This window comes from Eptatretus burgeri, chromosome 10 (genome assembly GCF_056783735.1).
Source record: "Eptatretus burgeri isolate ZD-2024b chromosome 10, Ebu_testis_v1, whole genome shotgun sequence".
NCBI classification, from domain to species: domain Eukaryota; kingdom Metazoa; phylum Chordata; class Myxini; order Myxiniformes; family Myxinidae; genus Eptatretus; species Eptatretus burgeri.
In genome coordinates this window covers 26,790,573-26,862,661 of record NC_140970.1, presented here as the reverse complement: position 1 = coordinate 26,862,661, position 72,089 = coordinate 26,790,573, and the positions used below count along the sequence as shown (strand labels likewise).

The 72,089-nt window shown below is 44.5% G+C and overlaps 2 protein-coding genes across 7 annotated transcripts in view; one reads left to right on the top strand and one right to left on the bottom strand.

Moving 5' to 3' along the window:
• Positions 1 to 22,552, top strand: part of LOC147018132 (calcium-binding protein 2-like) — a 25,623-nt gene extending 3,071 nt beyond the window's left edge. The window contains exons 2-6 of the mRNA XM_085897511.1: positions 4,535 to 4,565; positions 5,184 to 5,321; positions 19,677 to 19,786; positions 21,484 to 21,631; positions 21,772 to 22,552. Of these exons, the coding sequence (XP_085753637.1) occupies positions 4,535 to 4,565; positions 5,184 to 5,321; positions 19,677 to 19,786; positions 21,484 to 21,631; positions 21,772 to 21,797 (453 nt within the window). The 3' untranslated portion in view covers positions 21,798 to 22,552. The remainder of the gene's footprint in view (positions 1 to 4,534; positions 4,566 to 5,183; positions 5,322 to 19,676; positions 19,787 to 21,483; positions 21,632 to 21,771) is intronic.
• A 2,879-nt stretch (positions 22,553 to 25,431) lies between these two features.
• Positions 25,432 to 62,003, bottom strand: LOC147018131 (protein bicaudal D homolog 2-like). 6 transcript variants are annotated; one of them, XR_015062290.1, is made up of 12 exons: positions 61,669 to 62,003; positions 52,451 to 52,663; positions 52,182 to 52,334; positions 51,743 to 52,085; positions 40,379 to 40,560; positions 39,623 to 40,228; positions 39,199 to 39,303; positions 31,377 to 31,616; positions 31,133 to 31,284; positions 29,977 to 30,214; positions 27,199 to 27,441; positions 25,432 to 27,022 (listed from the first exon to the last, which is right to left on the bottom strand). XR_015062290.1 is itself a non-coding variant. In XM_085897502.1 (12 exons), the coding sequence occupies exons 1-11, from the start codon at positions 61,840 to 61,842 to the stop codon at positions 27,250 to 27,252; spliced, it is 2,598 nt and encodes an 865-aa protein (XP_085753628.1). In that variant the 5' UTR covers positions 61,843 to 62,003; the 3' UTR covers positions 25,432 to 27,022; positions 27,248 to 27,249. The 6 variants fall into 6 exon arrangements, 5 of the variants coding, with proteins under 5 accessions (XP_085753628.1, XP_085753630.1, XP_085753629.1 ...); XM_085897502.1 differs by having other exon boundaries at positions 27,248 to 27,441; XM_085897504.1 differs by having other exon boundaries at positions 27,378 to 27,441; positions 61,669 to 62,001.
• Positions 62,004 to 72,089: the final 10,086 nt, after the last annotated feature.

The following is a 72,089-nucleotide window of genomic DNA, read 5'->3' as shown; positions in this document are numbered from 1 at the left end:
CACACGAGGGGAGGGGGCGATGTGGTGTTAATTAGATGGGGATTAAGGATAATTCCCCACAGTATGTAATTGTCACCTGTGACCTTTTCCTATGTTTTTGCGTTTACAAGCTCGCCAGGAAGAAGTGTGTTTTCATAACAACCACGACGATAACAACAAGCAAGCAAAACACACTGAGCAGGCGAGAGGCCCCACCTTCCTGTGTTTCGGGTGAGCAAGCCATGCCCCAGAGGTGGACGGTTGTTTGGTGACGTCGGGGAGAGATTGGTAGAAACACACGAGTTCGGTGTGAGGGACGCACGCGCTCAATAGAGGAGCATCGCTGGGATGGAGGATCTCGCTTTTCTCTACTCTTGGCACGACGAAATTATACATGAAGAAGACTGTTCTTGCTGAGGAAAATTGGCTCACATGGTGGAGCAAGATGCTGGCCATTGGCTGTTGGTTTGGTTGTGAGAGACCGACCTCGAAGCCTCGTCTATATCACCAAAGAGATGGCGCGATTCTGCAAAGCCACGGCGTCTGTGAAGATGATCGACGAAGAAGCTGCACGGCGGTCTCTGAGCCCTGGTGTTGAATATCGCCTTACAAATTTCCTGACGATGTTTCCCGCTGCGAGAGAGCGGCTTGGTGCCATTTTAGGCACGTCGACACGTGCTGGACGAAACTCCTCGATTCGAAATTCCATAAAGACCATCTCTGGATCAAGCTAAGTGCCAGAATAAAGGGAGGATTTGCTTTTCTTTTGTTTCCCCTTGTTTGTATTTATGTCTGTGTGTAGAGGCATCTCGACTTGTATCTTAGTTTAACTCGCATATTATTACATGCTAAATTATTGTCCCTTGTAAATATTTGTCAATTTTCATGAAATCCGCATTTATTTTAAGTTGCTGTGTCCGTGTATTTGTCGTGGGGTTCCAGTATAAACCCCTTGTGCACCTCTTCGCTCTGCCAGTGCCGATTTCCCCCTCCCACGTGCGTTCTAATCTCAGAGGATCAACGAGTCCGCCTCCGAAGGAAAACTGCTCGGCTATCCGGGCTGACTGGTGTTGGCTGCCCATCCACCACAATTTGGGTCTGGGGAATTTAACTAACCGCCAGACCTGCGACAATATTATGTGTCTATTAAAAGATAATCTATGATAACATTGTGCGTCTCCTCCATAACTCCAAAACCATGAAGCTTATCAGCCTGGAACTTTGCATGCATACGAAGAAAACTCTAAGGAAGTGCATGACTGAAAATTGGGTGTTTGGGTTAATTAAAACACCCATTTTGACGGTAATTAACGGCCTTATTTAAATTATATCCTTTATCAGGCGCACCCTTGGCCACCTCTCTCTAGATGGGGTGTTAAGGTGTATCCTTGGTGACCTCGCTGGGGTGTGAATCTGCCATGTTTATTGACCTGACTTGGAACAGGCCGCAACAATTTCTTAATGATGAAGTTTTTTTTTTTTTTTTTTTTTTTTTTTTTTTTTCCACTTTCCTCACTCATATTATCGAATTCCTGTTCATTGGTACAGATCACTGGATACATTACAGTGCTTATAAATGCCTGGAGACGCCAGTGTTCGTGGCTTTATTTCATTTCAGCACATGCCATGACCACGAGGATCTCTTAAACTAAGCCGAATTACAGAATGTAAGCTCCAGAATTGAACTTGGCAGCATTTCCAACTGCTAAAAAAAGTGTTCATTTGTCCAATTCGGTCACATTTGACATTTTGGGCATGTCCAGGAGGTGTATGTTTGATATGACAGTTCGGTGATCCCTAATCATGTCCCAAGTGAGTCGTTCCTTATCAACCATTCAGTTGGAGTGCTTAAGTCACTTGGCGAGCGCTCTACAATATTCACGCTGTCACTGAATGCTGTACGTCGATCGACTTGAACAATGGTCAGGGGGCCACTCATGTGCATTGGCCATGTGTTGTTCTGTGGTCACTTCAGCATAGATAAATACAAATTTAAAAAAAATGAAATGTTTTGTTAACATCATGGCAGGATAGCTGAGAGGTACGCACACTCGCTCTAAGCTATCTAGTCTGGGTTTGAATCCTGACCCAGCTATAAACTGTCATCCCAGTGTTTCAGTCAGGGTGATTCATCAATGTGTGTACCGTTAAACTGGATGTCACATCTGCTGGAATCCCCCCCCCTCTCTTCCTCTCTCCCACCCCTCTCCCTCCCTCCCCCGCCCACCCTGATCTCTACACCTCACACCTCTATCCCACTCTCTCCCTCTTCACCACCCATCTCCCTCTCTCCACCTGTTCCTCCACCCTCCCCCTTTGTTAAGGACTGATGGTTTCATTTTGAATTTGCCAGGTAGATATAGCATGGGTTATAAATGCTCCCATCTGGTTTTATATCGAACTCGGCGGTTAAAAAGAAAATGGTGCTGTTTGGGCGCGTTTTATCGCCCGTCCCTTCCACTCGCGCTGCCTTCCCTTTCCGTCATGCTGCCTCCCTCCCTTCGCGCTGCTTCATCCCCCCTCACACTTCCTCCCCTCCCCTCGCGCTGCCTTTCCTCCTCGCTCACGCTGCCTCCCCCTCCCCTTACGCCGTCTCCTCCCACACTCTCATGCTGCTTCCCCTCCTCTCGCACTGCCTCCCCTCCCCTCTTACTGCCTTTCCTTCCCAACCCTCACGCTATTCTCCTCCCAAACCCCCTCCTCCACAATACAACTCTCCGGAGGTCAAGGAGAGGAAGGGCTGTCAAAGAACATGAGAATTGGACAAAGGAAAGGTTTTTTTTTTTTTTTAGCAGTTTTTTTTTAACCCCCCCCCCTCCCCCTCACACACTTTCCCTCAAGTTCCCCTGTCAAATGCATGCCCAGAACATCCCCCTCCCCTTCCCACTACCCCATCCCCTCTCTTCTCTCTCCCTCCCCCCTCTTTCTTTCCCCTTCTCTTAATATTCCCATCAGCGAAGCGACGGGTTGGATTTGCTAGGTTTTCATATCAGCTGGGTATATCCACCCCCAGCACCAATCACTGCATTGACCGTATGAGGCAATTCAAGTCTGAGCCGAGGGGATGGTATTCCACACCAGAATCAGCTCCAGTTCCAGCTCATCGAGTGTCTGTGCCTGTCTTGGCAAGGTTTCAATGTGACGATCAATGATATCCCAGAGATGCTCAATTGCATTTAACTCTGCCGAGAGGGCAAGGCCGGGGTGTCGTGACATTAACGTTGGCATTGACAAGAACGTTCCTTGTTCGAAGACACCTGGCTTAACGTCCATCCAAGGGACGGCGCCTTTTGTAACGCAATGTCCTCTCTGCAAAGCGCTAATCCGATATTTTATCGTCTGGTTGGGAAGCAAACCCAGACATGACAACATGAGGTGGAAGTGTGTTTGTTACCCGTTAATCATCATGTTGGACAACAAGCTCCACTGGGTGCATCAGGTGAATGAACATAGGATAAAAGTTCTCCTGTCTGCTTTGTCTGCGATTTGTCCCCACCACATTTCCACACGGCGCTCAAGGTCCGCCAACAACTCCCTTCTGGTAAAACTACCAAAATCATGAATCGCTGCTCACCTTCACTCTTTCATTCCTCTTTTTTCCTGCCTTTGGAATAAACTTCCCTCCAGGCCTTCAAAACAGCTGTTCACCACCACCTCTTATCATCCCCCCATCCAAATCCTCCATCTTTATCTGTGCAGTGCAGCCTGTGGCTGCTGGTTGCATCATTGGTTGTGACGCGGCTATGCCGCTGATGCAGTGTCCCCCTTACCAGTACACCGGTACTCATTTTTCTGACCTCGGAAGGATGACAGGCTGAGTCAACCTCCTGGTGTATTAATTCAGCGGCCAACAGGGCATGAACTCAGGACCCTAGGATCCCAAGCCGCCACCCCAACCACGAAGCCAACACCAGGCTTTCTATCCCCGTTAATCCACCCCAAACCCACCTCCGTTAAATTCCCTGCTTTCTTTCCTGAAAGTCCCTGTAATGTCCATCTTGTATACCCCATGTTCCCCACCCCATCCCTCTCCCTTCCACAGATCTCCCAATGTCTCTGTTCCCCAATGTTTTGTCCTTCCCACTCCCACCCCTCTTGTCTCGTATCCCCCTTGCTGTGTGTTGTGTATTAGCTTTCTCTCTGCTCGACTCTTGTTTTCTCATCTCTTCGTCTCGCGGTCAAGCCGCTTCTTCATGTCCCGTTGTTTCCTCACCACCCCACTTGTCAATATGTTCACCTTCTCCCTTGACCCATTTCACACTCTCCTTCCATAACCCTTGTGTAAAAAAAAAATAATAATAATAAAATAAACTGCATCGAATTATAAGTTGATGAACAGAAAGTTCCTTTAATCACAGCAATTCCACTTGAAGCAACATAATGGAGAACAGCATTCATGGGAGCAGCCTGGCATTGACATGAATATTGGGAACATTCCGATTAAAAAACACAAAAGACCGATTGGTTAATTTATGAAATGCATTGAATTTGAGAGTTATCATAGATGGTGACCTGAAATCACTGATGCTTTTCCTCAATCTCCTTCTTCCAACAGGGTGATGATCTGAAAGCAGAAGAAGTTGAAGGTACTGCACAGTCGTAAGGGACATATAGAAGTGATATCTAGTGCCAAATGCCTGGTGTTGGCTTAACAGCAAGAGTGGTGGGCTTGGCATCCTCGGGTCCTGAGTTCAAATCCTGCTCTGCTGTTGCATTAATACCAGGTGGGGTTGACTCTGCCTGTCATCCTTCCGAGGTTGGCAAAATGAGTGCCAGCATGCTGGTAACTTGTGTTGGAGTGGCGACCTGTCCAGGATTGTGTCCAATAGCCAAGGAGACTGATTAGGCAGCATCAACGCTCTGCACAGAGTATGGTCCCCATGGATGGATGGATATTTGACTGACCTGACATGATATGTTTTCTCTCTTTCCTATATTCTACCCCAGTCAAGCATTTAAACACTTGTTGTTCTCACCCCGTTAAAAAGAGATTACACAAATAAGAAAAATGTGGATCATTTTAACATTGTGAGGTGCAGAGTTGAATCGATCGAAACTTTACGAAATGACTTTTCAGCTTTTAACTTGACCTTGAGTCTTCCTCCAATTTCCCAATTATTTCATTCCTTTGTATTGTCTATAAAAATGAACATTTCATAAATTTATAGACAGAATTCATTCTTTGTATGTTTTTTCCTTCTCAGAACTTCGGGCAGCTTTTAAAGAACTCGGGAGAGACGGACAGTTGGAGACTCGGAAGCTGGGCGCTGCTCTTCGTGCTTTAGGTTTCATGCCAAGCGAGATGCACCTCCTGGAACTCACCCAACACGTATCTCTGAATCGTATGGCGCTGCACATTCGCTTCAACTACATTTCTCTCTACTCACTGAGCTCCCATTAGTGCACCGATCACCCATCCTCCTGCTGTCAGGATCACTCATGGGTACCAAATTCACCTTTCAGCTGACTTATTTGGATTTCATTCCTGAACTATCAACTGCCATCCCAGTGCTGCTGAGGTGGGGAATGGTAGCATAAAGTATGTGGTTCAGTTAAAATGTGGGCGTTAAACTGACTGTCTCATCTACTCGCATTTGCTTGAGAACCCAAGAAGGTGGGAATGTTGTGAACGACTGAATAACCTGAATTAACGAAATTGTGATGGTTCTGTGAACGAGACAACAAACAGTGGTTCCTGAGGCAGTTATTTCTTTATTACATGTTTCAGACAGTCCTCCCTTATGTGTTGTGTTTAATTGATCATGTGTTTCAGCCTTTGGGTTGAGGGGCATGAGTATGCCAATGGGAAATTCTTGTTGGATTGTGTGCCTTGGCCATTGGGTCAAGGTACACATCCCAAGCTGTTTAAATGTTTTGATTTTTTTTTTCTAACCTTTTTTTTCATGTAAAAAAAAAGGGGCCTTCATCAGGAGGGCAAATAAGCCTGAAATCTGGATAGGTGGCTCCGTTTGATGTTGAACCAATGATGACTTTAAATCTGTCTTTTTAACATGAGTGGCCGGGCTATGGCCTCCCGGTTGGAGGCGACGCTTTGGTCGGCGCATGTACGGGACTCGCGTTCGTTTGAGATTGGTTGGGAGCGTTTCATCACTCTCCATACATTTTGGTATATATATATATATATATATATATATATATATATATATATATATATATATATATATATATATATATATATATATATATGTTACATACACATCAAAGCCACGTCTGTTATGGTGAGCATCGCCATGGATTATATCTCGTACAGTAAAACCGCATCATCTGCAAAGAACAACCGTCCGTCTGCCACCCAGACGATTCTTCCCGCGAATGCAAACCATTCAACCAGAAGGCACGTGATGTGATCGGCGGGTAAATCGAAACATGTGGAGTGTGACGAGCACTCCCCCGATCTCCATTGGACATCGTCATACACCAAAGCATCACCTCCAACCCAGAGGCCTCGGCCCGGCGACTCTGTCAAACAGACAAAGATTACATGGTCAACATCAGTTAAACATCAAGCGGAACCACCTATCTAAATTTCAGGCTTATTTACCCCGCACCAGGATGGCGTACCAATAAATATCTAACCAATGATGACCACATCTGTCATTTAAACATCAAAATATTATATATATATATATATATATATATATATATATATATATATATATATATATATATATATATATATATATATATTGTTACGAATTTCGGTCCGCCCGGCGTGCGATCGGCCACGTAACTCAAATCGCGACCGCGTTGCCCACCGGAACGGACAATTCAGTCGTGACCCTCCGTGGAACTACCGCCAGGAGCTAGTCACGGGTGGGTCTTTCGACCACACCACAATCGTGCCAATCGGCCACCCGCGCAGGATAGGGTTGTTCGCCAAACTCAACCTACCTAAGTACCTGCGCGAGTAGTTAACCGGGCGATCGTACCTCGCCGCTGTCCGGCCTCGACACAAACAGCTTAAGCGGTCCGTTCCGTGCTTCGGTGATAACCGAGCGGTGTTATCACCTGCCCCGACGGACGTGATTATTTACCGGGTGCTTACACCCTTCTACCAATTCCTTCCGTGATGCAAGATGGAACTTTCAAACAAGGGAAAGGATGCAACGAAACTGGTAACAGTTCAACAAGCACATTTATTGCACACTCAGACAAGGCAAGCATGTATTCACAGCCATACAGTAAGAATGCAATTTACAAGCAAGAGTTACAACCGAATAAAGCAATGTTTATTTACATTCACTTAAACAGTTTCTACTTTACAAGACACGGCACCACAACACGCATTCAAAGAAAACACAAGAAAAGACCCCCTCAAAGGCAAGGGAGTCAGACTGGGCCCGTGGGCCTAATGCGCGTGGAACCTGGAGGAGCGGCCAGGTCCACGAGACCGAAGGGTCTTACCCGCGCCCTCGTGGCGCGATGGCAGGCAAGCTGCAATATTAGCGTAGCTGCGCCTGGCTTTGTGCCCCTGGCGTGGTCGGCGAGCTCTCTCCGGCGCTCCCCGTCTGCCTTTGCCGTCGGCTTCGAGCTCCGTCTCCTGACTCGACTGCCCCGCCGACACTGCAGACTTGATTTCTTCTGCCGACACTCCGCCGCTGCCACTCCACTGCTTCCACGTGGTTCTTGACTTTCTGCCGACGTACTGCACCTTTTTTTTCTTTGTTGTGCTCGCGCTTATATAGCCCAGGCGAGGGGCGTCTGTAAATTTCTGGATCACAGCGGGTTCGGAGGCGGGGCTATGCCACCCGATGCTCAGTCATTGGATGGAAGAAAAGGGGACGTGAAGCATTCCTGATCCGATTTTTGAGGCGAAAGGAACGCATTCACAGCCCATGGCACGACGTGTGGTAGAAAGGTGGAGGTGGTGGGAGTTTGGTTGTTGGTGGGCGTCGTTTGAGAATGGCGGTGAAGCGATGTTTGTGGGATGGAGTTGTGGAGGTAAAGAGGCGAAGGTGGTGGTGTTTGAGTTATTGGGATATGATTGGTCCAAAATAATGATGGAGAAAAGAAAAACGGCTAACTCAAAGGATCGCAGCCCGGTGAACACGGAAATTCCCTCTAAACAACGGTGGGGAAATCTAACTACACAATTACTTATCGTCATAACTGATCTCAGGATCCTTTATGGTTTACTGCGAATTTCCACAGCCGTAACAAAATATATACTACCGGTGTAAAGTTTTAGAACACCCCATTTTTCCAGTTTTTACTGAAATTTAAGCAGTTTAATGTTTCAATGTACTCTGAAATTAAAGCAGAGAACACATACACAATTGCAGATAAAAAAGAAATCACGGAATCGTTTTGTTGAACAAGATTTAATCTAAATTTTTGACTCATCAAAGTAGCCATCTTTTGCAGATATAACAGCCGAACATACTCGTAGCATTCTTTCTACAATGGAAATCAAATATTGTTCAGAAAGTTCTTCCCAACACTGTTGCAGAAGTTCCCACAAATGTGTTGCACTTGTAGGTTGCTTTGCTTTCACCCTTCTGTCCAGTTCATCCCAAACCAGCTCGATGGGGTTTAAGTCTGGAGACTGTGTTAGCCATTCCATGATTTGAAGCCTACCGTCTTGTTATTTTCTTCTAAGGTAGTTCTGACATAGCCTGGAGGTATGTTTTGGGTCATTATCTTGCTGTAGAATAAACCCCTGACCAACTAGGCGTAGACCAGAGGGTATTGCATGGCGCTGAAAAATGCTGTAGTAGCCCTTTTTGTCAGGGTGCCAGTCACTCTGCAAGTCACCGACTCTGGATCCAGCAAAAGAGCCCCAGATCATCACGCTTCCTCCTCCATGTTTGACAGTTGGTATCACACACTGAGGAACCATCCTTTTGCCAAGTCGACGGCGTACAAAAACCCTGCGTGATGAACCGAAGATTTCAAATTTTGATTCATCGGTCCATAAGACCTTCTTCCAGTTTTCAGTAGTCCACTGGTGGTGCTTCATGGCCCAGGCAAGCCTCTTTTTCTTATTTTGCCATCTTAGCAATGGCTTTCTTTCTGCTGCCACTCGACCTGTCAAACCTGCAGCTTGACGTCTTCTCTTCACAGTTGAAACTGAGACTTCCTTACTTTGACCAGTGTTAAGCTGTGCTTGTAGCTGCTGTCCTGTGAGCTGCCTATCAAGCAAGCTGTTGAGTCTCAGAAACTTATCTTCTGATTGTGTTGTGGCTTTGGGCCTGCCAGACCTCTTCCTGTCACAGAGATTCCTCCAGTTTGCAAGTTCCTTTTGATGGTGTAGGAAACTGTACTCACTGATACCTTGGCCTTCTTTGTAATTTCTCTAAAGGAAAGACCTACACTTTTAAGGGTTATCATGGTCTGTCTATCTTCCTTTGTTAATTGTCTTTTTCTCGCCATTATGATAGCAATATACTACTTCCTGCAGAGCAATATTATCCAAATAATGCTTCAGAGGGTGAAGCAACACTCTGTTCCAACACTGCTTTTCTCCGGACAGAGGGTTTGTAACTAATCAACAAAAGTTGCGACACCTGTAAGAATTGTTTGCATCAACTTTCAAGGCTTAATTTACTTTCATTGCTGCAGAACAGCTGCAGTTGCTAACCCATTACTTCTTCGCTGAAAAGGGCCTTTTTTAACAACTCTGAAATTTACATTATTTTTCAGTTTTTGGTAACCTACACTTTCATTTTTAACCTCTAGCAGTTTACCGCTTAGTTTTGTACCATTTCAGGTTATTCACCTGACTTGAACTGCTTAAATTTCAGTAAAAACTGAAAAATGGGGGTATTCTAAAACTTTTGTGTGTGTGTGTGTGTGTATGTGTGTGTGTGTGTGTGTGTGTGTGTGTGTGTGTGTGTGTGTGTGTGTGTGTGTGTGTGTGTGTGTGTGTGTGTGTGTGTGTGTGTGTGTGTGTATATATTGTTAGGGATTTCAGAATCTGGTCTGATGACTGCGTCCACACATCCAGGTCCTCAGACAGTTATTTCCTTCTGTTAAATGTGATGCGTTAAGAAGGGTAAAGGATCGATCCCCTCTCTTATGGAAAGCTTTTTTTTCTTTATGACAGACACGTTTACACACATTTCTTTCACGTGCTCTGAAGGCCGCCCCCCGTTTTTCCTCAGCGACGTTCTTTCGCGAGCTCTGAAGTCCACCCTTGTATTTCTTCAGAACCATTTCTTTCGCTTCCCTGGCTTTCTTTCGCTTTTCTCTCGCCCCCGCTTCCCTCTCGCAGAACGTACCTCCCGTTCGTTTTATATCTCCGGGCCGTCTCCGCGGGTGCAGTCCGCCCCACTTGCACACGGTGACCATAACGACCCATGCACTCTCAAAAAGGGCGGGCTTCAGAGCTCGTGAAAGAAATGTGTGTAAACGTGTCTGTCGTAAAAAAAAAAAGCTTCCCATTGGAGAGGGGATCTATTCTTTGCCCTTCTCAACACATCACATTTAAAATCCCATTAGACATGGGGATGGGGCTAATCTGAACATGTATTTAAGGAAATAACTGTCTGAGGACCTGGATGTGTGGATGCATTCATCAGACCGGATTCTGAAATCCGTAACTATATATATATATATATATATATATATATATATATATATATATATATATATATATATATATATATATATATATATATATATATATATATATATGTATGTGTTTACACTGACTATATAAAGTCTACACTCCCTCTCAGAATTTTCCCTGTTTTGTTGCTTTAGGGCTGTTAACGTCAACGTTAAGTCGAAACGTCAACGTCAACTCCACAACAACGTCGAAGTGAAAAACAAATTCTACAAATTTCAGAAAATTAATTAAAAATACAAAACGAGAATATCTTGGTTGCAATAAGTGTCCACCCCCCCCCTGAGTTAATACTTGGTGGAAGCACCTTTGACAGCAATTACAGCTGTGAGTCTGTTGGGGTTGGTCTCTTCCAACTTTGCACACCTTGATTGGGCAATATTTTCCCATTCTTCTGTACAAAACTGTTGAAGCTCAGTCAAGTTGCATGGGGAGCATTGATACACATCAATCTTCAAGTCGTGCCACAGATTTTCGATTGGATTTAGGTTGTGGCTCTGGGCCACTCAAGGACATTAATCTTTTTGGAACTTAGCCACTCCAATGCAGCTTTGGCTGTGTGCTTCTGGTCATCGTCATACTGAGAGGTGAACTTCTGTCCCAATTTCAGATTTTTTGCAAAGGGCAGCAGGTTTTCCCCTCAGATTTTTCTGCATTTTGCTCCATCCATTTTCCGTTATGCTTGGTGTTGGCTTAATGGTGAGGGTGGTGGGCTTGGAATCTTCGGATCCTGAGTTCAAGTCCCACTTCCGTTGAATTCATACGAGGTAGGGTTGACTCTGCCTGTCATCCTTCCGAGGTCAGCAAAATGAGTGCCAGCATGCTGGTATACTGTTTCGGAATGGCGGCTCCTCCAGAATTTTGTTCAATAGCCAAGGAGACTGCTTTAGCAGCACCAACGCTCTGCAAAGAGTATGGTCCCAATGGTCGGATTTTCCCTTGTATCCTGACAAGTGCCCCAGGCCCTGCTGATGAGAAACATCCCCATAACATGATGCTGCCACCACTATGCTTTACAGTGGGGATGGTGTTCTTTGGGTGATGTGCTGTGTTTGGTTTGCGCCAAATGTAAAGTTTTGCATTTAGGCCAAACAGTTCCATCTTGGTTTTGTCAGACCACAAAACTTTTTTCCACAGGGCTTCAGAATCTCAGGAGTGTATTTTTTTCATACCTCAATCTGGAATCAAGGTGTGATTTTTTTTTTTTGAGTAATGGCTTCTTTGCCACCCTACCGTATAGGCCAGACTTGTGGAGTGCTTTGGATATTGTCACATGCACACAGTGACCAGTCTTTGTTATAAAGACCTGTAGCTCTTTCAAAGTTGTCAATGACCTTTTCGTGGCCTCTCTGATCAGTCTCTGCCTTGCTTGGTCAACGAGTTTGGAGGGACGGCCTTATCCAGACAAGGTGTTGGTGGTACCTTATGCCTTATTATATGTGTAGATAGTCCCCTTCCTTTTGTTTAGCGGGACAACAAGGGAGTGCATTGTGATGATCTAATAGCTAGGGTTGCTTAAATCATTTGCTCCTTCATTTCGTCCCCACTCTTCTTCTTTTCTGATTATTTTTGAGGTAAATCAGCCACGCGCGCCTTCGCTGTAAGGTGGGGCCTCGTGGAGATCAGCACGTGCGGCGCCGCGGTGAGGGAACTGCTGCACAGAGATCCTCGTTCCCAGGCGAGCCCTAAACCCGGCGTCTGCGCGAGTCGTGTGCTTGACAGTGCGGGGTTGTCGACTCGAGCTTCCGATGGTCTGGGGAGAATTGCCGGTTGCATTAAAAAGACATGCGAATAAATACCTCTTCAGAGGCTGCACAAATGGTGTTTTTCACGGTAAGGGAAACACGGCCAGCACGATGCGCACGCTGCACGAAACTCATACGGAGACCGATAGACAACTCCACGCCATGTTTGGCGGGATACAAGTGTGTGGAGTAGAAGCGGCTTGTTCCTTTTCAACCCCAATATTGGACACATATTGGTGTTCGCCCCGCGCACATACTAGCGGAGTCGTGTGAACGTGAGCGCGGGCCACGTGCGTAATGGCGGAACCGCGCACACTGTATGGCATGTGCTCGAAAGCAGACACGTACGCCGCTCGTGAGACGTGCATGGATTTATCCATGGCGATGTACCTTCGGTCCTCGCTGGCAGAAGCGGATTCTCCACGGATGGTGAACGCCTTCTCTTCTTTATGGCCAGTGAAGCTGCGATCGAGCCGAGGAATGTACAGTGCGGGCAACGTTGGCGCGCGCGAAGCGAGCGCATTGATCCACGCTGGTCGAACACCCGAGCGGGCATGCGGGACCCTCGACCGGTCGCCCGGGCACGGCACGGGGGTTTTTGCAGGATGATTCACATGCCAATTTTGGTGTGGGCGATTCATGTCATCTCGTGGGTTGGAGGGGAATATTCCCACTGTCTGGGATGGCCTTGCCAAAAACGAAGTGAGGCAGTTTCCGGCCCAAGCTGGCGGGCCATGTGAGGGGTCAGGGCCAATCAGAGTGCCCGATTCAGGTGATGACGTTACGATTTGGGGTGGCCCCTCCCCTGAGCTGCAAATCCTATAAAGGTCGGAGAAGTCCCTCCGTTTCTCTTGCTTTTTGAATTTCTCCACCTCTCTCTCGCCTCGCCTCGTTGACACCCCCACGACCCGCCTCGTGCTGCCCGGATTCCACCTCCTCGACTCCGCCTCCTCGACTCCGCCTCCTCGACTCCGTCACATCGACTCCGCCTCCTCGACTCCACCTCCTCGACTCCGCCTCCTCGACTCCGCCTCCTCATCTCCGCCCACACGACATCGATCCCATCGGCCTACCTTGTCCTGCCTACTACTCCACCCTCGCACTCTGGACGCCGCCTCTTCTCGACTCAAGCTTTTCCTTTATGGTGCCCAATTCCTGGTTCTAAACTCCCTCTTCATCGGTTTTCTGTGTCTGTTTGTGTGCGTATGTGTGTGTCCTGGCGCCGCTCTGCCTCAGTAAAACCGCAGAAGATCGTTATTGTTATTTTTGCATTAAGTCTGCTCTGTGTCCCCTTTTGTAAGTTGATTGTAAATATATCATTATTAGGAATGTTCCCTGCTCGTTTTTGTCTTTTCTTCCATTGATCCAGCATGGTCCGAATCCTCGCTTAGCCGGGACTTTATTCCCAACGACCCGTTCCTTTTAGCCGGTACGTCCTTGGCAGTGTCGCTCAGCTGCATCCGATCCAGTAAAGTGATCCGGTCCGGTAGAGTGATCCGGTCCGGTAGAGTGATCCGGTTCGGACCAGGTGTACCGAGGGAGTGTTCCCCAGTAATTAAATCACATGATTAATGAGGTAACCCGATCAACCCATAGACGGGAGGACCCTAGGTCACGTGGTTGAGTTATTGGCATCCACGATCGGTTAAGCGACCCGCCGCGTCACGGAATTATCCGTGTGCGACGGCCTACAATTCCGGGGAGTCTGGTGGGAACCGACAGCTTCCCCCACCTCGTGGTCTTCTCATCCGACCCCCCCCGGCCCGCAACAATATATATGTATATATACTGTATATGCATATTGTTGTGGATTTCAGATTTGTTGGAAGCCGATTTGTTGTGGATCTCAGAATCGGATCCGAGTAATGCACACAACATCGAGGTCCTCAAACAGTTATTTCCATAAATGCATGTTCAGAATAGACCCATCACATTGTCTGGTGGGATTCTAACTCTGATGCATTGGAGAAGAATAGAGAACAGATTCTCTTTCTTTCTGATAGGATAACCTTTTTCTCTATACGATACATTCATGACGTATGATTTTGTCAGTTTTCATTTCTGCATGAGCGATATTCCCCATTCGTGGACGTGATAAGATAGGCATTAGCCCAACGGATACTTGTTCTACTCCCTTTCCATTGAGACACATTGGTTTGGAAATACATGATTGATTTACACATTTTATTTCGGTTATCATTTTCAAATCGGACTTGCAGGACATTGAGTCATTAATCACACCGCAAGCTTTTCCTGACCAGTTCATTCTGACATCAAACATAGCTGTGTTCTCGGATCATTTACCTCAGGACCCACCTTTTTCTATTGACGTTCGACACCCACCTTCGTTCATCGACGTTGCCCATTGACGTTCTGTGGGCGCTTCATGTTTCCGCTCAGTTGTTCTGGCAAGTGGCTGCTTTCTGGCATTCGTCCAGCACCCCGAACATGGTGTCGTAAGCCAGGTCTGTGTTGATTGGGAGTTGCGTCTCGTTCGATGGTCGGGAGAGAATGAGCACGGGAATGGACGGTTGGAGGTCTCGTGCAGCGATGCACCAATAGGCAAGCTGGATTTGGCTGAAGTCATGCTTGAGGCACGACACTTGCTCCGCCCACACTGGTCGCGTATAAAACGACAGCAGGACTGCCCTGTTCAGGGTGGTGAGAGATCCTGCTGACAGATGGTGACAGCTCCTGACGGTTGGGGACAGCAGCAATGGTGGTTGGTGACGGTTGGACTGTTCCTGCTGGTTCTCCTCGGTACCTGGTTCTTGGCGTACCTGGTTTTTTGCATTGCTGATTCCTGGGGGGTGACGATGTGACGTCGATTGATGTTCGAACCTGTTTGTGGGTGAGTGCACGGTGAAGCAGGGTGCTGGCAGCAGAAATGAGGGGCTGTGGAGCGCTCATTTGGAGAGGTAGACCAAAGCACGCTCACTCATTACCTTCGCAAACTTCGTTGCGAAGGTTATGTTTTGATCGCTGTGTATTTATTTATTTATTTGTGAATATGTGTGTTTGTTTGTTTGTTTGTTATTCGCATAACTCCAAAAGTATTGAACTGAATCGCAGCAAATTTGATGGGATGATTGGTTATTTTCTGAGGACCATTTGATTAGATTTTGGGAGCGATCGGGTCAAAGGTCAAGGTCATGAAAAGGTCAAAATCGTCTTTTTACCATAGCGCGGTCAATTTGTATCCAATTTGCATGCAACTAATGCCAAAATGTTCAGAATTCAACGCCCCATCTTGTGATATGTGACATGACACAATGACGTAATAACCCTTATTAGCGGTTGGGAGTCAAAGGTCAGGGGGGTCACGACATTGCAAAATGTGCGGTTTTAGTCATAACCCGGTCAATTCTTATCCGATTTGCATAAAACCAACACCAAAATGTTGACTGTTCTGTTCCCCACACTCTAATACCAATTACAAAATTAAGAGTACAAAGGTCAAGGTCGATCGAGGTCATGAAAAGGTCAAAATCGTCATTTTGCCATAGTGTGGTTGATTTTTAACCAATTTGCATGCAACCAATGCCAAAATGTTGTGAATTCAATGCCCAATCTTGTGATATATGATATGACACAATGACGTCATTACCTTTGTTAGCGGTTTGGGTCAAAGGTCAGGGGGGTCAACGACTTTTATTATCATAACGTGGTCAATTCTTTTACAATTTGCATGTAAGTAGATTCAAAATGTTTAGAATTCAATTCCCTATCCTGTGATGTGTAATATTTGACAGTGACTTTATTGGTGAGTTTAAAGCATTTGGGGGGGGGGGGTGTCACTGAACTTATTTCTTATAATGTGGCCAGTTGTCATCAGATTAACTTGACACCGACACCTAAAAAGGTCAGGGAGTTCATACAGAAATTGTACAATGTACGTGATTCAGTGTCAAACGGCAGGAAATTTAATGTTTTTAAGCCATCATAAAACATATGAGATGGCAGATGTGGTATGGGATTAAATACCCTCACAATCAACGGTTTCTGGGGGGGGGGGGGCAAAATGTAGCGTTGGCGAAGGTATGCGCTCTACTGAGTGCCCGTTCTAGTTTTGTGTTATTTTAGTAGACGCACGATGACTTCTGCCTTTGTAAGCCGACCAGATTTCTTTCCCCCCAAATGATCTGATGGGTACCCATGTCTCGTGTTTAATTGTTAAGTAAGGCATAGTAATAACCATCTGCTCTTTGTCCATTTTTCTATAAATGCTTGTTGAATTCTTTATTTGTTTGAGATTATTTTGTTGATTGAACATTTGATTTGAATTCACCCATTTAATCAATAAGGAAGTAAAAATTTATTTATTTTTCAATTTATTTATTTTTCTTCATAATTTCCTTGTTGATGTTTCAACCTGTCCGTGATTGTCGTTTCCTTTCATTGATCCAGCATCGTCCGAACCGAGATAGATTGGGAGATTATAATTCCCAAACTAATTAACCTGTCATAGTCGGCGTGCGTCAGTGGTAAATGCTCGTGTACATTACTTAAAATCTCATCAAGATAAGATTGGTGCATCACCGAGGGCACGTTTCCCGGTTAGGAGGCTATGTGACCTCGAGTTAGACGGTGGACACTGAAACTCGTGGTTAACTGATTGGCGTTCGTGGTTGTTAAGCAACCCACCGCACCACAAAGCTAACTGTGAGCAGTGGTCCCAGGTCCGGTTCTTCCAAGGAGAAACGAGAATTAACTCACTCATAATACACTCGGTATCAGTGGTTGTAATAATATATATATATATATATATATATATATATATATATATGTATATATATGTATATATATGTATATATATATATATATGTATATATATATATATATATATATATATATATATATATATATATATATATATATATATATATATTGTTGCGGATTCCGCGCCCGCCGGCGTGCGGACGGCCACGTAACTCGAATCGCGGCACGTCGCCCACCGGACGGACAATCCAGTCGTGACCCTCTCGGACTAACGCCGGGAACCAGTCACGGGTGGACCTTTCGGTCTCACCGCGATCGAGCCAATCAACCCCCGCGTGGGATAGGGTTGCTCGCCAAATTCGAACTACCTAAGTACCCACGCGGAGGGTAGACCGGGCAATCGCACCTCGCCGCAGGTCGACTTCGGACACGGGCCACTTAAGCGACCCGTTCCGTACTATCAGAATAACCGAGCGGTGTTATCGTCGACCTCGACGGTTCGATTAATTATCGGGCGTATTCAGCCCACTACCAACCCTTTACGTGAAGCAAGATGAGGGTTCAATGGAGGAAAAGACGAAGCGAAGCGGGAGAACAGTTCAACAATAAAGCACATTTATTCGCGACGAACGGAAAGCACACAAATACAATTCCACCAAATGCACACAAAAAAAAGAAAACACAATTCCATTTACACAAAAAGCAAACATAAAAGTGAAAACACAGTGCAGAGCTAATACCGACTACCGAGCACACGGCAACACTTATACAATTCTACTTCACAGACGGCGCCGACAACACATACCCAAAACCAAGGAAAAGAAATACCCTCAAGAATGGGGCAGGCCTGAGGCCGAGACCGGGTCGGGCCTACCCGTCTGGTGATGAGACGCGGAGCGGCGATGGCCCCGCAACCCGCGGGCCTCGTGGACAGTGCCTGGCTGGGGGTGGGAACGGGGCCCCCTTGGTCGCACTATCTCAGCGCGGGGGGAAACAGGAGGGGGTTGCTGATGCTCGGGGTATAGAGGATCTTTATTATCCCTGGTGTGCGTCTCCACCTCGGCCAGGTCGCGCTGCCGGCCTCCCTCGGGCGTGCAGCTCCTGGCACCGACGCGAGCACCCCCTCGTCTGGCGTCGCCGCCTTTCCACAGCTCCGTCCCCTCCGTTCCGACTCCAACGCACACGACGAGCAGCTCCACCGCCCGCGAAGTCTTGACCCTCTGCTTCCGACTCTCCTCTTCTTGACTCTCCCCTTCTTGACTCTCCGACCCGTTCCGTTCCGTTTGCGACTCTCCTCTGACTGACGAACACCGTCCTTTTATCCCCCCGTAACTTCGCCTTTGACCCCCTCCCTTTGACCTTTCACCTCGCTCCCCATTGGCCCGAGAAAAAGTGGGCGTGAAGGCTTTTTGATCCACAAATTTGCATATATCGATCGCCCTGGGGGCGGGGCCAATTCGCCCCTCGCTCACCGATTGGACGGCAAAAAGTGGGCGTGTGTCGTTTTTGATCCGTTTTTGAAGCAGAAAATCCGTGGTTTTGTACACGCTGTTCGACGCGCGTTCTGCATGAGTCCAACACCGGTACCCACAGCGGGGCGAGATGACTGTGATGCGATGGTGGCGAGTTGTGACGGTAAAGGTCGTGGCGGTTGTGGTGAAGCGGTGGTTGTGGTTGTAATTGTGATGGTAATCCTGGCGGTTGGTCCAAAATAAAGATAGTAAAAGAAAAACGGCTATCCTGAAGAGTCGCAGCTCGCATAAATGACATGTATTCCCACTAGACAACGGGTTTGGGCCTAACTACACATGCACTTACCGAGATACCTCACCTAAGGGACCTGAATGGTGGTTTGCGAATCTGGTAACCACAACAATATATATATATATATATATATATATATATATATATATATATATATATATATATATATATATATATATATATATATATATATATATATATATATATATATATATATATATATATATATATATATACACACACACACACACACACACACACACAATGTATGTATCCCATGTTTGGAAAGGAATTCTGGACTCGATCTAGAAAATGCTCCTCTGATTTGCTTTTTCCCTGATTTAATTATCGATGGACCTTGTCTATGCCCGGCATGTTAACATTCCTGATTCTCAAATTTCTTCCCTTTTCAAATTCCTTTTTAAATTCTTCATGGACTCTTTTACACTCTTCCTTCATACAAGGAGCCCTAAAAAGCAACCTAAAGTATCTTTCCAGCTCTAATCTCAATCCACACAGAATCCTCTTCAAAAATTCCCTCTTTAATATCATCCCTGTCTCTCAATACAATATTGTCTTTTACCCAGATTGGTGCCCTTTGAAAAGGTATCGGGACTTAAAGCCAGTATCCACTTCTATTTTCTATCACATATACATCTTGAAGCATTCTACCCTATGCTTTGCCAGAAGTACAGGGTAGAAGGCCACAAGATGTATATGTGTGACAAGAACTCTGTAAGAAGATTACAAAACAATTGCTGTTCTTTCTCAAGATCCTGAAAAAGGAAATCCATTGATAAATAACTGTACTCCTCTGAAGTGAGTGGCTTGAGGCATCTAGAGTGTGGTTTACGAAACATCTTGTTTCCACGTGGTTGCAGTTGGCGGACGTGTGACCTGTGATGACTTTATTGATATTCTCATTCCCAAGGTCCTCGCAGAAACCAGAGGTTGCTTTGGACCTCGAGAACTTCACCTTGCCTTTAACCAGGTGTGCATTATTCATATACAGTGCCAATAGAAAGTCTACACCCACTTTCAAAATTTTCACCTTTTTTTGCCTTATAGCCTGGAATTAAATTGCATTAAATCAGATTTTTTTTCCCCACCTTTATTTACACATTGTAACTCACAACATCCAAGTGAAAAACTAATTCTACAAATTACAGAAAATTAATTAAAAATACAAAACGAGAATATCTTGGTTGGATAAGTGTCCACCCCCCTGAGTTAATACTTGGTGGAAGCACCTTTGACAGCAATTACAGCTGTGAGTCTGTTGGGATAGGTCTTTACCAACCTGGCACAGCTTGATTGGGAAATATTTGCTTATTCTGCACAAAACTGTTCAAGCTCAGTCAAGTTGCGTGCGGAGCAATGATGGACAGCAATCTTCAACTCATGCCACAGATTTTCGTCAGGGCTCTGACTGTGCTACTCAAGGACATTCATGTTTTTGTTCCTTTGCCACTCCAGTGTAGCTATGGCTGTGTCCTTTGGGTCGTTGTCATTCTAGAAAGTGAACTGCCATCCCAATTTCAGTTTTCTTGCAGAGGGCAGCAGGTTTTCCCTGGATTTTTTTCTGTATTTTGCTCCATCCATTTCGCCTTCTATCCTGACAAGTACACAGTTCCTGGTGACAAACATCCCCAAAACATGATGCTACCACCACCATGCTTCTCAGGAGGGATGGTGGTCTTTGGGTGATGTGCTGTGTTGGATTTTTGCCAAATGTAACGTTTTGCATTCAGGCCAAAAAGTTCCATCTTGGTTTTGTCAGACCACAAAACTTTTTTCCACAGGGCTTCAGAATCTCAGGAGTGTATTTTTTTCATACCTCAATCTGAAATCAAGGTGTGATTTTTTTTGAGTAATAGCTTCTTTGCCACCCTACCGTATAGGCCAGACTTGTGGAGTGCTTTGGATATTGTCACATGCACACAGTGACCAGTCTTTGTTATAAAGACCTGTAGCTCTTTCAAAGTTGTCAATGACCTTTTCGTGGCCTCTCTGATCAGTCTCTGCCTTGCTTGGTCAACGAGTTTGGAGGGACGGCCTTATCCAGACAAGGTGTTGGTGGTACCTTATGCCTTCCACTTCTTAATGATTGTCTTGACTGTGCTCCAAGGGATAGTGAAAGCCTTTGAAATATTTTATACCCATCCCCTGATCTGTGCCTTTCCACAACTTTATCCCAGATGTATTTTGAAATCTCCTTGGTACTCACAGTTGTCTTTGCTGTGAAATCACTACCCAGCAGAGGAAACCTACAAGAACAGCTGATTTTATTCTGAAATAACCAGAATTACTGTAATTTAACACAGATGTTGGCCAATTAACTTGGTGTGTGATTTTGAAGGTGATTGGTTACACCTGAGGTAATTTACAATGGTGACTATAAGGTGCGGGGGGGAGGTGGACACTTATCCAAACAAGATATTCTCATTTTGTATTTTTAATTTTTTGAAATTTGTAGAATTTGTTTTTCACTTGGAAGTTGTGGGTTAGGCACTGTATAGACACTGAAAATCCATAAGCCAGCGGATAGTAAAGGCAAATGGTTGAATATAAAACTGAAAAAAATGGAGGCTATATTGACACTGCATCTCCAGTTTGTCATCCTCAAATTCTCCTCTTTTTCTCAAGTGCAAGTCTAATGTCAGGAAATCTATTTTCTTCTGCTGGCAGCTTGATACCAATGGGGATGGCCTTGTAAGTCTTCCTGAGTTGCGACAAGCATTGCGCTCTCTTCTTGATGAACCACTTCCAGCTGCAGATGTTGAAGAAGTTTTGAGGGATGGAGATCTGAATGGAGACGGTCGTCTCGATTTCACGGGTAACTTTTCACCAACATTCGCAAAATGCAGTTTAATCTTCTTTGCAATGGAGATTCTTACTCGGCTTTCTCCAAACTCAAAATTCTGCATCCTTTGCATCCCGCAATAACCAACGCTCATTGTCCCTTGCCTCACACAGAATTTGCAAAAATGATGTCACGCTGACATTATCCTCCCCATCCTGAATCGTTTGGCTGCATGGTTCCTTGCCCATTGTTCTTGAAATCAAAGGTTATCTCGTAGTCGTTGTTTACAGTGTCAGTAAACTGTATTGTTAATTAATACATGCATGATAAACACAGATTCCAGGTTGTGTGTGTTAAGTCCTGCTGCAAACACGGTCGGTATAGCACGAGTTAGGTGAAATGTTACAAGCAATGAGCAGGGGGTTTGTGGTTTGTGATGTTATTTATTGATTTTACGACAAACTCTCCTTAGTCCATGTCTTTCATGCTGGTCATTTTGCAAATGTTACAGATAGGACATCTTGGCCTTCCACAGAACAGGAGATGCTTCTTGTTTATCCAACATTTTAAGAGGCAGAGGTTAAATGTGGAAGAAAAGGGCCCTTAGCTCACCCCTGCCCTCTTCTTCACTACGACAAGCAGAACCAATTATGTTGGACTTCAGTGAAAGCAGGAGGTGCAGAAAGGAGTCTTGGAGCGAGAGACTTCAGAAGTATAAAAGAGCAATGGTGAATGCTATTTTCTCATTGCAATCACACAACGAAGAGCTCTCTCCCTCTCATCTGCTACACCAGAGAAACAGAGAGCATACCACCACTGTTACTGTGACAAAATAATTTTCCTATTTTAAGAAAATATGAAGTTTTCTTTAAATGCCACAACCATGAGTTTTTTTTTTAGCCAGAAAAGCATTTTTCTCATCATTTTCTTCTTTCAAGGAAACTTCTTTTTTTTTTAAAGAAAATATTTTTACTCAATTATTTTTGGCAGTGTCGGGATGAAGCATGTTTCCCAACACACGGTCTTATTCGTCTTTTTTTTAAGCTCTCATACGAGCCTTGACAATGTATAACACAAAAAACCAAAACTCCAGATGAACGAGTACCTATTTGAACACCTGGGCTGGCGATAGCGAGTGGCTTTTACTGTTGTATTGCTTCCACTGCAGCAGGGGTAAGACGCGGCAAGGACAAAAAAGCCTGACAAGTGTTTGTCTTAAATATTGTCTTTTGTGTTGAATGCTTATTCATCTTACAAAGTGTGGAATGAATGGATTTAGTTTTACAGTCTTGGTGGAATTTATTTTTCTTGTGAACCATAAGTGTCCAAACTTTGAGGTGAAATGGTACAATTAAAAAGATTATTGATGTGACCATGGTGGAGGATACAACCAGTTGGCTCAATACTCATGGTACAGTGAACTAAATTTTTTACAATCCTTTGCATGAGAGGTTGAGAAATCTCCTTGGATGCTGATCATGCTGTTCACAGGAACCCATCCGCTCTTCTTTCAAAAACGTCTTACTTGACTATTGTTGGTCTTTCTGCTGAATATCTAATCATGTACCTCAGTGCATCATTATTGATGGTCTCCATTTCTCATTTTCTGATGGCTGTCTGTTGTTATCTCCTCCTTATTTTATGGTTGTGCAGAGATTCACCAAACTTAGTCGTTATGATCGCCACTCAGCAAAAAGGTGCGAGAACAGTTCTTTTTGACCCTGCCTCCTGGGGTTGGGTCAAAAAACCCCAAAAATGCAATTACAGGCACATTTCTTTTTAATGAAATTTTGGATACTAGTACGGGTCCGTAGGTGCGTGCCAATATGTGCAGCCCTCTCTCTCGCCCCCCACTCTCGCCCCCCACTCTCTTGCCCCCCACTCTCTTGCCCCCCCCTCTCTTGCCCCCCTCTCTCGCCCCCTCTCTCGCCCCCTCTCTCTTGCCCCCCACTCTCGCCCCCCACTCTCACCCCCCACTCTCACCCCCCTCCTCTCTCATCCCCCCTCTCTTGCAGATATTGGGCGACAGATAAATGGCCATAACTTGGGAACTGCTTGTCCGATTAATATCAAACCTCGAAAAGGCACATCTGCAGGTCCCCAGCAATATTCCTGGCAAGTTTCAATCAGATCGGACCGTCAATCGTGCAAAAAAAAAAAAAAAATAAACATTAATTGTGACGTCATTCATGATGTCATAGCACTGTCTTGTCATTGGTTGACAGATAAATGGCCGTAACTTGGAAACCGCTCGTCCGATTGATATCAAACCTTGAAAAGGCACATCCGCAGGTCCCCGGCAATATTCCTGGCAAGTTTCAATCTGATCGGACCGGTGATCATCTGGTTATTAATAATTTGGGAAAAAAATTGGCATGATAAGGTGAGGTGGAACGACACCTTCAGCTGCCACATATACACCTTTTCAACACTGAAAAAGCAGTAAATTGGCCATAACTTGGGAACCGCTCGTCCGATTGACATCAAACCTTGAAAAGGCACATCTGCGGGGCCCCGGCAATATTCCTGGCAAGTTTCAATCAGATCGGACCGGCGGTCGTCGAGAAATGGCGGTCACAGACAGACAGACACACAGAGATTGCTGGAATTATAGATAGATGCAATCAATATTGGGGGACACATTAATTATGTAACGATTTTTTGGGGATTTGAAATCTGGTTCCTGCCACAAAGGGTGAGGATTTAGGGTCACAAGAGTCCAAAAAGATATATATATATTTTTAACTCAAAATTCGATTTTGGGAAATTGCTGGGTTTTTTTTTTGGAACTTGAGTTAGTAATGCATACAAATGGACACGTTATGTATATCACAGCCTGTGCCGAATGAGATCAGGAAAGAGTCTGGCTGTTGCTTGACACTGCTTGAGAGGTTACACCATTGGGCATGGCATCTTAGTGTGATTGAGGTACAAATCTGTGGTGTACTTGACACCATCACTCGTGATGGGCCTCAGGCGATTATATGAAAGATCAAACCATTCAATCTCGAGAGTGGAAAAGGCGATATTTTTCAAGTTCAGGTACCTGGCCACAAGCTTGCAAAGAGAGAAGGGGGAGGATTTCTTATTGCGACTTGTGCAAAAAAAAAGTACTCGTATTAATCCTTCTGTCCCTCGCTCTCTCAATCACTTCACCTCCCAATATTTCTCTTCTATCCTCAAATTAGTATATCCCACTTCCCCTACCTAACCCTTGTGCTCAAAATCTCAAAATAAATTGAAGTTGACAAAGGTGTGCCATCACAAATCCCCATGCTTCCCACCAAAAGCAAAATTGAAAGATGGCAAAATGTTCCATGAGGAATGAGCCAAGATCATAATATAATTTTTTTTTCCCCATTTCCTGTAAACCTAAGTCCCTAGCCCCTGGAGCATGAACCTGAGGGGGTCAAATCCCCCCCCCCCCAAAAAAAATCGTTATACATTTCATGTGCCCCCCCCACTATTGATTGCACATTACAAAGTTTCATTAAAAAAAAACATGTTTTAAAATGTGCCCGTAATTGCATTTTTTGGTATTTGACCTTTTAACCCCATTCTGGGCGGAGAGGGGGGGGGGTGTGCTAAAATACCTCCTCTTGCACTTTCTTGCTCATGGTCAAACTCAAGATCATCTTGCCATGTGGTGATCTCAACTGCCAAGTTTGGTGAATTTCTGCCCAACTGTTTGAGGAGATAGCATGACAGACAACAGATGGAACTGATTATAATATCCCCCATTTTTTTCAAAAAGCATGGGGATAATAATGCTTAAGAAGCTTATGGAAAAAATGTAGGATGTGAAGAGAAAAGAGCAGGTCCCTGGAACAATATTCCAAGCAGTACACCAAAAATGAGGAGTTTTATTATTTAAACATAATAAAAGATCTATTTTTGTTTTACAAAATGTCCCCTCCGAATTACAGTTCAGAAACGCATCAGAAGACTGCAATAAATACCTTTTCTTGCTGTATGGGATTAAACTGGTTTCGGAAACCAAATTGAAATGTTTTTGTTGATGCAGTGAAACCCCAAAAAATGCATTTTGAAATAATCTTCACAGTTTAATAGTGTGAAGATAGATAGACTGCAGGACAGGATTAAAAAAAAAAATTACATTTTCATCACAGACATTTGGGGGTGAGTGGTAGAGTGTCACATAAATGCACAAATTAGTGCTTTTATCAAATTAATTTCAAGTTTTTGCCACAATGTATGGCAATACACGAACACTGCATAACAGAATGAGGTCCAAACACGATTATTGAAATTACAATAGCAAGCGTCAGGGTCCCAAGTGAGCTGAAAGAGGTTTGATTGAAAGATAACCCAAAGGCCCACAATGCCGATTGTCACTTCACGGGCCTTTCTCAAGGCTCACAAAGCTACCATCGCAGGATGAATGACGTCATTCGTGACCCCCTTCCCTTGACTGTCGAAACAAGTTCTGTGGAGCAGGTTTTTATCGGCAAATCGAGAATGGGATGCTTCCACCATTTTCTCGAATGCGAGAACAGGAGCAGTCAATTGAAAGAAAAGGTGAGGTAATTCCAGATACAATTCCGCAAGCATGTCGTGAAGTCACAAATTCAAAGCATGGACTGCAGCCACAATATTAAACATTACAGCCACATATAACAACGTACTCAATCGCTCATGGATTCCCAAAACAGATTACACTTTATGGAATACACAAGATACCAACGGGAAATGACCAGAGCCAAACAGAAAAGGTCCTATCAGAAGCGTTTTCCCAAAAGTAAGCATTAAAAAAAATAAAAATAAAAAGGTACAGGTCATGCAATAAATGCAAATTACCACATGAAAATACACTCAGTGCAAGCAACACCTGTTTAGATATCTCAATAGAAATAACAATATTTAATAATGCTGACTTGGTATAATCCGGCGAGTAGATAGAGTTCAAAAGGCACAAATGCTGCGTTTACGCAACATGCTGCCGAAAGCAGCGATTTTACTATTCAAAGCATTTCAAGCAAAAACATCCCTGGAAGCAAAGGTATGGAGTTGCACCGCGACAAGAGTGAGGCAAAGGTCATGGTTATACCCTCACATCCAAAAACATACAAAAAGTGCTTTTGTTGCAAAAGCAAATACTTTTTTGGAGCAATCTATAATCTTCTCCGTGGGGGTAAAAAATAAAAAAATAAAAAAACCACTACAAAACACTGCTTTAAGTAACATTAAAGTACGAGTGAACCAGCCTCCCTGGTCCAGCAACAACCTGGGGCAATATCGTGGAGAGTCCGTCAGGCATGAGTTTGAGCAGCTGTGCCGACGAAGTCGATGCATTGGAGGCTGTATGGTGGTAGTGTTTTGGTTGAATGGTTAGGATGCCCCTCCCCCTCCAATATGTTCCAATGGAGTCGCCAGTGTCTATCGTAACTCCTTAGCTGGACAGCACTGTGTAGAGAGAAAAAGCGGGAGGCAGTCAGGCTCATATAGAAACCAGACCCCCAAGCTTGAATAAATTAGAGGGGCGGAGTGCCCCGCCCCTCGCAGAGTCCACCCCTGCCCCTTTTAAAATACCTCTCCATGTAAAGGACAACATTCACTTCCGTTTCACGTGCAAAAGTCACCTTCAGTATTTCTCAGGATTCAAGGTGATTTTGTTGCAAAATTATTCACCATTATCTTTGGAAAGCATCATTAATGCTATTCTGGTATATAAAACATTCGACATGAAGCCATCTCCGCCCTTCTTTCCCCGCCGATCCATGGAACTGGGAATGCATTATCCGGTCTCCACCTCTCTCACCCAGAGCAGCAGGAACTTGTTTCACCAAAAATTCCACGATTTCGCAGCATTTTGGATTCAGATCCTGACAAAAGGTAATAGCACACTTCTCTATGAATCTATGAATGTCTGTGCAAAATTTGAAGTGAATCCGTGAAGAATTGCTTGAGAAATAGCGTGACAAAAATGTGCAGAAAGCAAAATAAGAAGAACAAAGAAATCGCTCGATTAAATAAGGTGCTGCTTCCGCGCAACTTTCCTAAATTCAAGGTAAAATAGAACAGATGTTCAAGATATGATTTATTCAACCCGATTAGCCTCAAGGCAAGCGTTTTATTACACAAATGCTTCATTTTTGTCTATTAAACAAGTTCTCAAATACGAGGAAGGTCTCGCGAGAACACGTCATTGGTGTGCAACACTCGCCTTTTGGAACATTCACCTTGGGGAATGAATAGCTGAAAGGTGCCTTCATCACAGAGACGAAAAAGAGAGCACACAAAGCTGCAGAAAGAAACTTTAAAGGGGATTGGGGCCCGAGCGTTTTCAGTGCAAGTTTGGCAGCAGAAGCTTCGTTTTCATTTCTTAGACTGTGCCAATCCACCAATTATATTTCGGTTGTGTCAGGTTCAGCTTTGGAGACTCATCCAAAATAAATGTAACTGTGAGCAGGTTTTAAAGATGTTTGACGATATAATCGGCTATGTGAGAGATGGGTAAGATATTGTTACGAATCTGGAAGCCATGAGCACACAACAGCCAGAGTCCTTATAGATCAGTTATATCGGTAAGTATGTGTTTCTCGCTAGGGTCCCGTCCCTAGTCCAATGGGAGTTAAATGTACGTGCGCTGTGGGTTATTTTATAGATAGGAATTTTTATATCCACAAAAACAACAACTACAACGTCATCGCCCACGTGCATCATGTCACGTACAGGGGTGAGGTTCCCTCCGCCCACCGTGAGCTCGTCCAATCAACGGTGGCAACGAGTCACCCGACAGCCCCTCGTCAAATCCGGAGGCGAGTACCTCAGAGCGTTTTTCCCTCGACCCGTGGGGGAAGGGAAGGATAAGTCGAGTGGTGAGCAGTCATTGGGGCGTTTTTGGCTTGGTCGACGAGGGTTCTGGAGACCGGGTGATCTTGGCGACGGCAGAGCGATTGTCGGGACGAGGAGAGGACTGAGTTTGAGAGATCGTGGCGTTTGTCAAGCAGCCGGTCATCGTGTGTGAGGCACTTCCAACCTGGCATCCAAAACGTGAGTGGTTGTCGACAAGAGTGCATTGTGGAGAGACGAAGATCCTGGCGATAGCGGTCTGCAGTCTTGGTTCTGGCAACGCCAAGGTCGTGGGTTCGAGACCCACCGTGGAGGTTCGGGTCGGTGTGACCGCACAAGGCGGGACAGGTACCCCTGCCCAGCTCTACTGATTGAAGACCATTGAGGTCCATTTCTTTTGGGTGTGAGTGTCTGTGTGCGGGCCTGTCTTGTCAAGTAGAATTGTTAAGTGCTTTTGCTTGTACATTGACTGCATTTCTTATAGTTGGATAACTCTGCTCTTCTGTGTTCCCTTCCCTGCCCATTGTAAATAAATATACCTTTTGTTAAATGTTCCAGCTCGTTTCTGTGTTTCTTTCATTGGCTTAGCATGGTGCGTGTTGGAAAATAGCGAAGCGGCAAATTGTCCATTTGGTCCGGCATGGCTCTGGTAACTCCGCTCGGTTACGCCGGATCCGAGCCGTTACCCGCGACTCAGATCGGACAGAGTCGGCCGAGGGTGTGGTTTCCCTGGTAGTTGGACGGCGTGAGTACTTCGGTAAATTGGAGTTAGACAAGTGGACCCTACCTCATGCCGTCAAAATATTGGCGATCACGGTCCTGTAAGGGACCCGTGCCTTTCGGAGTTCTCTGAGAAGCACGATCTCGATTCCGGGTATTCAGTGGAGCTGACTCTACTGCTCCACCTAGCAGTTGTGCTCGCCGCCGACACCCGGCTCCACAACAATATACCGGCTTGTTATTGGCTGGTTAATATTTTTTTTCTTCTGTTTCGCATCACCACCCATAAAAAATTTTTTTTAGCGAAACGTTCGTCTCCAAGTTACGGCATGTGTATGGTTCAAGGTCGTGCCGATTGATGCACAACGTGAAAACAAATAGGTGAAAATTCCATTCGTCGTTTGTCAAATTTGTGCCCCTTTTTTGCAAAATGTACCCATTTTCAAACGAGCACCCTACCACTTTTTGCTTCAAACTAGGGGGTCTGGAAGCTAAATATATAAATATATTTTAAAAGCCTAAATAAATGTAGGCAAAGAATGCTAGGAGCCACAATAAAAGACTTTTAAGGATAATGGATTTGAAAATCTTCCCAAGGACTGATAGAGTCCTGCTGTGAATGTCATGAAGTAAGGGGGAGGGGGGGGGAGTCAAGAACAAGCAAGGGGATAAATCTTTCAGATGGGCAAATTTACTTTTGCAACAATAAGGACCAAAAACAGCTTCCAAAAGTAAACAAAAAATTCTTCCAGAAAATATATCAACTAATTCTGTATTGGCCATTTGGCTACACTTCCTGTTGGATTCTAATGCCTCATGCCAACAAAAAAGTGCCTCTAACTCACTTTTCCAGCAGGAAGACTGGGCCGGATAAGCACACTTGGGGCTTGGGTCCCAGCAGCAGGCTTTGGGCGAGTGCGCCGTGTCTGCTCGTGGTCAAACTCGAGATCCTCAAGGCGCTGCGTGAGCGCGAGCTTTTGCTGGATGGCCATGCGCAACAAGGAGTTTAATGTGCGCTTCTCATCTTCGGCGGCAGCAAGCTGGCGTTGCATGTCATCCAGCTGGGACACGTACTCGTCACACCTTGTAGAAAGGAAGAAAGAAAAGGAAATTCAAGCAGGGCTTACAATAAGGTTCTGCTTCCACGCAACTTTCCGTGCAAGAACAAAAGCCATAAATTTGTAGTAGCCATAATCTGTTTTGCTGAAGCAATCCCATATATCAACTTTTTTTTTTATACAATGTCAAGGCTCATGGAAGAGCCAAGACAGAATGGAATGGAACAAAATAGAAAGGTGGAAACACCAACGGCAGAATTGAAGTGAAAGTGAGATAAGGGGATAGGGAGAATGACATGGGGGTGAATAAGTTGCAAACAAGCTGAATGAAACACAGGAAGAAGAGGAAGGGGAAAGCAGAGATGAAACAGAAAAGGAACAAACCGACTGACAACTAAAACAACAAAAAGAGGTGAGGGAGAGAGGGGGGAGGAAATCATAATAACTTGGGAAAAGGCAGTGCTTGGGAATGGCGTCACTTTGGGTAGAAGAGATCATGAGTACAGATTGGGGTTGGGGGGGGGGGTTAACTTAGGTAGTGATGAAGAGCTGTCTTGAAGCCCTGGAGGGAAGAATTGGACAGAACACACTGGGGAAGTTGGTTCCACAGGTGAGAGAAAAGAGGAACAAATGAGGAGGTGAGTAGTGAGCTTGTTTTGGAAATGCAACATCAACTGACTTCTGTAATATTTGTGGAAGTAAATCATTTGTCTTTGTCCACGATCGACTAAAATGCATGTGACATGCTTGATGGCCAATAAGAGAGCAAACATGTGATGTCATACGTTTCATTGTTAATCATGGACAGAAATTGCTGGCAGCTGCTTAATGGTACATTTTCTACATGATTGATGTGATCTGGAAAATAATGATCAAGTATAATGAATCAGTTTTTGAAATTATCCTATTGTACAATTTTGAATGTGCAATTCCATTTAACTACCTTGTAGCAAACATGGCACGTAGCGAGGAAAATGTGGCCGCATCTTCCTTCAGGGCTTTCAGTTCGTTCCTTAGTTTCAGCATGGTTTCCCTCACCATGGATTTTTCATTCTCATACTTACTCTTCAGATTAGACAAAGCCACTTCTGCAGTCTGCACTCAGAGAGCAATAGTCAGTAAAATGACACAGACAAGCAAACTGATTGATAATACATTTGGCGGCAAAACAAAAATGGCAGGCACACCTGCTTGTTCGCCTTTATAACTGTACGAAGCGTTGCGATCTGCTCCCTCTTGGTACTGAGCAACGACTTCAACTTTAGTGTTTCCTCCAGGAGAGCTTCCCTCTCTCGTTCTCCGTTCCCAACATCAGGATCAGGTGGTAGGGGATGTTGTCGGGCCAACTCGGCAGTGCGTCCTACAGCTTGGCGCAACACTTGGACCTGCTCTTTGAGTACAGCAACCACACTTGGCAAAGCCAAAGCCTGCATCAAGGCACAAAAGGAGAATAAAACTGTTTCAACAACTTTTGTTCATAAATAATTGCCAGAGAACAAAACACCTGTACAGAGAGACTACTTTGATTTGGTCTGCCCTAGTGAATTCAGTTGCTCGTCAACCACAAAAATCAGGTTAAGAACATAATGGACACACATACGAACAAATAAATATCTCCAAATTTGTCAGGTAATTGTTTTACATGACTGTGAAATAACCAGAAAATGTGGATATGTTAGAAAGCTATTTTGTGGATAAGCATCAATGTACCACACTTAGTACAGAGTGCCCGTGCTGATGAAGCAGTCCCTCTGCAAAGCTTTTGCTGCATGGTTTTGGTATGCTTGGCAGTTTGCCATTGCCTGCTCAGCAGTCAATCAGGGCAGGAGTTTGTAATTTGTTCAGGGTGTTGGCGACAACAACTCGCCTATGCTTTATAAAAGAACCCGTGAGATCTTTAACATCCACCGTCAACCAGTACTGGCAGTCCTTCATCTAAAAGTCCTTCCGGTGGATGAAGCACGCACGCATCGATGCCTGATCCCATATGCAAAACACCAGGGTGATATTTTATAGCTGGATCGAGATTCCAGCATGGGCTAGACAGTTTGTGAGTGAGTACCACAAAGCTATCCTGCAAGCCCTTATGTGTCAACAAGAAAAATAGGAGAATTATTATTTTTTGCCAGATCGTTGAAGCAAACACTTTGGAAAGGTTTTGTTTGTGGTTTAATATATATATATATATATATATATATATATATATATATATATATATATATATATATATATATATATATATATATATATATATATATATATATATATAATGACCGTTTTTACAGCCATTTTCCCTGCTGTGCAGGGGTTGGGCTTTTTCTTGAGACAATGTTTTATGGCCGGATGCCCTTCCTGACACCAACCCTGGTCGCCTCTTACGACACACAGGGATATGGTACACCTATTCTAAGCAGGGCATACACCGGGCCCAGTACAACTGGTACTCATTTCACCGACCTCGGAAGGATGACAGACTGAGTCAACCCCCTGGTGTTAATTCAGCAGCCAACGGGGCTTGAACTCAGGACCCTGGGATCCCAAGCCACCACCCTAACCACTAAGCCAACACCAGGCATATATATATATATATATATATATATATATATATATATATATATATATATATATATATATATATATATATATATATATATATATATATATATATATATATATATATATATATATATATATATTGTTGTGAATCTGGAAGCCTCAACATTCTGGTCCCCATAGCTGTTATTTCGATAAGTAAATGTGGATAGACAGCTCCCTTTCCCCTATGTCTAATGGGAATTAAGTGTGCATGCGCTGCGAAGTTATTTTATATAGGATTTTTACACTCATAATAACAACAACACGCCTTCACCTCGCTTCCTCAACCCGACGTCATAGCACCCGCGGTGGGCCGAGTTCAAGGAGGGACCTTGCGGCGGCTCTCGACCGATCAGAGGGATGCGAGCGAGGTTGCAGTCAGTCGGCCAATGAGCGCCACAACACAGGACAATGTTACTCTCCCTGTTTGAGGGGCGGTCCGCCGTGACGGCCGCCACACCCCAGCGACCCAATCAGCGGACTTGGCGCCCCTTTCGGCCAATCACAGGGGCGACGAGCGCAATTGCGCACCAAAACCGTCCAGTAAGCGAGAGCGGGTCCGAGAAGGCGGCTCCTCCCCTCTGGAGAAGGGCGAATAAGTGTTCGGGGCGTTCTGTGTGGAAGAAAAAGGTCGCGTCGCCTGGTCGCCTTGTCAGCCTCGTTGCCTGGTCGCCTGGTCATCTCGTCTGGCCTCCCAGCATTCTGTCTGATCCTCCTTCGCGCCGGCTGGCGTCCATCATTGCATTGTGTTGCGGGTTCGAGTCCCACCGAACCGGATCATCGAAAACCGCACGAGGCGGAGAGGTGTGAGACAGGTTCTCCCCTTCAGCTCACCTTCCCTCCCGAGCTGAAGGACCGAATAAAGGCCACGGCCATCATTTCTTTTGGGTGTGTGCGTGTGTATCTGTGGGCCTAGTCGAAAAGTAGCAATTGTTGAAGTGCCTTGTACATTATTTGCATTTCATTTCTTATAGTCGGATAACTCTGCTCTTTGTGTGTTCCCTTCCCTTCACTGCCTATTGTAAATAAATCTCCATTCTGTTAAATGTTTCAGCTCGTTTCTGTTTTTCTTTCATTGGTTTAGCACGGTGCGTGTTGGGAAATTGGGAAGCGGCAAATTGTGCATTTGGACCGACGGACCTCGGTAACCATCCGCTTGGGTTACGCACGGTTCGAGCACGCTAACGGCTCGTTCCGCTCGAGCCCCGCCGAGGGTGAATTTCCCCGGTAGTTTGGATGATGTGGGTATTTAGGTAAATTGAAATTGGCAATCAACCCTATTCCACGCGGTCGACTTATTGGCGATCTTCGGTCCGATAAAAGACCCGTCGGCTCCGGAGTTATCCGGGGTGATGACCGATAAATTCCGGGTGTTCGGTTGGAGCCGACTCTACTGCTCCATCTAGCGGTCGTGCTCGCCACCGAAACTTGGCCCCACGACAATATATACTGTTACGGTGCCGGGGTCGTCAGCCGCGAACCGACTGCTCTGAACGGAGCCGCAAGTCGAGTCGGCCCGACCGATCACCCGGAATATAGATCGCCGCCCGGATAAGTCCGAGTCGACGGGTCCTTGTACAAGAACCGAAATACGCCAATGGGCAGATCGCGTGGGGTAGGGTCGATTGCCAATCTTCAATGTACCTAAATACCCATGTGATCCAACTACCGGGGTATTCCACCCCTCGACGGAACAAACCGCTGAGGCGAGCCTGTCCCGTACGCGATTCCGAGCAGCTTAATCGCCGAGAACCGTCGGTCCAAATGTCCCCCTTTGACGGAAAACCAACGGCTTTCTAACTCCCAGCACATGAAATGCTCAGTCAATGAAATAATCGACGCGACGAGCTGAAAACGTTTAACAATTGGGGTATTTATTAATAATAATGGGGAACTAGGGAAGCACGTAAGAGTAGAACAATTCCGACTATACGAAATGCAATGCAAACATTTACAGCACACAAAGCACTTCACAATTTCCTACTTATTAGACGGGCCCACGGACACACGTACGCACACACACACACCCAAGTAATGGTGGCTGAGGCCTTTAATAACGAGCTCCAGCTCGGAGGACAGGTGAGCTGAAACCCAGAGCCTATCTCGAACCTCTCCACCTCGTGTGGTCTTCAAGTTGTTCGGACCCGGGCTCCAGCGAGAGCGAGCTGGATCAAATCGCCGCGAGCCGCGATCCTCCCCGAGCTCCCGCGAATCCTCCCGTGCTTCTCAACACGTGCTGGTGAGACGAGGCACCAATCCTTCCCGTCGATGCGCCGCTTCCCCGAGGAACCACCTCCAAGAAGAGGCTGATGAGTCGCACCAAGCCGGGAACCAAAATGGAGAACAAAGAGTTCCACGAACCAAGAAGAAGATGCCACCATTCGCAGCTTGAGCCGAGCAACCGGCTCAACTCGCCTCCAAACAAAGCAGCTCGAAGCAAAAAGCTCTCCCGAGCCAAGCAGGACCCGATGCTCTGCTGAACAACTCCTCTGCAGAGGCAAAAAGCTTCCGAAGGCCTCAACCCTAACCCAAGCCAAACAGGACCCGAAGGTCTGCTGAACGTCTCCCCTCAACTCCCACTTCCTGAACAAAAGAAAGGATCTCCTCTTTATCCTTCTCCGCAACCTCCCCCACGCCCGGTGTGACTCATGCCTTCGTGATCCATCCCCCGCTCAACCACGGGTGGAAGGGAGTTGTTGACGTCATGAATGACGGGACGGAAGGGCTCTTCTTCCTCTTCGCAGAAGAGGGGGGAGGGACGTCTCCATTGTGTTGGGATCACTCTTTAACTATTAAATTAAATCACGCAGCGCATCTAATCGATTTCTGAACATTTAAACAATGGAAGGTGAGCTATCTAAGGAACAAGCAATTATCGACATAGCTGACTAAAGGAACCTGTATGTTGTGTGCAATCGAATTCCAAATTCGTAACAATACATATTGTCGTGGGGGTGGCCGGCCCAGGTTAACCCCCCGACTCATTTTGTGGTGACAGGCGGTTAATACCGCCAGCCCCTGGGACGGCCGAGCGGGCCGTATTAATAGGTGGTGGACACGTTGATCCTCGGAGATTTTAACACGTGCTCGAAGGGCATGGGGAGCAATGGCGGATGAGCACGGGGAATGAAACAGATTCACAGGGGGTTTATCCTTGAACCCCACTGCAAATATACGAATACAGTTTCTTCTAAATGAACACATTTAATGAAAATAAATCAAATGGTTACAAAGAACGATAATTCAAGGGGGAGGTGGAGAGGAGGGAGGGGGAGGGGAGAGGGAAGGAGAGTGTGGAGGGGGCAGAGGAGGGGGAGAGGGAAGGAGAGTATGGGGGGGCAGAGGAGGGGGAGAGGGAAGGAGACTGTGGGGGGGGACAGAGGCAGGGGAGAGGAAAGGAGAGTGTGGGAGGAGGGGGAGGGGGAGAGAGTTGAGGTCTTGAAGTCACATTTTAAATCATGTGAAATTTTCACCGATCTCTGCTCGTCTGTATAATAATACGCTAAGACGTTAAGGGGGGGGGGTGTCCATCTTTAGGAGTTAAAGGCTTTTTCTCCGATGACCCCCAACCCCGCTGGCCCCTCCCCCATCAAACGTGGGATGTCGTCCCATGGTGCAAACCACTCCGATTTTCCGATCGGAATCGTCCTCGGCGTCCACGTCGCTAACATTAACTTTGCTTCTCAGGATGTTCACGTCCCATCAGTGTGCTGAGCAACAGTGTACAATGTCATGGCACACTTTGCTTCTTTGAGGGGAGTGTCTGATATTATCTTCTCTTCTTTCTTTATAATAGCATGCTACGGCTTTTCTGTTGTGATATTTTTGCCACGGGCTTCTGATCGTCTTTACAATAAACTCTCAAATATCGCGGGCAATCTATTGTGCTCAGATTTCGTTATCGCAGTATTTCATTTCGAGCAATCGCTGTTTTTGAGCTGAGAGGAGTCATTGTTTGCGTCCGCATGTACGATTACCTCCCATTACGAGCCTTTTCTTGTTTCTTGCGCAACATTAATTGCAGTAATTAGGCCAGCATACGGAATGAAGCCAAGTTTAATACTGACTAGTCATCAAACAGGAAATGACATACAGAAATTCTGTAATACTAGATTACACGATCGAGTGACCACACAACAGTTAATAATGTCGTCACAACGTAAAACGATGGACAAAATTAATTGTGCCAAAAGGCAAAGAAAGGTTATGACAGTGCAAAAAAATAAATAAATAAAACCCCCTTCCCCCCCCCACCAAAAAACAAGTTGTTGGATACGTTGGCAAGAGGTAAAAGTGCGGCATCTTTGGGCCACCATTAAGGGATTAATGAATTGACTGTGCTGTAAACCGAGTGGACTGGTGATATGCGAGAAACTATTGCAGATTTACCAACGTTTCTCTAAGGCCCCCAAGGCCAAAGGCTCCAGTTCAACTCTGGCAGACCATGATGCTGCGAAAAACTACCCACTGCAGCTCATGGAACTAATCAAGACGAAGGGATTTATGCTGGAGCAGGGTTTTAACACTGAAGAAATGGAATTATTTTGGAAGAGGATGCCATCTCATACCTTCCTGTCCAAGCAGGAAAGATCTGCTCTGGGTCAAGGTGGCCAAGGACCTTCTTCTATGTGGCAATGCAGCAGGTGACTTCATCGTGCACCCAATGATCCAACAGCCATCGCAAGTTCTACATCCACATCTTTCTAACCTCCACAATACTCCCCCCCCACCCCACCCCAACAGCATCATCCCGAGCCTAAGTCCTGTATTTTATATTTTTGGCAGAGTACAGTATGAGTACGTAACGTTCTTGCCCTCATCAACCTCACTATTTTGGAATAAATTAAAAAAGGTAAAGTCTTGTTTTTGTTTATTAACCTCCACCATCTTCGAAGATGGATGGAGGTTACTGTTTTCACCCCTTTCTGTTTGTTTGTTTGTGAACAGTGTTAGGAAAAACTCCGACGGATTTTGACGAAATTTGGTGGGGGGGTTAGGTATGGTCCAAGGATCATGCCATTAAATTTTGGACTTGGTCCCCTCCGCCCCCCCCCAAAAAAAATTGTTGAGAAAAATCTTTTTTGCATTTCTACATGTTTTAAGTGATTTCCAACCCCCCACCAAAAAAAATTGTCAGAGAAATTTTTTTTCGCATTTCTACATGTTTTAAGTGATTTCCAACCCCCCCCAAAAAAATTGTTACCCCCCCCCAAATTTTTTTAGAGAAAATGTTTTTTTATTTTTTTTGCATTTCTACATATTTTAAGTGATTTCCAACCCCCCCCAAAAAAATTGTTTCAGAAAAATTTTTATTTTTTGCATTTTTACATGTTTTAAGTGATTTCTAACCCCCCCCACCAAAAAAAGGGGATTTTTGGCATTTCTACATGTTTTAAGTGATTTCCAACCCCTGCCCCCAAAAAAATTGTTGGAGAAAAAAAAATTTTTGCAACTTTTTTTTCAACAAAATTTCGATTTTTTTTTTTTTGCATTTTTACATGTTTTAAGTGATTTCCAAACCCCCCCCCCCCAAAATGTTGGAGAAAAGAACTATAACTGTCAGCACTGTTGACATCATATTTAATGAATAAGATATAAGGTTCACTTGAGTGACCCAGCAGTATTGGCGGCGGAGGTTTTGCACTCTCCCGAGTGCTCCCCCTCTAGTTTTATACTGTATATTTTATACTGCAGCATAAAGTGAATTTGAATAGTATGTATGTATATATATATATATATATATATATATATATATATATATATATATATATATATATATATATATATATATATATATATATATATATAGCATGTTTATTTCAATTGTTATGTGTATATTTCAGGCTGCCGCCGACCTGACTATATTTTCTCGAAGCCCAGGAACCGATCACCCCTTTTAACATTGGCCCTTGGTTTTCATTTTCGTGACATTTTCTAGGAAAATAACCCTCACGATATTTGTAGGTTTACTGTATACAATATGCTAATGCTGTCTGTCTGTGACCCTGAAACAAGGAAACACTCCTTGGGGAGGAAATTTTTTTTTTAAGTAAAAGTTGCTTCAAATTAATCCAAACTCAATGGAAAATTACAATTTTTTTCAATCAGACAAAAATATTGAACCGGTGCAGTGGATTGGCAGCAGACTCCTCCCTCAATCACTTCTGAAAATACTTTTTTCTTTCCTGTTAAGAAATACATAACCTCCAATTTTTGAGCTTTTTTAATCAGCGTAAGAACAAAAGGCTTCCTTGCTAGTAGTAATGTAATGAACATCTGTCAATTTCAACTTCTGAAAGCATTTTGCCAAAGTTTGGCTGTACTGTATGAAGTTTAGTTTCTGGGATTTCCAGGCATGCCAGAGCTGATGACCTTTGAATGATAATGTTTATCAGCAACAATAAATGGCAGAACCTGTGGTGACGTCTCATTTTCATCCTTGCTGCTTGGTCTGGTTTCAATCTCGGAAGCATCACTTTCCAGTGCTTTCACAAAGGAAACGACTGGTTCCACTGAGATCTGCAAGGAAAAAATAAAAACGTCAAAGATGTCCAAACAAGTTTAATGATCGCAGTTAAGACTTTTTCCACCACAAGAATTAATGTTATACACTTGGAGAAAAAAAACAACACCATGAAGAGCAAGAAATGAAGTGACATTTTACAAAAATAGAATTACCTCATTACTCAATGAGGAAAGACATCAATGCTGAAGTATACAACCAAAGTAAGCTGCTCCTTTGGGTTACATATAAAATGAAAAGGCAATAATAAGACCTTATTGACATTGGAGCTTCAGCTATTTGAGCCCAACTTCCATATTCCCTCCATGTAAATACCTTGACTCCCTGTCGGTAGTGATCCAGCAAGACCCTTTGGGGTGTCTCACCATTGCAAAGGCACACATGGTGGTAAAGCTGAGCTAATTCTTCACTAAAAATGCCCAACTCTTCACGTACACCACACAACTCTCCACGAGCATCCTTCACAGCAACCGTCAGCAGATTGCTCTCTCGCTGCAAAACTGCTGCACGCTCTGCACTCGCTCGTTGCACCCGGTCCAGCCGGGTAATCTCGTCTTCTCGGCCCTGCACTTGCTCCTCCAGCTTCGCTCGCTCCTCGTCCCAGCGCCCTCGCAACTCCAGCGTTGCATCCCGCTCGGCTTTCAGCTCAACACGGAACTCCCGTGCTTCTTGAACTGCCGCCCGGTAACGACACTCGAGGATTTCGGGCCCTAGAGGGTCCAACTCGTAATCCCCCGCATCATCCTCATTGCCTGTGTCACGCTCCTTCTCAAGTTCGAGCTCAGTGTGGCGCTCTTTGGTTGGCGGGCGACGAAGGCAGGAGATGCGCTCTCTCTGCTCGGCAAGTGTGGCACGGGCATCAAGCAGCTGCTGCTGGCTCTCTTCTAGGGAAGCAAGCAAGTTTGCCTTGTCTCGTTCAACCTGCCTCACACACATCATCAGTTTAGCAAGGTTTTATTATTCCAGAGGGCACAAGAAGCCACACAATCACAGTGATAAGCAATAAACAAAGTCAGAGAGAATAATTAAATAAGGACATTTGGGCATGTATACAGAAAATCTCGAACCAACCTGCAAGAGCTGCTGTCTGAGCTTCTGAACCTCAGAAAGGTGCAATTCACTCAGCAGGTCAGACACAAGACTCGGCACAGGATGTAAATGCCCAATAGCTCCTCTTGGTGTGGAGGAATGTCGAATGTCAAGCCCTTGACCAGGAATCTCAGGTTCATGACCATTTAGTACGAGCCCAGAACCTGGAAAAGGGTTGGGATACGACAGCATATACAAGTAAATTTGAATAGTTTGGCCAATCACCAACATTTTTCTTTTTCTCTCTCAGAGCTGTAATGTATATATATATATATATATATATATATATATATATATATATATATATATATATATATATATATATATATATATATATATATATATATATATATATATATATATATATATATATATATATATATATATATATATATATATATATATATATATATATATATATATATATATATATATATATATATATATATAAATGTATGTATATATATATATCCTGGTGTTGGCGCAGTGGTTAGGGCAGCGGCTTGGGATCCAAAAGGTCCTGAGTTCAAGCCCCGTTGGGCCACTGAATTAATACACCAGGGGGTTGACTCAGCCTGTCATCCTTCCGAGGTCAGCAAAATGAGTACCAGTGTACTGGGCCGGTGTATACCCCGGTTAAAATAGGTGTACCATATCCCTGTGTCGTAAGAGGCGACCAGGGTTGCGTCAGGAAGGGCATCCGGCATAAAACATGTGCCAAATCACTATGCGGATGATCCGCTGTGGCGACCCCTAAAAGGGAGCAGCCGAAAGAAGAAGTATGTATATATAATGTATGTATGTATGTATGTATGTATGTATGTATGTATGTATGTATGTATGTATGTATGTATGTATGTATGTATGTATGTATGTATATATATATATATATATATATATATATATATATATATATATATATATATATATATATATTGTTGTGGATTCTCACCCACTGGCGTGCGAACGACCGCGTTTAACCAATAGCGGCCGCTTCGCCCACCGAACGTGCAATCCAGTCGCGGCTTTCCGGATCAACGCCGAAAACCAGCCACGGGTGTGGTTTAAGCACACCACAACCGAGTCAACACACTACCCGCGCGACAGGGTCAATCGCCGAATCGTCGATATACCTAATTAATTGCGCGGGCAGACTATCAAGAGACTGTACCTCAACAGGGCCGCTTGGAAACGAGCCGCTTAAGCAGCTCGCTTTGTTTTGGGATAACCGAGCGGGGTAATTATCGCACAGCCCCGTTGGACCCGATCACTTTATCGGCTATTAAAAAACCAACTATATTCCGAACGCAGAATGGCAGTTCAATTAGGGAAAAGGACGCAACGAACGGGTTAACATTTAAACAAGCACATTTATTGAATAAGCGGCACATATGCAGTCATGCAGTCATGTAATCAAGCAAGGTAAGACACGCATGCAGTTTACAATCGACAAAGGCAAAAACAAAAGCACGCATGCAATTATGTAACATGTAAGGGACAAACCATGAGCAATGCAAAAGAGCTACTACCGTCTATCTATTATATACACACTTAACAGTTCCACTTAAAGACATGGCGCCACAACGTTCATGCAAAGAAAAACAAGGAAAAACCCCAGGGCAGACTGGACCCCTTGGGGTCTTTATAAACACGGAGCCGTGTAGACCGCAAAGGCTCCGAGAGACCGGGCTGGCTACCTTGTCCCTCGTGGTGAATCGCTAGGGCGACCCTCGATGCCCCCTCTCCAGCGACCCATCGTTAGGCACGGTCCGGCAGGCCGTGCACCTTGGCTCCGCTGCACTCCTCTCTCTCCAGCTCCTCACCGACTACAGAGACTCCAGACGACTCAGTGACCAAAGGCTCTACACAACTGCCCACAACTCCAACACGACACTCTTTCCTCTCCTCCACACACACCTTCAACCTCCAGCAGCCCTTTTATCTTCACGGCACCTCGCCCCTCCCTTCCACCCCCCCTCTTCCAGCACGCGCGGGAAACTTCCAGAAGAAGGGCGTTTTTTCTCCTGAATCGGGGCCTTTCTTTTGTGTTTTCCATAGCTTTCGTCTTTTCCACACGTGTTGAGAATCCACTTGCAAGGTCCGTCGTTGGGGGGAGGGGTGAGGCCGTCGTCCGTTCTCCCCCGATGAATGCCAGGCTTCTCGCAACCGTGTGCCGAGGTGGAAATGCAGTTGTGGTGAAGGTGGTTACGGTGGTTGTTGTAATGGTGGCATGGCTGGCGCTTTGTGGTGGTCGTGAGGGTGGTGTGGTTGGGCGGTTGTGGTTAAGGTGGTTGTGATGAAGGCGGTTATGGAGAAGGTGTTGGTGGTGGAGGTGGTTGTTGTGAAGCGGTTGATGAGAGCGATGTTGGTGGTGGAGGTGGTTGTTCTGAGCGGTTGGTCCAAAATAATGACAGTAAAAAAAAAGGGCTAACTGAAGATTCACAGCCCAGTTACACGAATAATTCCCTTAGACATCGGTGGGGAAATCTATCTGAACACAGACTTGTCGACATAACTGATCTAAGGACCTATATGGTGCTCTGCAAATTTCCACAGCCATAACACTATATATATATATATATATATATATATATATATATATATATACATATATATACATATATATATATATATATATATATATATATATATATATATATATATATATATATATATATATATATATATATATATATATATATATATATATATATATATATATATATATATATATATATCTAATTAAAAATTTTTCACCAACATTTTTCTTTTTATCTTTTAGAGCTGTAGTATACCGTATGTTTATATGTATGTATATATATATATATATATATATATATATATATATATATATATATATATATATATATATATATATATATATATATATATATATATGTAAATGTGCATGGCTCACAAAGTGGGTACACATACTGTTACACAAAGGGCAAAAAAAAAAAGTTTAGGGAAACATGAAATGCAACCCATTATGTTAATCTGCATGTATTCAAATAGCTAAATCTAAATTTTTAGACCTGCAGCATGTCTGGTTTTAAAGTTACCACTAAATATATACAACACTGTAAATACACGTTCGAATTTTGAGCTTGGCGTCAGCGTTATGTACGGAATCAGATGAAAAAAACAATGTAAATATTATATTTTGGGATAAGAATCAGATAATTTTTACTCTGCCTTTTTAAACAGGCTCAATATGTGACAGGAAAAAGAAAAAAAAAACACATTTTGAGAGAGTCCGATGTTATAAATTACGAAGAAAACACAGACGAGTTCAGTAGCAAAGAAAGCCACACTTGTAAGCGAAAAATAACGTTAAAATCGAATCTATTTCTTTCGAACTTTTGAAAATAATCACTTTAAACATGAAAAGAAAAACATAATTCTTACCTCTCAGATCCTCACGAAGCACAAAAAATTCTAGCATTGGTTAAAATGAAGAATTATCAGACAAATGCGAGTCACCTCGTTCGGCTCGGCGTCTTCATGCTGGATTCATACATTACGGCTCTCGCAAAGACACGGACACGAAGACAAACGCTGCGCTCGACGGCGAATGGAAATGTGCTGGCACGCTTGCAAGTGCCTATTATATCCATCAATCGGGGAAGTTTGCAAGACGGTAAGATTTTCTAATGCTAGCGTTATTTGCGTCCGACAAGAGATGATGATTCGTACATAACGGGACTGACACGAAAATCAAGAAGGGATAACTTGCGGTCCGAATTTTATTTTTCTGATCACAATTTTGATCTATATTTTTCTGCCATTAGACTCTGTCATATTTCCAAGAAATTAAGGGAGATTTGGAATAAAAATCATAAGAAACATTATCAACACTGGACTCCTTATTTTTCTCGATGCAGTGGACATGAAGCGTTATGTACGAATCCATTATTTCATCAGATAGGGTAGATGCCAGAAAACCCGAATAGGGAGACAGATCATCATCAAAACATAAAAGAGACACGAAAGTTCACATTCTGCGTCACCACACTCAAAATAACTGTCACATAAGAAACTTACAGTAAAATAAAAATTTTAACAATCAAACTGACATTTCTAAGGTTACAATACCCATATTCTGTTGCTTTAATTAATCTTTAATAAAACAGGGAAATGGAGAGTATGATATTGCCGGTTTCTACAGGTTCCCAAAGATGTCCACTTTCATTTCTGACCATTGATGGTTTGTCTAAGTACCTCATCATAGTTTTATGTGGAATTTTCCACAAACATACCACAGCATACCCACTTTGTGAGCCATGCACATACACTGAAACGCAAAAGAAACTTACCACCTTTTAATCCTTCAAATATCAACAATAACACTGCGTGTAGTAAATGTGTGAACTTATTTGTGGACAATAGTGTCCTCACTGTCAGACAAAACGGTCACTTGAACCTTCAATGGTCACTTCATAGCACAGCTGTTGAACAGCCGTTTTGACTGTCAGTGATTAGCCAAGGGGTACGGGATGATTTTAATGAGCTGCACGTGATGTCTTGATATTGGCTTTGAAAAGCCAGTGCAAAATGGGCATTTCAATCAACATGCCACGATTGTCAAGGGATCAACGGCAATGTGCCTTGGGCATACTGCAAGGCGGATTGAGCTACCGTGAGGTGGCACGTCGCCTTGGCTGTTCACACCAGACGATATCGGCCCTGGTGGACAGAGACACCCTCCACAACTCTGCAGATGACAGACCTCGATCAGGGAGGCCAAGAGTCACCACTGCAAGGCAGGACAGGCAGATGGTCCTAAGTCAGATGGCTTCAGACATTGAGGACTGAGTGGGACAGAATCCAGCAGCAATCCATTCAAAGACTGGTAGGCAGTATGCACCGATGATGCACTGCCTGTATCCAAAACAATGGTGGCCACACACGCTATTGAAAGGGGACTGACATTGCACCCTGTGCTGTTCTCTACTGTAGAACAAACTTATGAGATGGTGTATCTTGGTCAAAAACTTGAGATGTCATCAATAAAATGTCAATGTTTCAATTAGCAATTGTTGGTTTGTTTTATTTTGAACTGTCACAATTTTATTATATTTCAAACAAGTGGTAAGTTTCTTTTGCATTTCAGTATATATATATATATATATATATATATATATATATATCTTCTTCTTTCGGCTGCTCCCGTTAGGGGTCGCCATAGCGGATCATCGGATCATCCGTATGATCCGCATAGTGATTTGGCACATGTTTTACGCCGGATGCCCTTCCTGATGCAACCCTGGTCGCCTCTGACGACACAGGGATATGGTACACCTATTTTAACCGGGGTATACACCGGCCCAGTATACTGGTACTCATTTTGCCGACCTCGGAAGGATGACAGGCTGAGTCAACCCCCTGATGCATTAATTCAGTGGCCCAACGGGGCTTGAACTCAGGACCTTTTGGATCCCAAGCCGCTGCCCGAACCACTGCGCCAACACCAGGTATGTATATATATATATATATATATATATATATATATATATATATATATATATATATATATATATATATATATATATATATATATGTATGTTGTTGTTCTTCTTTCGGCTGCTCCTGTTAGGGGCCGCCACAGCGGATCATCCGTTATGATCCGCATACTGATTAGGCACAGGTTTTCCTGACGCAACCCTGGTCGCCTCTTACGACACAGAGATAAGGATTGGGTTTCGCCATGATTCCGGGCTGCCTTACACCCTCTCATAGCGTGGCCCAGCGCAGAGCTCCCGTCCTCAAGCGATCCTCCAACCCAAGCCTCCGAGTTGCCGGATTACAGGCGCACGCCACTACGCCTGGTATATATACATATAGTATATACTCGGAAGATATATATATATATATATATATATATATATATATATATATATATATATATATATATATATATATATATATATATATATATATATATATATATATATATATATATATATATATATATATATATATATATATATATATATATATATCGGCATTCCTCACTTAACGACCGAGTTCCGTTCCTACAACTAGGTCGATAAGCGAGGATTTATTTTTATACAGTATTTTGAACTTTTTTATTGTTAAATGAGGATTTTTTTTTTTTAAGCAAGGATTTTTTAATGTTTATATAGTAGTGTACTGTATACTGTAATAAACAGTATAGAGGAAATCAGCTCTAATATACATTACTTAGGTTTGCATACTGTAAATACAAGTTATCGTTTTTATTTATTTTGAATAAAGAAAACGTCTGAAGGAAACTCCAACTTGATAACTTTGTTTTAATTTGTATAACTCTTTCATATTACGGAACATAAAAATACAATCAGCAAAAATTATAAAAATGATGCACCAAAAAAACATTAAAGTTCCAAAAAAAAGACATTCAGATTAACATTTTAGTCATTGAATCCTTCAAAGTGTGGTCGTGGTCTCTCGACTCGACTGGGTCTCTCGCTGGGTCCTGTCCGTGACACTTATCCCCGCCCTGGGACTCCGCTCGGGTTCCTCCGCGGACACGAGCCCCACGCGTGACTGTGGGCCGAGCCGCGACCCCAGCTCGTCTCTCTCCCTGGCTGCGAGGTTCCTTGGAATTCACTTGGGTTTTGTGTGTGTGTGTGTGTGTGTGTGTGTGTGTGTGTGTGTGTGTGTGTGTGTGTGTGTGTGTGTGTGTGTGTGTGTGTGTGTGTGTGTGTGTGTTTGGCGCAGTCTGCCAAGTACAACTGCATAAGTGTTTTCGATCATTGGAAATCTCCTGTACGTCCACGATAAGCTTGCTCTGTGTCCTTCTTGCTGTAAATAAAACAATTGTGGAAATGTTCCCAGTTCGTTTCCGTCCTTTCTTTCATTGGTCCAGCATGGTTCAGATCTGAGTTTTAGCCGGGTCTTTGTTCCCGTCAATCTGCTCATCCGAGCCGGCACGGCTTTGGCAGTTACGCTCGACTGCACCCGAACCGGAGTTGGAACTTTACCGCAGTTGGTAGAGTGACCCGGTTCGAGCAAGACGTGTTGAGGGCATGGTTCCCGGGTGGATGACACCGCGTGGTTAATTTGGTAAATTGGTTCCAGACAAAAAGACCCTATGCTACGCGGTGGAGGTATTGGTGTCCACGGTCGGTTCAGCGACCCGCCGCCTCACGGAGTTATCCGTGAGCGACGGCCTACAATTCCGGGAATCTGGTGGGAGATGACGTAACTCCCTTCACCTAGCGGTCGTTCTCGCCACCGGTCCCCGGCCCGCAACAATATTTTGAATGTCCTTCAAACAGGAAAATGATGAATTACACCACTGTTCAAGAAAACCATTTTTTTAATTATTAAAACTGCAAAGTTGTGGTTGTTTTGTTAAATATTATTTTGCAGGATGAAACTTACCTGAACGTCTCTCCGGCATGCTTCCTTTGCACGTTTCATTCCACTGTTTCAGATAATCAACTTGTTTGCTGCTGTCATAATGGACAATTTTGACTTCCTCACACGCGATTGGTCAATACTGGGATCACATCACTTAGAGGAGTTTGCTCGAGTTTGACCCCCAGGCTAAGTAAGTTTCCATCGCGCATGCAGAATTGTGTGCAGGTGTACAGGCAAGTTCAGAAAGCATACCTCGATGACTGCGTAACCTCAATCCATATGTCAACCTGTCGTAGCAGGGTGTAAATTCAGCCTGTAGAAATAACTTTCTCAGATACTCTTTATCTTCTTTGATGTCATACCAAGCCTGGTGTTGGCTTGGGATCCTAGGGTCCTGAGTTCAAATCCCGCTCAGCTGTTGAATGAATAATACGCTACGCGGTGGAGGTATTGGCGTCCACGGTCGGTTAAGCGACCCGCCACCTCACGGAGTTATCCGGAGCAATGGCCTACAATTCCGGGGAGTCTGGTGGGAGACGACGTAACCTCCCCCACCTAGTGGTCGTTCTCGCCACCAGGTCCCCGGCCCGCAACAATATATATGTATGTATGTATGTATGTATGTATGTATGTATGTATGTATGTATGTATGTATGTATGTATGTATGTATGTATGTATGTATGTATGTATGTATGTATGTATGTATGTATATATGTATGTATGTATATATATATATATATATATATATATATATATATATATATATATATATATATATATATATATATATATATATATATATATATATATATATATATATATATATATATACATATATATATATACAGTGGGGAGAACAAGTATTTGATACACTGCCGATTTTGCAGGTTTTCCCACTGACAAAGCACGTAGAGGTCTGTAATTTTTATCATAGGTACACTTCAACTGTGAAAGACGGAATCTAAAACAAAAATCCTGAAAATCACATTGTATGATTTTTAAATAATTAATTTGCATTTTATTGCATGAAATAAGTATTTGATCACCGACCAACCAGTAAGAATTCCGGCTCTCACAGACCTGTTAGTTTTGTCTTTAAGAAGCCCTCCCATTCTCCACTCATTACCTGTATTAACTGCACCTGTTTGAACTCGTTATCTGCATAAAAGACAGCTGTCCACACTCAATCAGACTCCAACCTCTCCACAATGGGCAAGACCAGAGAGCTGTCAAAAGGACATCAGTGACAAAATTGTAGACTTGCACAAGGCTGGGATGGGCTACAGGACAATAGGCAAGCAGCTTGGTGAGAAGGCAACAACTGTTGGCGCAATTATTAGAAAATGGAAGAAGTTCAAGATAACAGTCAATCTCCCTCGGTCTGGGGCTGCATGCAAGATCTCACCTCGTGGAGCCTCAATAATCATGAGAAAGGTGAGGGATCAGCCCAGAACTACACGGCAGGACCTGGTCAGTGACCTGAAGAGAGCTGGGACCACAGTATCAAAGAAAACAATAAGTAACACACTACGCCGTCCTGGATTAAAATCCTGCAGTGCATGCAAGGTCCCTCTGCTCAAGCCAGCGCATGTCCAGGCCCGTCTGAAGTTTGCCAATGACCATCTGGATGATCCAGAAGAGGAATTGGAGAAGGTCATGTGGTCTGATGAGACCAAAATAGAGCCTTTTGGTTTAAACTCCGCTCGCCGTGTTTGGAGGAAGAAGAAGGATGAGTACAACCCCAAGAACACCATTCCAACCATGAAGCATGGAGGTGGAAACATCATTCTTTGGGGATGCTTTTCTGCAAAGGGGACAGGACGACTGCTCCGTATTGAGGGGAGGATGGATGGGGCCATGTATCGCGAGATTTTGGCCAACAACCTCCTTCCCTCAACAAGAGCATTGAAGATGGGGCGTGGCTGGGTCTTCCAGCATGACAATGACCAGAAACACACAGCCAGGGCAACTAAGGAGTGGTTCCATAAGAAGCATCTCAAGGTCCTGGAGTGGCCAAGCCAGTCTCCAGACCTGAACCCAAGAGAAAATCTTTGGAGGGAGCTGAAAGTCTGTGTTGCCCAGCGACAGCCCCGAAACCTGAAGGATCTGGAGAAGATCTGTATGGAGGAGTGGGCCAAAATCCCTGCTGCAGTCTGTGCAAACCTGGTTAAGAACTACAGGAAACGTCTGATCTCTGTAATTGCAAACAAAGGTTTCTGTACCAAATATCAAGTTCTATTTTTCTGATGTATCAAATACTTATTTCATGCAATAAAATGCAAATTAATTATTTAAAAATCATACAATGTGATTTTCAGGATTTTTGTTTTAGGTTCCGTCTTTCACAGTTGAAGTGTATCTATGATAAAAATTACAGACCTCTACGTGCTTTGTAAGTGGGAAAACCTGCAAAATCGGCATTGTATCAAATACTTGTTCTCCCCACTGTGTGTGTGTATGTGTATGTATATATATATATATATATATATATATATATATATATATATATATATATATATATATATATATATATATATATATATATATATATATATATATATATATCTTCTTCTTCTTTCGGCTGCTCCCGTTAGGGGTCGCCACAGCGGATCATCCGTATGATCCGCATAGTGATTTGGCACATGTTTTACGCCGGATGCCCTTCCTGACCCAACCCTGGTCGCCTCTTACGACACAGGGATATGGTACACCTATTTTAATCGGGGCATACACCGGCCCAGTATACTGGTACTCATTTCGCCGACCTCGGAAGGATGACAGGCTGAGTCAACCCCCTGGTGTATTAATTCAGTGGCCGAACGGGGCTTGAACTTGGGACCTTTTGGATCCCAAGCCGCTGCCCTAACCACTGCGCCAACACCAGGCATATATATATATATATATATGTATATATATATATATATATAGATATATATATATATATATATTTATTTGATATTCAGCCAAATAAACGTTTGCTTTTTCAAAGCTCATAATAATTGTGCAGTCGGAGGAAGTGGGGAAGGGGAACCAATCCTGTCTGTGATAACTATTCATTATATGTGGAGCATCCAGGTATCCTTAGTGAGCTGATGGCAAAGTTGTTATTGCTGGTACCACATAGAATCAATACGATGCTACTGCAAGCCAACTTGTTAAAAAAGTGAAACATGTCAGCGCTGCGATTCAACATCAGGGGGAATAAATAAATAAATAAATCATAATTATAAAGCAAAAAGTGACTAACTGATGACCACAAAAACCGGTACTGACCTTACCTCGACTAACTTCCTCCATACTAATGATATCCTCTTACTTTTTTGCAGGTGCACAAAGTGGAGTTTGTGTGCAGTCAGCAGATTTCGATTTAGTCAAGATAGTTTTTTTCAACATACCGTGGACAATGAAGGCAAAATCGTTTTCAGTCAAAATCTACCTGAACAAAATCCTTCAAGAAGACTCAAATTGAGTTCAGGGTTAAATGCTCAAGGACAACATCTACCGAGGAAGGCCACAATCCATAGATTTCAAAACAGCAATAATTGCCAAAATCCAATCACTGCAGCCGAATGTGTCAGAGTAATAAACTTTTTTCCCCCGTATAATCAGTGTGCCTGCAGCATAAAGGCTGACATCCGGAGCATGTGCTCTAACCTCAATCAAATCAATGACATTAACGATATCCATCTGAAACTTTCCATAGTGATCATGCATCATGTGAAGCAAATGTGTACCAATGAACATGTCATTTTAAATAAAAATAATGGAGTATTATTAAATTGTATGGGTACCGTTTTTTTGTGCTCACCCTGTATAACCCTTCTCGACAAGTAATAAAAAGGTCTTTTTTTCCAAAAATAATCACTCCATTTTGCATCTGTTTAGCACACACAGGTGTTCATACTTCACATGTGACCAACAATTTGTTTCTAGACTGCTTTATACGAGCAGTACATTAACTAAAATATGCAACTCACCCCACCCAGGACAGGATAGCAACATTGATGACACACAATTAGTACCATGTCCACTGTCTGAGCTCATCTCGATAGCTGCCAGAGCATCATCGCTGAATTTGAGTCCTTCCAGGGAAACGCTGAGCTGGCTGGTGTACAAAGAGTCACTCAGGTGAAGGTATTGTGACAGCTCCTTGCGTAGACTGTTCTTTTGCTCCCTCTCAGCCTTCAGGCTGTCCAAGGCCTCCTCCAAATGTCGCTCCGCTATGCTTTTAAGTCTGAGAGACTCTTCCAGCTGGCTGTTCGCAAACTCCACTTCCTCTTCAAATCTTCGAAGCTCATATTTCAGTCCCTCAAATTCCACCTTCAAACAGCAAGAAGATGATATGTGATGGTTACTCAAGGCCCAGTATATGCCAAAATGCAAAATGCAAATTCCAGACACTATGACAAAGCAAACCTGGTTCTGGCGAAGGGTGGAAACCTGCTTCTGCAGAGAAACATTCTCATCTTCCAGCTCTGTGTTGTCCTGCTGGAGCCTGGACTCTCGAAGTTTAAGTTCCTTAACCTCATTCCGAAATTGATTCTTCTGAATCTCCAATAAATCCATACACTGGGAAAACACAAAGACCACAAGAAGATAACTCAACCTTTGTGAAGAAAGAGGGGAACGAAAGAGTCCACAAAACAAAGGGAAAGCCTCTTGTACATCCTTCGCTAGACCCTCACCTCTCTCAATTCCAACATCACGGCAACAAGTCTTTCCCCTTCATTAGTACTGTTGGCAAGGGCTGCCCGTGTTTGCACAAGTTCTGCATGGAGTTCATCGATACGAGTCATGAGCTTTGCCTCCTTACAGGCAGATTCTTGAAGCAAGCTTTCTTCACGGCTCTCCCCAGCCTCAGCCACACGTCGTTGCTTTGAGTTCGCAGCTCCAAAAGCCTGCAAGACAGTCATCCAACCAATCAGACAATTTGACTTGCAGGTAAATATGGAGTCGTACATGGAAATGTCAATACGATTAAAATAATAATAATAATAATAGCAACAACAATAAAAAAAAAAAAAAAAAAAAAAAAATAATAATAATAAATATATTGTCCCAATTTCCTCATTTCATAACTTTATCCAAGAATTCCCACATAATCCAGATAATGATGCTTGGTAACATTCAAAGAAAGCCATGTGCAGAAACAGACAAGAACAACATGTTAAAAAAGTATTAAATTAGAAATTATTTGCACAAGCATTCTCACCTCCATGTCATTTTAACCTCCTTTATTAAGTAAACTAAAACTTAGCACTCAAAAATAATGTATTCCACAAGAGAGAAGCTCATAGTGCCCTTCCCTAACCACAACAGGTCACGTGTGTTCCTCAACTCCCTCAAGTCCAGGCCGCTTGCCCACTTGCACCAATCCGTCCTCTTATTTTTCTGATTGTGGAATGGTCTTCATGACTGTTGTCTCGTTCTCACTTGAAACTTTCAAATGCAGTGCTCATCACCAACTCATTTTCACACGCCAATTCTTCTCCATTCTGGTCCTCTCCAGACGATTGAAACTAGTTTTTATATGATTTTCCCCCTTTCCCAATTTTGTATGTCCAACCCCACCCAAATATTCTTTGGTCATTTGTAAACCCGCTGCCCACCATTTGTCATTTAGCTCCTTCATGAGACTAGACCTTTGTGTCCAAAAAAAAAAAAAAAAGAAGGGGAAAACCCTCAACTCCCCCTGCCCCACCTCAAATACAAGGAAGCCATCCAATGGGGGGGGGGGGGAGATCAACAAATTATAACATCCCACTCGTCACACCCAACACAAAGGGGGCAGTGTTGGCATGCAGGCCTCAGTCTCAATTCAAAGCAAGTCTATTCAAACCAAGCTCCTTCATTGTTCAACCTCCCAGCTGCAAAACATTTAAATGTGGGGAACGTAATACAAGCTCACTGATCGAACCATGGTTCAAATCTCAGTCTCAATCATCCTGAGTTATTTATGGATGTTGGTGTGATGCACAGTGGCAATTCCAGACTTTATCATGGGCAGATGGGATTCCTATGCAAAGTGAGAATAGAAATATGCAAAGGATTTACCTTATAGAGGGTGGTAAAGTAACTTAGTGGGTGAACAAGAACGGCACTCGGAAGAGCACATACCTCCACCAAGCTGAACAATTTACGTTTTGTATCCCACTGATAATCCGGATCTGGATCCAGACCTGAACCAAAATCGAATCGGCTTGTTCTCGTCACCGAATCAACTCATACACTGAGTTTTGTCAGAACACATCCAAAATTTTAAAATATCGTGCTATATACTGTTTTTGGCCCCATCTCTCAATCATAAAGAATCATTAAAAAAAATTATATATGCAGGGTGTCCCAAAAACATGTACTCACATTTTGGCTCCTCATAACTCATTGAATTTTTCATTTATTTTCAGATCAAATTGAACCTAATAATGGCAGAAGTACGACTAGGTTTTGAAGAAAGAAAATTTATCATAAAGTGCTACTGGAAGCACGAAAACATCATGGAAGTGCAAAGACAATTTCGAAGACATTTTCACAAAGATCCACCAATGCAACACACCATTGTTCGCATCCGAGATAAGTTTGAAACAGATGGAACTGTGCATGACGTCCATAAGGACCATTCAGTAAGACCACGGTCATGAACCAACCCGCAGAGGAAAATCAATTGCTGGAAACCCTCCACCGATCCCCCACGGAAATCTGTACGACAAATGGCTCGTGAGACAGGAATCCCCAAATCAAGCGCCCATCGCATTTTGAAGCGAATTCACTGGAAAAGTTAAATTCCAAAATTAATCCACGCTCTAAATGAAGACGATCCTGACCGGAGAGCTGAATTTTGTGAGTGGTACCTGGGCAAATGCGAAGAAGATGCAGCATTTCCATCCAAAATTGTTTGGAGCGATGAGGCCAGCTTCAAGTTAAATGGCTCAATTAACCGACACAATTGCACCTACTGGACTCCTGAAAATCCGCATGTTACTATGGAACACCATTTAAACTTAGCAGGGGTTACTATGTGGTGTGGGATATCAGCATTGGGCAGCCTAGGGCCATTCTTTTTTGACCAAACTGTCACTGGGGATGTTTACTTAAACTTGCTGCAGGAATCCGTCGGTCCACGTGTCGAAGAGATATTTGGTGACGAAGAGATTTACTTTCAGCAAGATGGAGCACCTCCCCACTACCACCGTGATGTAAGGGCCTGTCTCGAAACAACTTTTCTGAACCAATGGATTGGGCGAAGAGGTAATGTTGAATTCCCTGCGCTTTCCCCAGACCTCACTCCAATGGACTTCTTTTGATGGGGATATCTCAAAGATAAGGTTTACGGCTCAAAACCAGCAACAGTCGATGGGCTGAAAGAGGAAATTGAAAGACAATGTCTTGCAGTTCCAAATGAAATGATTCGTAACGCTGTTAAATCCATTGGTCCGGTTATCGGCTGTGTTTGGAACGTGATGGTAGTCAGTTTGAACATTTGTAAACATGCATTTATCCATTAATCTTGTTTCCAAGTCAATAAACAACGCACTTATTATCATTTAAAGAGTGAGTACTTTTTTGGGACACCCTGTGTGTGTGTGTGTGTGTATGTATATATATATATATATATATATATATATATATATATATATATATATATATATATATATACACATATATATATATATACACATATATATATACACACATATATATATATACACACATATATATATATACACATATATATATATATACACATATATATATATATACACATATATATATATACATATATATATATATATATATATATATATATATATATATATATATATATATATATATATATATATATATATATATATATATATATACATATATATATATATATATATATATACACATACATACAGTGGGGAGAACAAGTATTTGATACACTGCCGATTTTGGAGGTTTTCCCACTGACAAAGCACGTAGAGGTCTGTAATTTTTATCATAGGTACACTTCAACTGTGAAAGACGGAATCTAAAACAAAAATCCTGAAAATCACATTTATGATTTTCAAATAATTAATTTGCATTTTATTGCATGAAATAAGTATTTGATACATCAGAAAAATAGAACTTAATATTTGGTACAGAAACCTTTGTTTGCAATTACAGAGATCAGACGTTTCCTATAGTTCTTAACCAGGTTTGCACAGACTGCAGCAGGGATTTTGGCCCACTCCTCCATACAGATCTTCTCCAGATCCTTCAGGTTTTGGGGCTGTCGCTGGGCAACACAGACTTTCAGCTCCCTCCAAAGATTTTCTATTGGGTTCAGGTCTGGAGACTGGCGAGGCCACTCCAGGACCTTGAGATGTTTCTTACGGAGCCACTCCTTAGTTGCCCTGGCTGTGTTTTGGGTCGTTGTCATGCTGGAAGACCCAGCCACGCCCCATCTTCAATGCTCTTGTAGAGGGAAGGAGGTTGTTGGCCAAGATCTCACGATACATGGCCCCATCCATCCTCCCCTCAATACGGTGTAGTCATCCTGTCCCCTTTGCAGAAAGGCATCCCCAAAGAATGATGTTTCCACCTCCATGCTTCACGGTTGGGATGGTGTTCTTGGGGTTGTACTCATCCTTCTTCTTCCTCCAAACACGGCGAGTGGAGTTTAAACCAAAAAGCTCTATTTTTGTCTCATCAGACGACATGACCTTCTCCCATTCCTCCTCTGGATCATCCATATGGTCATTGGCAAACTTCAGACAGGCCTGGACATGCGCTGGCTTGAGCAGAGGGACCTTGCGTGCGCTGCAGGATTTTAATCCATGACGGCGTAGTGTGTTACTTATGGTTTTCTTTGATACTGTGGTCCCAGCTCTCTTCAGGTCATTGACCAGGTCCTGCTGTGTAGTTGTGGGCCGATCCCTCACCTTTCTCATGATCATTGAGGCTCCATGAGGTGAGATCTTGCATGGAGCCCCAGACCGAGGGAGATTGACTGTTTTCTTGAACTTCTTCCATTTTCTAATAATTGTGCCAACAGTTGTTGCCTTCTCATCAAGCTGCTTGCCGATTGTCCTGTAGCCCATCCCAGCCTTGTGCAAGTCTACAATTCTGTCCCTGATGTCCTTAGACAGCTCTCTGGTCTTGCCCATTGTGGAGAGGTTGGAGTCTGATTGATTGAGTGTGGACAGCTGTCTTTTATGCAGATAAGTTCAAACAGGTGCAGTTAATACAGGTAATGAGTGGAGAATGGGAGGGCTTCTTCAAGACAAAACTAACAGGTCTGTGAGAGCCGGAATTCTTACTGGTTGGTTGGTGATCAAATACTTATTTCATGCAATAAAATGCAAATTAATTATTTTAAAATCATTCAATGTGACTTTCAGAATTTTTGTTTTAGATTCCGTCTTTCACAGTTGAAGTGTACCTATGATAAAAATTACAGACCTCCACGTGCTTTGTCAGTGGGAAAACCTGCAAAATCTGCAGTGTATCAAATACTTGTTCTCCCCAATGTATGTATGTGTGTGTGTATATATATATATATATATATATATATATATATATATATATATATATATATATATATATATATATATATATATATATATATATATATATATATATATATAGTATCCAGATCCGGAACTTCACCAACTTCACCAAAGTGTGTGTGTATGTGTGTATGTGTGTATGTGTGTATGTGTGTATGTGTGTATGTGTGTATGTGTGTATGTGTGTATGTGTGTATGTGTGTATGTGTGTATGTGTGTATGTGTGTATGTGTGTATGTGTGTATGTGTGTATGTGTGTATGTGTATGTGTATGTGTGTGTGTGTGTGTGTGTGTGTGTGTGTGTGTGTGTGTGTGTGTGTGTGTGTGTGTGTGTGTGTGTGTGTGTGTGTGTGTGTGTGTGTGTGTGTGTGTGTGTGTGTGTGTGTGTGTGTCCGTCCTCCACAACTCCAAAACCATGAAACTGCATGTATACGAAGGGACCTCCAAGGTAGTGAAAGAGTGAAAATTGGATGTTTGGTTAATTTAAACACCCCTTTTGAAGATAATTAACATCCTCATTTAATTATCCTTTATCAAGGCATTATCCTTGGTCAGCCCTCTGTCAACTTGCTGGGGTCTTAATTTGCCATTTTGTTCAGCCTATTCAAACATGCCTTGATTTCGATACATGATCAATTCACTGACTAATTAAATTATAAAATCGAAATATTATATCCGATTTGAGAATCGGACCTCATGGACTAAATAAGTGTCAAAATCTGGAGTGAAATCTGAAAATTTTAAACAAATTTGCAATTTTTATAAGGAAGTGGATTTATTTAAGCAAAGCATCAAGATTAATTTTCTCTACTGTTCAGACAATTATATTGAGTGAAGAAAAGATTAAGGAATGTGCAGAAAGTGCAACTTCAATGAGCTTCATTCTCTGGTGGTGGTCGTATGGCAGCTTAGTTGCCGGGGTAGCTATCATTTCTTGAAGAGCGAATGCGTCGCTGATGCAGTGCCCCTCTACCAGTACACACACTGGAACTGGTACTCATTTCGCCGACCTCGGAAGGATGACAGGCTGAGTCAACCTCCTGGTGTATTAATTCAGCGACCGACGGAGCTTAAACTCAGGACCCTCGGATCCCAAGCCGCCACCCTAACCACTGAGCCAACACCAGGCCAGCTTAATTCTCTATAACCTGCTTTTGCAAAAGCCATGACAATACAGTTCACAGGGGTCCTCCCCCACCCCAGCCCCCCCCCGACAATTACATATGCAATTTTCTTTTTGCCATTTTGTGAGATCCGCTTTCATTACAAAGTATTAATATAAATATACTAATAGTTGCTGTAGCATATTAATAGCAGGAGTTTCTGCAAGTGAAGAAGTACTCTTTAATTGCTGCAAGTGAAGAAGTACTCTTTAATTGCTGCAAGTGAAGAGGGTGTGTTTGCTTAACACCGTTTTGTGCAATCTGCTTTAATGACAAAATATTGGTATAAATGTACGAATAGTTGCTGCAATATATTAATAGTCAGTAGTTACTGAAAACAAAGAGGAATGTAGACAGCACACACGGACGTAGTACAAATGTGTAAAAATTACTCTCCGTGGGGTGTGTGCGTGCCTTCATGCTTGAATACATGTTTGCGGTGTACGGATTTCACAGGCACGCAATCCGAACTTGAACTCACACCTGGGTCCGTGGTGCGTGGTACTGTGGAGGAGGTTATGCAGCCGTCTTGTGAACCATGTGCTTCTGCACGTGGGGAGCAGACGTGCTGCAGCGTCAAAGTCACATGGGGCGTGGACATGCTGCGGCATCGAAGCCACGCTGGACGGGCCACCGTGCAGTGCGGTTGTGTGGAAATCCATGCAGGTATGCGAGTGAAAGGATAAGTATAGCATCGGTGTGCATGCAAGGTTAGCATGGACCTCAATAAGGTTGGAGGAACGCGTATGGGGATGGGGTGGGGGGAAGGGGGGAGGCCTACATGCAGGCATGCTTTGCCAGGTAGATAGCTTTTTTATGGGTGTTAATTCTTTAAATGCTCCCTCCCGGTTTGAAATGGAACACAGTGGTTAAAAAGAAAACATTGCTGTTTGGGTGCGTTTCAACACCCTGCTTCACGGCCTTCCTTCCCCCTCCCCTCATGGTTCCTTCCCTTGCCCTCACGTTGCCTTCTATTGCCCTTTTCTCACGCTTACCTCCTCCCAAAGCCCCTCCACCCCACACGGATGTCTCTGGGTGTTGTTTTGTGCAGTGTGGCCTGTTTGAACGTGTTGTTTTAATGTACCCAATTTCGTTCAATCCAGTAATAATACCGGTATAAGGGAACCATTCCTCCCCCCCCCAGCGCTTTCCTTCAAGTCTCCCATCAAACGCATAACCAGAACACCCACTTCCCCTCCCAACTCCCCCCCCTCTCCTCCCCACCTTCCTCACTCCCCCACCCCTCCCTAATCTCAACATTCCCATCAGCGCCACGACAGGTTGTATTTGCTGGTCACTTAATAAAAATGAAAAATTCTTGTCCTCGTCACCCATCCAACCTATCCACCAAATTTTGTCCGAATCCGTCTGCAAGTCTTGAGATATCCTGCTTACAGAGACAGACAGACAAACGGATAAAAATACAATCTCCATCCACCTTCGGTGGTGGAGGTAATAATGATGAGTATTTCAGTGCAATTGAGATTGATGATGGGAAATTCATCACAAACACCCACAAAGTATCCTGTGTTATCGAGCAGGTTATTTGAGCAGGTGCGGCCGCAACCGGGAGGAGGGGGGTGGTGCGGTCGCAAAAGGGTGGGGAGGTGCGACCATAACCGGGGGAAGGCGCTGCCGCAACCGGGGGGAGTAGGGGGAGGTGTGGCCGCAACCGGGGGAGTAGGGGGAGGTGCGGTCGCAACCGGGGGAGTAGGGGAGGTGCGGCCACAACCGGGGGAGTAGGGGGAGGTGCGGCCGCAACCGGGGGAGTAGGGGGAGGTGCGGCCGCAACCGGGGGAGTAGGGGAGGTGCGGCCGCAACCGGGGGAGTAGGGGGAGGTGCGGCCGCAACCGGGGGAGTAGGGGGAGGTGCGGCCGCAACCGGGGGAGTAGGGGAGGTGCGGCCGCAACCGGGGGAGTAGGGGGAGGTGCGGCCGCAACCGGGGGGAGTAGGGGAGGTGCGGCCGCAACCGGGGGAGTAGGGGGAGGTGCGGCCGCAACCGGGGAGTAGGGAGGTGCGGCCGCAACCGGGGGAGTAGGGGAGGTGCGGCCGCAACCGGGGGAGTAGGGGAGGTGCGGCCGCAACCGGGGGAGTAGGGGGAGGTGCGGCCGCAACCGGGGGAGTAGGGGGAGGTGCGGCCGCAACCGGGGGAGTAGGGGAGGTGCGGCCGCAACCGGGGGAGTAGGGGGAGGTGCGGCCGCAACCGGGGGAGTAGGGGGAGGTGCGGCCGCAACCGAGGGGAGTAGGGGGAGGTGCGGCCGCAACCGGGGGAAGGTGCGGCCGCAACCAGGGGGAGCAGGGGAGGTGCAACCGGGGGGAGGGGGAGGTGCAGCCGCAACCGGTGGGGAGTAGGTGCGGCCACAACCGGGGGGAGTAGGGGGGAGGTGTAGATGTGGCGACAATGGGGGTGGGGGTGCGCAGAGACAACCGACATGAGTGGTGCAGCGACAAGGGGGAGGTGGATGGGGGTACAATCGGAGGGGGTGCGGGGTGGGACAGGGAAGGTGATCGTAATTGGAGAGGGGAGAAGATGGGGATAATCAGAGGGGGGGGTGCAGAGGTATAGTGTGGGTGGGCGAGTGGGTGCGGGTGCGAGGGGTGCGGGTGCGAGGGGGTGGGGATGCGAGGGGGGGCGGGGGCGAGGGGTGCGGGGTGGAGTGAGGGTGTGGGGTGCGGGGGCGAGTGCGGGTGCGGTGTGTGTGGGGGTGCGGGTGTGAGTGTGGGGGTGCGGGTGTGAGTGTGAGGTGCGAGGGTGCGGGTGTGAGTGTAGGGGTGCGGGTGTGAGTGTGGGGGTGCGGATGTGAGTGTGGGGGTGCGGATGTGAGTGTTGGGTGCGAGGGTGCGGGTGTGAGTGTGGGGGTGTGGGTGCGGTGGTGAGTGTGGGGGTGCAGGTGTGGGGTGCGTGTGCGAGTGGGGGTGGGGGTGCGAGTGGGGGTGTGGAGTGGGGGTGTGGAGTGGGGGTGCGAGGGGGTGCGAGGGGTGCGAGGGGTGCGAGGGGGTGCGAGGGGGTGCGAGGGGGTGCGAGGGGGTGCGAGGGGTGCGAGGGGGTGCGAGGGGGTGCGAGGGGGTGCGAGGGGGTGCGAGGGGGTGCGAGGGGGTGCGAGGGGTGCGAGGTTAAGGAAGGGGGTCGGTTGTTACTACAACCATTTGATTCAGTTTCCATTTCCACTTGATGTCTCCCTGACAGACATTCATCATGAACCAACCTCTTTCAGCCGGTCCAGCTCATTCCGTAACGATTCATGCTCGTTCTCCAGATCCTCATGACGTTGCTGCAGTGCGAGTTTTTCCTCCAACACCGCGAGCCCGTATTCGGCCGCCTGCTCCTTTTGCCGGCACGCCTCGGCGAGCTCCTGCCCGAGTCGCTGCACCTCGGCCATTACTTCGCCCCCTGCCTCTTCAGGTCCCCACCCCGAGATGCCAGGGTCCCTTCCACTCCCCCTCCCTCCTCAGCGGATCTCACCACCTCCACTCCAGCCAGGCTGCCACCACACACACCCACACCCAAGGCTTTGCGACACAATGACGTCATTCAGCCGAAATAGGAACCGTTATTCACCTTCTCCTGTACATTACCTCCTTTAAAACGAACCCTTTATCAACCAAGAACGTTTTTATTGTCATTCTAAGCCACATAAAGTGATTTATTCCATAATCTTTTTTTATAGTTTAAATTTTTTGCATCCTCCTCCAATCACACTTGAGATTTTGGACCGAACCATTGTTGTAGAAGGAGTAAGACAAAACATCCTGTAATTTCCTTTAGCATTATGCTGCAATGCAATTAATCTCATAACATGACGATTTGCAAGCAATATGTCTTTACTTTAATATGTATTTTCGGGCAATGCTGGTTATTAATTTGAACCATCTATTTATATATTTATCATGCTGCACACTAACCCCTCCCCCCCCTCAGATTCCACGCTCGTGACTCAACCATTCACTCACATCACGTAACGTGTGATCGTCATCACGCAACGTGTGGATCGTCATCACGCAAAGTGTGGATCGTCATCACGCAACGTGTGGATCGTCATCACGCAACGTGTGGATCGTCATCACGTTTGCGATTTACCTCAGTTTGATTTATCCCGCTTCTTCGTTGTATTTTTCATAATTATACACAATGAACAATTTTAATACCTCAGTACCAATGCGACGATTTCACTTCCATAAGATTCACCTGAGCAAACTAAGACAATAAACAACGTCAAGTCCAAAAGGATAAATAAGCTCATCATCAGTTCAATCATAACGAAATATCACCTCATGTTATTACTGCCTTCGCGAACAAATAATAAAATTGATTAAATGAAAGTTAAAGTGGAAATATGTCAGGAAGAGGAAATCGAGAATTTTCTAAAAAGTTGATTTAATATCGAAAAAAATTTTTTTTTTGCTTTGTACTTGATGAGGTGTTTTTCTTTTTACCATTATGATAGGGTGAAGAAATGAAAACAGAGAGAAAGAACGACGTAATTAAATGATAAGACCAATATCAAGGCATCAATTTCCACTGGAAGAAGCCCGTTATATATTTTATTATAACAGCAAATAAAAATAAAAAAATATTCGGGAGCGATCAAAGCAGCGCTCTGTTGCCTATACATCGCCCAGGTTTAAATTTTTGTGTAATTGAAAAAAAATTCCATTTTCCCTACATGTTTGGAGGAAAACCATTCCTTTTTTAGCGTCCAAATTCAGTGGAGCCACATTTTGTTACACAAAGCATTTATTTAAATAACTTGCAGCGGTTGCAATTCCTGCATCGCCACATGTAACCGTGAATGCCTGGGCGTACAATTACCCGGGACACGTTGTTGCAACGTACGAAGTTGTATGTTGTTCGCAAGGAGTCCTTGTTCGACCAGGAAGGCGATGGTGTTTTTGTCTGTGGCAGCTTTTCCGTCAAGAACATATCTTCAGCAATACCAGCAGCATTGTTCATAATTCTGTGAGCAGGCATGAATTGATCCTGTGCCCTCTCTCTCGGTCACCCTACCATCGAAAAAAACCCAGAAATAATTTATATTATAACTAATTTAGACGCCTAAAATATAACGAAACTACATTGTTACGGTTTTGGAAATGTACCCCGAGGGAGAACATTCATGGACACGAGAGTGCCACAGAATGAGTTATTTCATTAGTTTATGTGGTAGGTATACCTTTTCCCCTTGTCCGGGGATTTGGGTGGGAAATGCGTTCAGGTTAGATCGTGTATCCCCGATGTGATCTTCCACTTCTTTACCCGCTTTTGATTCTCCTCAATCCATCAGCAATCTCCTTCACGAAACTCCAATTAGCAATCCCTCCTTCATCTCATCAGTCTTTCCTTCAACCCCACAGTCGGTTTATTTTCATCCTCCGGTCCATCTATATCCATCTCCCTCACCGTTCATCTGACTCTTCATTATTGTATGAATCAAAATTGACCGTCTGACTTCATTGTTTTATGAATCACCACCAACCATCTGTTCATCCGTCTCTCACCGTAGACAATTAATCCTCCCGACCAGTACCAAATAACCTTCCAACATTCATCCTTCCTTGCACTCCTACATTCATCATGCGGGACAATGCTTCTCACACATACACTGTACAAAGGAACGTTTGTGTGCGAGGGGGAGAGCGGGGGCACTCCCCCTCCCTCACTGCACCCGCACACGTTAAGAGCGGCAGGGCATTCAAGGCTGTTGTCGATGCCCTGGGGGTTGTTTATTGATGCACTGGGGGGGGGGGGGGGGACGCAAGTACATCTCAGGCTGCCTGTTCAAGAGATTGTTTGCTGGAGTGTGGGTCGTGCTGGAACCGGCTGAGCTGGGCTACGAGGCGCAAGAGTGAGTCGTGCCGAGGCCAGAGGGGATCGGCCCATGAGCTACGGGTGTGGTGAAGTCCCCCGGGGTGTCTCGCATCTCCCAATTCACTCAAGCTACATGCTTCCGACACAACACCAACATTCCACTGCCCATCTTTCCCATCCTAACCCTCCCTCTCACAATATTTCACCCGACGTAACCCCGCATGGTTGCATGAGGTAAGGGAGGAGTCGTCCTCACACTCCACTCTGCTTCTTTCTTCTCAATTCTTGTTGTCTCCTTCTTCCGGGATTGAATAATGATGCCTGTCTGTTGTCTAAGTAAGTTTGTATAAGGGGAATACGTATTAGGGGTAAGTTTGCTCTTCTGTGTCTTTTGCCTGTGTTTGATAATTACCTGCCTGTGTAAATGAAGATGGCTGTTGCTTGCTTGTAAATACGTGTTTGATGATTGCCTGCTTGTGTGTGTAAATAAATAACTGGTATCTTTCAAATCTGCCTCGTGCATGTCCTTTCTGTCATTGATCCAACATGCCACGTTCATAATCGATAGATGTGAAATTTTTGCACCACTGACTGGTTCTGCTGATTAGCCAGCGCTGCACTCTCTGTTCTGCTCGGCAGTGATACGAGTGCGCACCGAGGGCACGGTCCTTAGATGAGGTACTTAGTTGAGGGTGTGTCAATAAAAGGTCAACCACTTCAAAACTTCATTAACGAAAAAATTGAGTAATAAAACAAAAAATTAACTCGGAAAATGAAAACCAAATCATGGAGAAATGAAACTCATCATGCATTCACACGCTTATAGTTAAGGTGTTTGATGTGAGCACCCCAACACACAAAACATGAATGAACACGAATTGCAAAGTTTTCAATGATGTTTCTGCAATTTTTAATGGTTACTGTTGCACATCATCCTCAACTGCTGCCTTCAGCTCAGGTTCAGATCTGTGGTGTTTTTGTAGACGTTATCCTTACAAGCTCCCCAGAGGAAAAAAAATCCAGCGGATTGAGGTCGGGGCTGTGTGGAGACCATTCATTTTCCATAAGCAAACTGAGAACTCATCCGAATTTTTGACGCAGAAAGGCAAATGTTTTGTTTGCTGTATGTGGGGTCGCACCGTCTTGCATGAACCACTGTCACCGGAGGGCTGCAGTGCTCATCGATGCTTCAAGTCTTCGTGAAATGCATTGACAATCGACCGGTATCGTTCTTGATTGATGGTAACAGTTCTTCCATTTTTGTCTTCAAAACAATACGGCCCAAACACACCTCTGCAGCTGACAGCCACAAAAGCAGCGACTTCTCTTCAACCTCATCTTGGCATTGACTTCCCCAGAAAATGTTGTGTGCATTGATAGCGCCATTGACATAAAAGTGTGCCTCATCATTAAACCACACATCGCTAATCCAGATTGTGTTTGCCTCCATCTTGTGCTGCAGCATCTCACTCGTGCTGCTTTATCCCCATCGGTCAATTTATGAGCTGTTGTGATGTGGTGAGGAAAGAGGTTTAAATCTTGTTTCATTATTCTTCTGTAATTCTGGGAGTGAGACCCAGTTTAGCCGATCTTTGTCGATGCAATTTCTTCGGACTTTGCATAACTGACTCACGAACTCGTTCCATGTTTCCTTCACACCGTACACTTCTTGGGAGACTGGACCTTCCCTTGTTAATATTGTTGCGGGCCGGGGTCTGGCGGAGAACGACCACTGGGTTGGGGAAACAACGTCGATTCCCACCAGACTCCCCGGAATTGTAAGCTGTCGCTCGCGGATAATTCCGTGACGCGGCGGGTCGCTTAACCGACCGTGGACGCCAATACCTCAACCGCGTGGCGTAGGGTCCTCCTGTCTAGAAACAAGTGACCTAATTAACCACGCGTTTTCGACTACCAGGGAACCACGCCCCCGGTACGCCTTGCCCGAACCGGATCAATCTACCAACTACCGACTACCTTTCCAGATCGGATGCAGTCGAGCGGCACTGCCCAGGACGTACCGGCTACAAGGAACGGATTATCGGGAATAAAGATCCGGCTAAACTCAGATTTGAACGATGCTGGACCAATGGAGGAAAAGACAAAGACAAGCTGGGAACATTTCTGCAATTATTTATTTACAATAATAAGCGGGGAAAAGCATGTGGCACAATAAAAAGGTTTATTGGGTGTGTTACGCAGGGGAAAAATGAGAGAGGTGTGGTGCGGCAATTTTACAAGCAACTTACAAAAGCGGACACAGAGCATACTTAAAGCGAGACTAATGAAAGCAATAACAATGACAACAATAAAAATCTTACACAGGCTTATCTAACGGACAGGCGCCACACACTCTGACACACACTCGGAGAAAATAAACCCAATGAAAAGAAAAAGGTATTCTGCAGCCAGGGTGGGAGGGAGTTGAGGTCACAGTTTAGGGTACCTGAGCGTTCTGGGGAAAAGGATGCTCCGTGGTGCGGCACCCGACAAAGGTTGTGTAGATGGTCCACAGCCGCACGTGTGGAGATCATGTCCGTGAAGGAGCTCGAAAGGGAGAAGAGCGGAGTCCAAGGTGGGGATCAGCATTAGCAGGACCAGACAGAGGCTTGGTCGAGGTCCTGCGGACGGGAACTGTAGTCGGGCCGTCGAGGCGAGATGTGGGCAGAACAAAGCAGCGGGAACACCTTCGCATCCAACTAACCCCGACTTCTCCCTTTCAAAACCGACCACTTTGACCTTTCAAATCCCCAACAACCTTCCTTCTTTCTCACTCAAAAACCCCTCGCATCCAACTCAACTCTGGGATTGTCCCGTGCTTTATAGATCACGGAGTTCGGGGTGGAGCCATGGCGAAGCCGACATCATTGTCCGTCTCGATTGGACCGGGCCTTCATGTGGTCCGCCTTTCTGGGCGGGGTTTCGGCCAGACACTGGTAAGGCCGGTCCACACGGCCGTGCCTGGGTTTAGGAAGGTGAATGGTGGTGCAGCTCCTGTAACCATCCTTGGGATTCTGCCTCAGAAAACGAGACTCCGGAGACAGCGGGTAAACGGTGGAAGTGCTTGTTCAGCCCAAAGTGCCCCTCGGGATTTGGGCTCAGGAGACGAGATGAGGGTAGCAAGCGAGATGAAGGTACCGTGGATCAAATAAAAGGGGAAAAATGATTTATAATCCTAACTAAAAGCCCATTGCTACCCACTCCCCTGTCTTCCCACTACACACAAGGAAAGGATCTATCTGCACGTATACTAATGGCATAACTAACTCGGGACAGCTGTATGTTGTATGCACACAGTTCCGAGAACCGTAACAATATTGAGAACGTCCCTTCACTTTTGAACTTTTTCACAGTTTCCAAATGGCTGGCTTGCTTGGCTCGTTTCTGGGATGCACTCCATATTCAGTATTCCCCCTCCATCCCCTCCCTTACCTCAAATGGCCGCACTGCTGATTCCACACGTGATAAAGCTGAATGTCTAAACTCGGTGTTTGCAGCTAAATCTTGTGTCCCAAACCCATCACTATCTCTACCCACTTTACCCAGTCGCACCCAACTGTCCCTGGACTCTGTATCCTTTTCTCCTGACAAGGTGGAGAGCTTGCTTTCAAACCTCGAGTCAGATTCTGCAACCGGTCCAGACGGCATCAGCCCACGTGTCCTCAAAGCCTGCTCTTCTGCTCTTGCTCACCCTCTCTCTGTTCTATTCACCCTCTCATTTTCCCAAGGTCATCTGCCATCTGCTTGGAAATCTGCTAACATCACTGCCCTGCATAAAAAGGTGCAAAAACAGATCCCTGTAACTACAGACCAATCAGCCTTCTCCCAATCATCAGCAAGGTTATGGAATCCATCATTGCTTCAGACATGAAATCCTTCCTCTTCTCCAATGGCTTGATTTCCAATCATCAATTTGGTTTCAGACCAGGTCACTCTACCCTGGATATGCTGCTACTGCTCTCCCATCAATGGATGGAGGTCCTCAATGCCAGACAGGAAATCCGAGCCGTATCCCTGGACATATCACGTGCTTTTGACACAGTCTGGCACCCTGCCCTACTCACCAAACTCTCTTCCCATGGTATTCAAGGCCATCTCCACTCATGGCTCGCAGACTTCCTCTCCTGTCGCAGTCAACGTGTGGCCCTAAATGGAGTTCTTTCATCCCCTCTTCCTGTGCAGGCTGGAGTTCCTCAAGGTAGCGTTCTGGGCCCTGTTCTTTTTCTGGTTTTCATCAATGATCTCTCGGACTCTCTGGAAAATCCTCTATTTCTCTTTGCCGATGACTCCACCCTCTGCCGTACCATCTGTCATCCCTCAGACCGGCAAGCAGCAGCTTCTTCGCTCACTGCAGATCTGGATAAAATCACAAACTGGTCCAACACGTGGAACATGTCTTTCAATCCACACAAATCTCACACTCTCACTATGTCTCTTCGAAAGGACCGTTTACAAAACCCCCCATCCACTTTCTCAACAATCCACTGGAAGAAGTCTTTTCTTTCAAGCTTCTGGGTCTCACTATCTGCCATGACCTTTCCTGGGAAAGTCACATTTCCAACCTTGCCTCAAAAGCCAGTCGCCGACTGGGAATCCTCCGTCGTGCAAAGTCCTTCCTCGGCCCTCTTGAGCTCCTGACTACTTACAAAGCTTTTGTCCGTAGCCTGATGGAGTACTGCTCTCCCCTCTGGGCTGGTGCTCCTGCCTCCCACCTTTCTCGACTTCACGCTGTCGAAACCAGGGCTTTTAAGATCATTGGCATCTCCCGCAATGAAGCTGAGTCTTTGGGCCTCTCACTCAATCACCGCAGGTTGGTCGGTGGTCTTTCTGTCTTCTACCGACTCCTCTCCAGCCTTGCCCCCCCTGCTCTCTCTGCGATTTGTCCCAACCACATTTCCACAGGGCGCTCAAGGTCCGCCAACAACCCCCTTCTGGTAAAACTACCAAAATCACGAATCACTGCTCATCTTCACTCTTTCATTCCTCTTTTTCCCGCCTTTGGAATAAACTTCCTCACTCTATTCTTTCCCATTCTTCCCTCCAGGCTTTCAAAACAGCTGTTCACCACCACCTCTTATCTTCCCCATCCAAATCCTCGATCTTTTCTACCCCCGATAATCCACCCATGCCCACTTCCTTCAATTCTCCTGTTTTCCTTCCTGAAAGTCCCTGTAATGTCCATCTTCTCCTCGCCATGTTCCCCGTCCCATCCCCATCCCTCTCCCTTCCACAGTTCACCTGTGTCTGTTCCCCAATGTTTTGTCCCTTCCACTCCCACCCCTCTTGTCTCATGCCTCCTTGCTGTGAGTTGTGTGTTAGCTCTCATACGAGCCTCGACCAAGGTATACAAAAAAAAAAAAAAAAAAAAAAGTACAGAACCTCATCTGGACGGAAGCAATTGATTTGGTCTCAAAATACCACTTGACAGTGTTTACTCTTTGCTCTGTAGAAAACGTCATTTTTTCCGTAGAATAATTTGGTTCCGCTTGAATGACTTCTCCAAAGATCATTGATCACTCCTGCAAAACAAAACAAATTAAGGTCATGACTAAAAGTACAAAGGTCATTTGAAGCGGTTAACCTTTTATTGACACACCCTGTAATTCGGTAACCAACAGGTAACATGACGTAATAATGGCGTCTGCGGTTGCTTAACAACCCGTTGGGCTGTGGAGTTATCCTTGGCTGACGGCCTCAGGGTTACAGAGTGAGCGGCTGGTCTGACGGCCACCCCATCGACCTCAACGATCCTCAAACCCCAACCCGAAACAATATAAAATATATAAAATATAGTGCTGTATATAAAATATAATTTAAACACCTTGAATATGTGGAAATAATTTCGACACCTAAAATGCAGGATTGCCGGTGTTTGGATTAATTTGAGGCAACTTTTATTTACCATAATCACTTTTTTTTCTTTCTGAGAAGCGTTTCCATGTTTCAGGGTCAGACAGACAGACAGAGACAGCATTAGCCGATTATACATACACACGAGCAGGGACCCATGGCAATTCCACGTAATGAAAAAATTGTGACTTCAAGACCTCAACTCTTCACCTCCTCTCTTCTTCCACCCCACTCTATCCTCTCCTCCTCCCACCCTCCTTTCACTCTCTCCCTCCCCCCTTCCCACTCTTTCCTATCTCCCAAACCCTTCCCTTCCTCCATCCTTCACCCCTCTTCCTCCTTCTCACCCCTCCCCCACCCCTTCTGCACTGCTGGGAAGAGCTTTCAAAGGGGTCCTATATAGTATTTCAAAAGCTTTTAAAGTAGCTTTCAAAGTAGTTATGACGTAACTCCCCTGTATCGCCTCTCCTCCATCTCTCCTCTCCCCCTCCTCCTTTCCCCAAGACCAGGAAGAGCTTTCAAGGTCCTATATAGTGTCCATGCATCACGTTGCTGGAGGTCGTTGAGGTGTTTTGAGGTCCCTCAAGGTGCTTAGAGGTCCTTTGAGGTATTCCACATGAAATCAAAATAAATCTGGGGAAAAGACAGATAGCGAAAACCCAAGGGGATATGTCTGAACCCCTCTCCCCATGGCCGGGAAGAGCTTTCAAAGGGGTTCTATATAGTATGCATGCATCTCACAAAACAGTAGTAGGGACATGTTCATTTTCCCGCAGATTAAAAAAAAACGTTCATTTCCACCCAGATTTAAAAAAAAACGTTCATTTTCCTCCAGATTTGAAAAAAACGTTTATTTTCTCCCACATTTTAAAAAACGTTCATTTCCCCCCACATTTTAAAAAAACGTTCATTTCCCCCCAGATTTTAAAAAAGTATTCATTTTACTCCAGATTTTTAAAAAACGTTCATTTTCCCCCAGATTAAAAAAACGTTCATTTTCCCCCAGATTAAAAAAAAAACATTCATTTTCCCCCAGATTTTAAAAAACGTTCATTTCCCCCCACATTAAAAAAAACGTTCATTTTCCCCCAGATTTTTAAAAAGTATTCATTTTACTCCAGATTTTAAAAAAACGTTCATTTTCCCCCAGATTAAAAAAACGTTCATTTTCCCCCAGATTAAAAAAAAAACAACATTCATTTTCCTCCAGATTTTAAAAAAACGTTCATTTTCCTCCAGATTTCAAAAAAAAACGTTCATTTTCCTCCAGATTTCAAAAAATGTTCATTTTCACCCACATTTTAAAAAACGTTCATTTCCCCCAACATTAAAAAAAACGTTCATTTTCCCCCATATTTTTAAAAAACATTAATTTTCCTCCAGATTAAAAAAAAAACGTTCATTTTCCCCCAGATTTAAAAAAACGTTCATTTTCCCCCATATTGAAAAAAAAACGTTCATTTTCCCCCACATTTTAAAAAAACGTTCATTTTCCCCCAGATATAAAAAAAACATTCATTTTCCCTCAGATTTAAAAAACGTTCATTTTCCCCCCAGATTTAAAAAAAACGTTCATTTTCCCCCAGATTTTAAAAAAACGTTCATTTCCCCCCAGATTAAAAAAAAAACGTTCATTTTCCCCCACATTTAAAAAAACGTTCATTTCCCCCCACTTTAAAAAAAAACGTTCATTTTCCCCCAGATTTTAAAAAAACGTTCATTTTCCCCCAGATTTTAAAAAAATGTTCATTTTCCCCCAGATAAAAAAAACGTTCATTTTCCCCCAGATTAAAAAAAAAACGTTCATTTTCCCCCAGATTTTAAAAAAACGTTCATTTCCCCCCAGATTTTTTTAAAAAAACGTTCATTTTCCCCCACATTAAAAAAAACGTTCATTTCCCCCCACTTTAAAAAAAAAACGTTCATTTTCCCCCAGATTAAAAAAAAACATTCATTTTCCTCCAGATTTAA

Bases quoted from the DNA above. Each gene is read 5' to 3' on its own strand.
- LOC147018131 (XM_085897502.1), bottom strand. From the start codon at position 61,842: ATGGCCGAGGTGCAGCGACTCGGGCAGGAGCTCGCCGAGGCGTGCCGG. The intron at 52,335-52,450 runs GTGAGGGTCTAG...GTGTTTTCCCAG, and splicing joins TGATGTTGGAATTGAGAGAG to TGTATGGATTTATTGGAGAT. The intron at 31,617-39,198 runs GTTCTGCCATTT...GCCTTGATGCAG, and splicing joins AAAATGAGACGTCACCACAG to GCTTTGGCTTTGCCAAGTGT.